At 45.2% G+C, this 72,089-nt stretch overlaps 1 protein-coding gene across 1 annotated transcript; it reads left to right on the top strand.

Annotated features, from left to right (window-relative positions):
• The first annotated feature begins 39,803 nt into the window (after nt 1–39,803).
• On the top strand, nt 39,804–59,247 carry LOC142565764 (uncharacterized). The gene is made up of 11 exons (XM_075676289.1): nt 39,804–40,232; nt 40,305–40,393; nt 44,755–44,980; nt 46,092–46,214; nt 47,384–47,461; nt 47,968–48,057; nt 49,772–49,840; nt 51,018–51,079; nt 53,931–54,153; nt 55,328–55,444; nt 56,227–59,247. The coding sequence occupies exons 1-10, from the start codon at nt 40,049–40,051 to the stop codon at nt 55,438–55,440; spliced, it is 1,257 nt and encodes a 418-aa protein (XP_075532404.1). The 5' UTR covers nt 39,804–40,048; the 3' UTR covers nt 55,441–55,444; nt 56,227–59,247.
• The last annotated feature ends 12,842 nt before the right edge of the window (nt 59,248–72,089 follow it).

Raw genomic sequence — 72,089 nt, 5'->3', positions numbered from 1 at the left:
CGTGCGCGTTCTGCCAAAAGCACCATTTGCATGCATATCGTGTGGTTTTGCAGAAAAGTGCGTCCGCGTCTACCAAAGGATGCATGTGCATGTTTAAACGCGTTTTAGCACAAATCCATGTGCCGGTGCTAAAAAGAGCAGCATCGGCAGGCATTTCACGTCGTTTGGTAGAAATCCACGTGCGCGTTCTGCCAAGAGCACCATTTGCATGCATATCATGTGGTTTTGCAGAAAACTGCGTCCGCGTCTACCAAAAGATGCATGTGCATGCTTAAAACGCGTTATGGCACAAATCCATGTGCGGGTGCTAAAAAGAGCAGCATCGGCATGCTTTTCACGTCGTTTGGTAGAAATCCACATGCGCGTTCTGCCAAAAGCGCCATTTGCATGCATATCGTGTGGTTTTGCAGAAAACTGCGTCCGCGTCTACCAAAAGTTGCATGTGCATGCTTAAAACGCGTTTTGGCAAAAATCCATGTGCGGGTGCTAAAAAGAGCAGCATCGGCATGCTTTTCACGTCGTTTGGTAGAAATCCACGTGCGCGTTCTGCCAAAAGCACCATTTGCATGCATATCGTGCGGTTTTGCAGAAAACAGCGTCCGCGTCTACCAAAAGATACATGTGCATGCTTAAAACGCGTTTTGGCACAAATCCATGTGAGGCTGCTAAAAAGAGCAGCATCGGCATGCTTTTCACGTCGTTTGGTAGAAATGCACGTGCGCGTTCTGCCAAAAGCACCATTTGCATGCATATCGTGTGGTTATGCAGAAAAGTGCGTCCGCGTCTACCAAAAGATGCATGTGCATGCTTAAAACGCGTTTTGGCACAAATCCATGTGCCGTTGCTAAAAAGAGCAGCATCGGCACGCTTTTCACGTCGTTTGGTAGAAATCCACGTGCGCGTTCTGCCAAAAGCACCATTTGCATGCATATCGTGTGGTTTTGCAGAAAACTGCGTCCGCGTCTACCAAAAGATGCATGTGCATACTTAACACGCGTTTTGGCACAAATCCATGTGCGGGTGCTAAAAATAGCAGCATCGGCATGCTTTTCACGTCGTTTGGTAGAAATCCACGCGCGCGTTCTGCCAAAAGCACCCTTTGCATGCATATCGTGTGGTTTTGCCGAAAACTGCGTCCGCGTCTACCAAAAGATGCATGTGCATGCTTAAAACGCGTTTTGGCACAAATCCATGTGCGGGTGCTAAAAAGAGCAGCATCGGCATGCTTTTCACGTCGTTTGGTAGAAATCCACGTGCGCGTTCTGCCAAAAGCACCATTTGCATGCATATCGTGCGGTTTTGCAGAAAACTGCGTCCGCGTCTACCAAAAGATGCATGTGCATGCTTAAAACGCGTTTTGGCACAAATCCATGTGCGGGTGCTAAAAAGAGCAGCATCGGCATGCTTTTCACGTCGTTTGGTAGAAATCCACGTGCGCGTTCTGCCAAAAGCACCATTTGCATGCATATCGTGTGGTTTTGCAGAAAACTGCGTCCGCGTCTACCAAAAGATGCATGTGCATGCTTAAAACGCGTTTTGGCACAAAGCCATGTGCGGGTGCTAAAAAGAGCAGCATCGGCATGCTTTTCACGTCGTTTGGTAGAAATCCACGTGCGCGTTCTGCCAAAAGCACCATTTGCATGTATATCGTGTGGTTTTGCAGAAAACTGCGTCCGTGTCTACCAAAAGATGCATGTGCATGCTTAAAACGCGTTTTGGCACAAATCCATGTGCGGGTGCTAAAAAGAGCAGCATCGGCATGCTTTTCACGTCGTTTGGTAGAAATCCACGTGCGCGTTCTGCCAAAAGCGCCATTTGCATGCATATCGTGTGGTTTTGCAGAAAACTGCGTCCGCGTCTACCAAAAGATGCATGTGCATGCTTAAAACGCGTTTTGGCACAAATCCATGTGCGGGTGCTAAAAAGAGCAGCATCGGCATGCTTTTCACGTCGTTTGGTAGAAATCCACGTGCGCGTTCTGCCAAAAGCACCATTTGCATGCATATCGTGCGGTTTTGCAGAAAACTGCGTCCGCGTCTACCAAAAGATACATGTGCATGCTTAAAACGCGTTTTGGCACAAATCCATGTGCGGGTGCTAAAAAGAGCAGCATCTGCATGCTTTTCACGTCGTTTGGTAGAAATCCACGTGCGCGTTCTGCCAAAAGCACCATTTGCATGCATATCGTGTGGTTTTGCAGAAAACTGCGTCCGCGTCTACCAAAAGATGCATGTGCATGCTTAAAACGCGTTTTGGCACAAATCCATGTGCGGGTGCTAAAAAGAGCAGCATCGGCATGCTTTTCACGTCGTTTGGTAGAAATGCACGTGCGCGTTCTGCCAAAAGCACCATTTGCATGTATATCGTGTGGTTTTGCAGAAAACTGCGTCCGCGTCTACCAAAAGATGCATGTGCATGCTTAAAACGCGTTTTGGCACAAATCCATGTGCGGGTGCTAAAAAGAGCAGCATCGGCATGCTTTTCACGTCGTTTGGTAGAAATCCACGTGCGCGTTCTGCCAAAGGCGCCATTTGCATGCATATCGTGTGGTTTTGCAGAAAACTGCGTCCGCGTCTACCAAAGGATGCATGTGCATGCTTAAAACGCGTTTTGGCACAAATCCATGTGCGGGTGCTAAAAAGAGCAGCATCGGCATGCTTTTCACGTCGTTTGGTAGAAATGCACGTGCGCGTTCTGCCAAAAGCACCATTTGCATGCATATCGTGTGGTTATGCAGAAAAGTGCGTCCGCGTCTACCAAAAGATGCATGTGCATGCTTAAAACGCGTTTTGGCACAAATCCATGTGCCGTTGCTAAAAAGAGCAGCATCGGCACGCTTTTCACGTCGTTTGGTAGAAATCCACGTGCGCGTTCTGCCAAAAGCACCATTTGCATGCATATCGTGTGGTTTTGCAGAAAACTGCGTCCGCGTCTACCAAAAGATGCATGTGCATACTTAACACGCGTTTTGGCACAAATCCATGTGCGGGTGCTAAAAATAGCAGCATCGGCATGCTTTTCACGTCGTTTGGTAGAAATCCACGCGCGCGTTCTGCCAAAAGCACCCTTTGCATGCATATCGTGTGGTTTTGCCGAAAACTGCGTCCGCGTCTACCAAAAGATGCATGTGCATGCTTAAAACGCGTTTTGGCACAAATCCATGTGCGGGTGCTAAAAAGAGCAGCATCGGCATGCTTTTCACGTCGTTTGGTAGAAATCCACGTGCGCGTTCTGCCAAAAGCACCATTTGCATGCATATCGTGCGGTTTTGCAGAAAACTGCGTCCGCGTCTACCAAAAGATGCATGTGCATGCTTAAAACGCGTTTTGGCACAAATCCATGTGCGGGTGCTAAAAAGAGCAGCATCGGCATGCTTTTCACGTCGTTTGGTAGAAATCCACGTGCGCGTTCTGCCAAAAGCACCATTTGCATGCATATCGTGTGGTTTTGCAGAAAACTGCGTCCGCGTCTACCAAAAGATGCATGTGCATGCTTAAAACGCGTTTTGGCACAAAGCCATGTGCGGGTGCTAAAAAGAGCAGCATCGGCATGCTTTTCACGTCGTTTGGTAGAAATCCACGTGCGCGTTCTGCCAAAAGCACCATTTGCATGTATATCGTGTGGTTTTGCAGAAAACTGCGTCCGTGTCTACCAAAAGATGCATGTGCATGCTTAAAACGCGTTTTGGCACAAATCCATGTGCGGGTGCTAAAAAGAGCAGCATCGGCATGCTTTTCACGTCGTTTGGTAGAAATCCACGTGCGCGTTCTGCCAAAAGCGCCATTTGCATGCATATCGTGTGGTTTTGCAGAAAACTGCGTCCGCGTCTACCAAAAGATGCATGTGCATGCTTAAAACGCGTTTTGGCACAAATCCATGTGCGGGTGCTAAAAAGAGCAGCATCGGCATGCTTTTCACGTCGTTTGGTAGAAATCCACGTGCGCGTTCTGCCAAAAGCACCATTTGCATGCATATCGTGCGGTTTTGCAGAAAACTGCGTCCGCGTCTACCAAAAGATACATGTGCATGCTTAAAACGCGTTTTGGCACAAATCCATGTGCGGGTGCTAAAAAGAGCAGCATCTGCATGCTTTTCACGTCGTTTGGTAGAAATCCACGTGCGCGTTCTGCCAAAAGCACCATTTGCATGTATATCGTGTGGTTTTGCAGAAAACTGCGTCCGCGTCTACCAAAAGGTGCATGTGCATGCTTGAAACGCGTTTTGGCACAAATCCATGTGCGGGTGCTAAAAAGAGCAGCATCGGCATGCTTTTCACGTCGTTTGGTAGAAATCCACGTGCGCGTTCTGCCAAAAGCGCCATTTGCATGCATATCGTGTGGTTTTGCAGAAAACTGCGTCCGCGTCTACCAAAAGATGCATGTGCATGCTTAAAACGCGTTTTGGCACAAATCCATGTGCGGGTGCTAAAAAGAGCAGCATCGGCATGCTTTTCACGTCGTTTGGTAGAAATCCACGTGCGCGTTCTGCCAAAGGCGCCATTTGCATGCATATCGTGTGGTTTTGCAGAAAACTGCGTCCGCGTCTACCAAAGGATGCATGTGCATGCTTAAAACGCGTTTTGGCACAAATCCATGTGCGGGTGCTAAAAAGAGCAGCATCGGCATGCTTTTCACGTCGTTTGGTAGAAATCCACGTGCGCGTTCTGCCAAAAGCACCATTTGCATGCATATCGTGCGGTTTTGCAGAAAACTGCGTCCGCGTCTACCAAAAGATACATGTGCATGCTTAAAACGCGTTTTGGCACAAATCCATGTGAGGGTGCTAAAAAGAGCAGCATCGGCATGCTTTTCACGTCGTTTGGTAGAAATCCACGTGCGCGTTCTGCCAAAAGCACCATTTGCATGCATATCGTGTGGTTTTGCAGAAAAGTGCGTCCGCGTCTACCAAAAGATGCATGTGCATGCTTAAAACGCGTTTTGGCACAAATCCATGTGCCGGTGCTAAAAAGAGCAGCAAAGGCACGCTTTTCACGTCGTTTGGTAGAAATCCACGTGCGCGGTCTGCCAAAAGCACCATTTGCATGCATATCGTGTGGTTTTGCAGAAAATTGCGTCCGCGTCTACCAAAAGATGCAAGTGCATGCTTAAAACGCGTTTTGGCATAAATCCATGTGCGGGTGCTAAAAAGAGCAGCATCGGCATGCTTTTCACGTCGTTTGGTAGAAATCCACGTGCGCGTTCTGCCAAAAGCACCATTTGCATGCATATCGTGTGGTTTTGCAGAAAACTGCGTCCGCGTCTACCAAAAGATGCATGTGCATGCTTAAAACGCGTTTTGGCACAAATTCATGTGCGGGTGCTAAAAAGAGCAGCATCGGCATGCTTTTCACGTCGTTTGGTAGAAATCCACGTGCGCGTTCTGCCAAAAGCACCATTTGTATGCATATCGTGTGGTTTTGCAGAAAACTGCGTCCGCGTCTACGAAAAGATGCATGTGCTGCTTAAAACGCGTTTTGGCACAACTCCATGTGCGGGTGCTAAAAAGAGCAGCATCGGCATGCTTTTCACGTCGTTTGGTGGAAATCCACGTGCGCGTTCTGCCAAAAGCACCATTTGCATGTATATCCTGTGGTTTTGCAGAAAACAGCGTCTGCGTCTACCAAAAGATGCATGTGCATGCTTAAAACGCGTTTTGGCACAAATCCATGTGCGGGTGCTAAAAAGAGCAGCATCGGCATGCTTTTCACGTCGTTTGGTAGAAATCCACGTGCGCGTTCTGCCAAAATCGCCATTTGAATGCATATCGTGTGGTTTTGCAGAAAACGGCGCCCGCGTCTACCAAAAGATGCATGTGCATGATTAAAACGCGTTTTGGCACAAATCCATGTGCGGGTGCTAAAAAGAGCAGCATCGGCATGCTTTTCACGTCGTTTGGTGGAAATCCACGTGCGCGTTCTGCCAAAAGCACCATTTGCATGTATATCCTGTGGTTTTGCAGAAAACAGCGTCTGCGTCTACCAAAAGATGCATGTGCATGCTTAAAACGCGTTTTGGCACAAATCCATGTGCGGGTGCTAAAAAGAGCAGCATCGGCATGCTTTTCACGTCGTTTGGTAGAAATCCACGTGCGCGTTCTGCCAAAATCGCCATTTGAATGCATATCGTGTGGTTTTGCAGAAAACGGCGCCCGCGTCTACCAAAAGATGCATGTGCATGATTAAAACGCGTTTTGGCACAAATCCATGTGCGGGTTCTAAAAAGAGCAGCATCGGCATGCTTTTCACGTCGTTTGGTGGAAATCCACGTGCGCGTTCTGCCAAAAGCGCCATTTGCATGCATATCGTGCGGTTTTGCAGAAAACTGCGTCCGCGTCTACCAAAAGATGCATGTCCGTGCTTCAAACGCGTTTTGGCACAAATCCATGTGCGGGTGCTAAAAAGAGCAGCATCGGCATGCTTTTCACGTCGTTTGGTAGAAATGCACGTGCGCGTTCTGCCAAAAGCACCATTTGCATGTATATCGTGTGGTTTTGCAGAAAACTGCGTCCGCGTCTACCAAAAGATGCATGTGCATGCTTAAAACGCGTTTTGGCACAAATCCATGTGCGGGTGCTAAAAAGAGCAGCATCGGCATGCTTTTCACGTCGTTTGGTAGAAATCCACGTGCGCGTTCTGCCAAAAGCGCCATTTGCATGCATATCGTGTGGTTTTGCAGAAAACTGCGTCCGCGTCTACCAAAAGATGCATGTGCATGCTTAAAACGCGTTTTGGCACAAATCCATGTGCGGGTGCTAAAAAGAGCAGCATCGGCATGCTTTTCACGTCGTTTGGTAGAAATCCACGTGCGCGTTCTGCCAAAAGCACCATTTGCATGCATATCGTGCGGTTTTGCAGAAAACTGCGTCCGCGTCTACCAAAAGATACATGTGCATGCTTAAAACGCGTTTTGGCACAAATCCATGTGAGGGTGCTAAAAAGAGCAGCATCGGCATGCTTTTCACGTCGTTTGGTAGAAATCCACGTGCGCGTTCTGCCAAAAGCACCATTTGCATGCATATCGTGTGGTTTTTCTGAAAAGAGCGTCCGCGTCTACCAAAAGATGCATGTGCATGCTTAAAACGCGTTTTGGCACAAATCCATGTGCCGGCGCTAAAAAGAGCAGCATAGGCACGCTTTTCACGTCGTTTGGTAGAAATCCACGTGCGCGGTCTGCCAAAAGCACCATTTGCATGCATATCGTGTGGTTTTGCAGAAAACTGCGTCCGCGTCTACCAAAAGATGCAAGTGCATGCTTAAAACGCGTTTTGGCATAAATCCATGTGCGGGTGCTAAAAAGAGCAGCATCGGCATGCTTTTCACGTCGTTTGGTAGAAATCCACGTGCGCGTTCTGCCAAAAGCACCATTTGCATGCATATCGTGTGGTTTTGCAGAAAACTGCGTCCGCGTCTACCAAAAGATGCATGTGCATGCTTAAAACGCGTTTTGGCACAAATCCATGTGCCGGTGCTAAAAAGAGCAGCAAAGGCACGCTTTTCACGTCGTTTGGTAGAAATCCACGTGCGCGGTCTGCCAAAAGCACCATTTGCATGCATATCGTGTGGTTTTGCAGAAAACTGCGTCCGCGTCTACCAAAAGATGCAAGTGCATGCTTAAAACGCGTTTTGGCATAAATCCATGTGCGGGTGCTAAAAAGAGCAGCATCGGCATGCTTTTCACGTCGTTTGGTAGAAATCCACGTGCGCGTTCTGCCAAAAGCACCATTTGCATGCATATCGTGTGGTTTTGCAGAAAACTGCGTCCGCGTCTACCAAAAGATGCATGTGCATGCTTAAAACGCGTTTTGGCACAAATTCATGTGCGGGTGCTAAAAAGAGCAGCATCGGCATGCTTTTCACGTCGTTTGGTAGAAATCCACGTGCGCGTTCTGCCAAAAGCACCATTTGTATGCATATCGTGTGGTTTTGCAGAAAACTGCGTCCGCATCTACGAAAAGATGCATGTGCTGCTTAAAACGCGTTTTGGCACAACTCCATGTGCGGGTGCTAAAAAGAGCAGCATCGGCATGCTTTTCACGTCGTTTGGTGGAAATCCACGTGCGCGTTCTGCCAAAAGCACCATTTGCATGTATATCGTGTGGTTTTGCAGAAAACAGCGTCCGCGTCTACCAAAAGATGCATGTGCATGCTTAAAACGCGTTTTGGCACAAATCCATGTGCGGGTGCTAAAACGAGCTGCATCGGCATGCTTTTCACGTCGTTTGGTAGAAATCCACGTGCGCGTTCTGCCAAAAGCGCCATTTGCATGCATATCGTGTGGTTTTGCAGAAAACTGCGTCCGCGTCTACCAAAAGATGCATGTGCATGCTTAAAACGCGTTTTGGCACAAATCCATGTGCGGGTGCTAAAAAGAGCAGCATCGGCATGCTTTTCACGTCGTTTGGTAGAAATCCACGTGCGCGTTCTGCCAAAAGCACCATTTGCATGCATATCGTGCGGTTTTGCAGAAAACTGCGTCCGCGTCTACCAAAAGATACATGTGCATGCTTAAAACGCGTTTTGGCACAAATCCATGTGAGGGTGCTAAAAAGAGCAGCATCGGCATGCTTTTCACGTCGTTTGGTAGAAATCCACGTGCGCGTTCTGCCAAAAGCACCATTTGCATGCATATCGTGTGGTTTTGCAGAAAAGAGCGTCCGCGTCTACCAAAAGATGCATGTGCATGCTTAAAACGCGTTTTGGCACAAATCCATGTGCCGGTGCTAAAAAGAGCAGCATAGGCACGCTTTTCACGTCGTTTGGTAGAAATCCACGTGCGCGGTCTGCCAAAAGCACCATTTGCATGCATATCGTGTGGTTTTGCAGAAAACTGCGTCCGCGTCTACCAAAAGATGCAAGTGCATGCTTAGAACGCGTTTTGGCGCAAATCCATGTGCGGGTGCTAAAAAGAGCAGCATCGGCATGCTTTTCACGTCGTTTGGTAGAAATCCACGTGCGCGTTCTGCCAAAAGCACCATTTGCATGCATATCGTGTGGTTTTGCAGAAAACTGCGTCCGCGTCTACCAAAAGATGCATGTGCATGCTTAACACGCGTTCTGGCACAAATCTATGTGCGGGTGCTAAAAAGAGCAGCATCGGCATGCTTTTCCCGTGGTTTGGTAGAAATCCACGTGCGCGTTCTGCCAAAAGCACCATTTGCATGCATATCGTGTGGTTTTGCAGAAAACTGCGTCCGCGTCTACCAAAAGATGCATGTGCATGCTTAAAACGCGTTTTGGCACAAATCCATGTGCGGGTGCTAAAAAGAGCAGCATCGGCATGCTTTTCACGTCGTTTGGTAGAAATCCACGTGCGCGTTCTGCCAAAAGCACCATTTGCATGCATATCGTGTGGTTTTGCAGAAAACTGCGTCCGCGTCTACGAAAAGATGCATGTGCTGCTTAAAACGCGTTTTGGCACAAATCCATGTGCGGGTGCTAAAAAGAGCAGCATCGGCATGCTTTTCACGTCGTTTGGTGGAAATCCACGTGCGCGTTCTGCCAAAAGCACCATTTGCATGTATATCGTGTGGTTTTGCAGAAAACTGCGTCCGCGTCTACCAAAAGATGCATGTGCATGCTTAAAACGCGTTTTGGCACAAATCCATGTGCGGGTGCTAAAAAGAGCAGCATCGGCATGCTTTTCACGTCGTTTGGTAGAAATCCACGTGCGCGTTCTGCCAAAAGCGCCATTTGCATGCATATCGTGTGGTTTTGCAGAAAACTGCGCCCGCGTCTACCAAAAGATGCATGTGCATGATTAAAACGCGTTTTGGCACAAATCCATGTGCGGGTGCTAAAAAGAGCAGCATCGGCATGGTTTTCACGTCGTTTGGTGGAAATCCACGTGCGCGTTCTGCCAAAAGCACCATTTGCATGCATATCGTGCGGTTTTGCAGAAAACTGCGTCCGCGTCTACCAAAAGATGGATGTGCATGCTTAAAACGCGTTTTGGCACAAATCCATGTGCGGGTGCTAAAAAGAGCAGCATCGGCATGCTTTTCACGTCGTTTGGTAGAAATCCACGTGCGCGTTCTGCCAAAAGCACCATTTGCATGCATATCGTGCGGTTTTGCAGAAAACTGCGTCCGCGTCTACCAAAAGATACATGTGCATGCTTAAAACGCGTTTTGGCACAAATCCATGTGAGGGTGCTAAAAAGAGCAGCATCGGCATGCTTTTCACGTCGTTTGGTAGAAATCCACGTGCGCGTTCTGCCAAAAGCACCATTTGCATGCATATCGTGTGGTTTTGCAGAAAAGTGCGTCCGCGTCTACCAAATGATGCATGTGCATGCTTAAAACGCGTTTTGGCACAAATCCATGTGCCGGTGCTAAAAAGAGCAGCATAGGCACGCTTTTCACGTCGTTTGGTAGAAATCCACGTGCGCGGTCTGCCAAAAGCACCATTTGCATGCATATCGTGCGGTTGTGCAGAAAACTGCGTCCGCGTCTACCAAAAGATGGATGTGCATGCTTAAAACGCGTTTTGGCACAAATCCTTGTGCCGGTGCTAAAAAGAGCAGCATCGGCATGCTTTTCACGTCGTTTGGTAGAAATCCACGTGCGCGTTCTGCCAAAAGCACCATTTGCATGCATATCGTGTGGTTTTGCAGAAAAGTGCGTCCGCGTCTACCAAAAGATGCATGTGCATGTTTAAACGTGTTTTAGCACAAATCCATGTGCCGGTGCTAAAAAGAGCAGCATCGGCAGGCTTTTCACGTCGTTTGGTAGAAATCCACGTGCGCGTTCTGCCAAAAGCACCATTTGCATGCATATCGTGTGGTTTTGCAGAAAACTGCGTCCGCGTCTACCAAAAGATGCATGTGCATACTTAAAACGCGTTTTGGCACAAATCCATGTGCGGGTGCTAAAAAGAGCAGCATCGGCACGCTTTTCACGTCGTTTGGTAGAAATCCACGTGCGCGTTCTGCCAAAAGCACCATTTGCATGCATATCGTGTGGTTTTGAAGAAAAGTGCGTCCGCGTCTACCAAAAGATGCATGTGCATGCTTAAAACGCGTTTTGGCACAAATCCATGTGCCGGTGCTAAAAAGAGCAGCATAGGCACGCTTTTCACGTCGTTTGGTAGAAATCCACGTGCGCGGTCTGCCAAAAGCACCATTTGCATGCATATCGTGTGGTTTTGCAGAAAACTGCGTCCGTGTCTACCAAAAGATGCAAGTGCATGCTTAAAACGCGTTTTGGCATCAATCCATGTGCGGGTGCTAAAAAGAGCAGCATCGGCATGCTTTTCACGTCGTTTGGTAGAAATCCACGTGCGCGTTCTGCCAAAAGCACCATTTGCATGCATATCGTGTGGTTTTGCAGAAAACTGCGTCCGCGTCTACCAAAAGATGCATGTGCATGCTTAACACGCGTGTTGGCACAAATCCATGTGCGGGTGCTAAAAAGAGCAGCATCGGCATGCTTTTCCCGTGGTTTGGTAGAAATCCACGTGCGCGTTCTGCCAAAAGCACCATTTGCATGCATATCGTGTGGTTTTGCAGAAAACTGCGTCCGCGTCTACCAAAAGATGCATGTGCATGCTTAAAACGCGTTTTGGCACAAATCCATGTGCGGGTGCTAAAAAGAACAGCATCGGCATGCTTTTCACGTCGTTTGGTAGAAATCCACGTGCGCGTTCTGCCAAAAGCACCATTTGCATGCATATCGTGTGGTTTTGCAGAAAACTGCGTCCGCGTCTACGAAAAGATGCATGTGCTGCTTAAAACGCGTTTTGGCACAAATCCATGTGCGGGTGCTAAAAAGAGCAGCATCGGCATGCTTTTCACGTCGTTTGGTGGAAATCCACGTGCGCGTTCTGCCAAAAGCACCATTTGCATGTATATCGTGTGGTTTTGCAGAAAACTGCGTCCGCGTCTACCAAAAGATGCATGTGCATGCTTAAAACGCGTTTTGGCACAAATCCATGTGCGGGTGCTAAAAAGAGCAGCATCGGCATGCTTTTCACGTCGTTTGGTAGAAATCCACGTGCGCGTTCTGCCAAAAGCGCCATTTGCATGCATATCGTGTGGTTTTGCAGAAAACTGCGCCCGCGTCTACCAAAAGATGCATGTGCATGATTAAAACGCGTTTTGGCACAAATCCATGTGCGGGTGCTAAAAAGAGCAGCATCGGCATGCTTTTCACGTCGTTTGGTGGAAATCCACGTGCGCGTTCTGCCAAAAGCACCATTTGCATGCATATCGTGCGGTTTTGCAGAAAACTGCGTCCGCGTCTACCAAAAGATGGATGTGCATGCTTAAAACGCGTTTTGGCACAAATCCTTGTGCCGGTGCTAAAAAGAGCAGCATCGGCATGCTTTTCACGTCGTTTGGTAGAAATCCACGTGCGCGTTCTGCCAAAAGCACCATTTGCATGCATATCGTGTGGTTTTGCAGAAAAGTGCGTCCGCGTCTACCAAAAGATGCATGTGCATGTTTAAACGTGTTTTAGCACAAATCCATGTGCCGGTGCTAAAAAGAGCAGCATCGGCAGGCTTTTCACGTCGTTTGGTAGAAATCCACGTGCGCGTTCTGCCAAAAGCACCATTTGCATGCATATCGTGTGGTTTTGCAGAAAACTGCGTCCGCGTCTACCAAAAGATGCATGTGCATACTTAAAACGCGTTTTGGCACAAATCCATGTGCGGGTGCTAAAAATAGCAGCATCGGCATGCTTTTCACGTCGTTTGGTAGAAATCCACGCGCGCGTTCTACCAAAAGCACCATTTGCAGGCATATCGTGTGGTTTTGCCGAAAACTGCGTCCGCGTCTACCAAAAGATGCATGTGCATGCTTAAAACGCGTTTTGGCACAAATCCATGTGCGGGTGCTAAAAAGAGCAGCATCGGCATGCTTTTCACGTCGTTTGGTAGAAATCCACGTGCGCGTTCTGCCAAAAGCACCATTTGCATGCATATCGTGCGGTTTTGCAGAAAACTGCGTCCGCGTCTACCAAAAGATGCATGTCCATGCTTCAAACGCGTTTTGGCACAAATCCATGTGCGGGTGCTAAAAAGAGCAGCATCGGCATGCTTTTCACGTCGTTTGGTAGAAATCCACGTGCGCGTTCTGCCAAAAGCACCATTTGCATGCATGTCGTGTGGTTTTGCAGAAAACTGCGTCCGCGTCTACCAAAAGATGCATGTTCATGCTTAAAACGCGTTTTGGCACAAATCCATGTGCGGGTGCTAAAAAGAGCAGCATCGGCATGCTTTTCACGTCGTTTGGTAGAAATCCACGTGCGCGTTCTGCCAAAAGCGGCATTTGCATGCATATCGTGTGGTTTTGCAGAAAACTGCGTCCGCGTCTACCAAAAGATGCATGTGCATGCTTAAAACGCGTTTTGGCACAAATCCATGTGCGGGTGCTAAAAAGAGCAGCATCGGCATGCTTTTCACGTCGTTTGGTAGAAATCCACGTGCGCGTTCTGCCAAAAGCACCATTTGCATGCATATCGTGTGGTTTTGAAGAAAAGTGGGTCCGCGTCTACCAAAAGATGCATGTGCATGCTTAAAACGCGTTTTGGCACAAATCCATGTGCCGGTGCTAAAAAGAGCAGCATCGGCACGCTTTTCACGTCGTTTGGTAGAAATCCACGTGCGCGTTCTGCCAAAAGCACCATTTGCATGCATATCGTGCGGTTTTGCAGAAAACTGCGTCCGCGTCTACCAAAAGATGCATGTCCATGCTTCAAACGCGTTTTGGCACAAATCCATGTGCGGGTGCTAAAAAGAGCAGCATCGGCATGCTTTTCACGTCGTTTGGTAGAAATCCACGTGCGCGTTCTGCCAAAAGCACCATTTGCATGCATGTCGTGTGGTTTTGCAGAAAACTGCGTCCGCGTCTACCAAAAGATGCATGTTCATGCTTAAAACGCGTTTTGGCACAAATCCATGTGCGGGTGCTAAAAAGAGCAGCATCGGCATGCTTTTCACGTCGTTTGGTAGAAATCCACGTGCGCGTTCTGCCAAAAGCGGCATTTGCATGCATATCGTGTGGTTTTGCAGAAAACTGCGTCCGCGTCTACCAAAAGATGCATGTGCATGCTTAAAACGCGTTTTGGCACAAATCCATGTGCGGGTGCTAAAAAGAGCAGCATCGGCATGCTTTTCACGTCGTTTGGTAGAAATCCACGTGCGCGTTCTGCCAAAAGCACCATTTGCATGCATATCGTGCGGTTTTGAAGAAAAGTGGGTCCGCGTCTACCAAAAGATGCATGTGCATGCTTAAAACGCGTTTTGGCACAAATCCATGTGCCGGTGCTAAAAAGAGCAGCATCGGCACGCTTTTCACGTCGTTTGGTAGAAATCCACGTGCGCGTTCTGCCAAAAGCACCATTTGCATGCATATCGTGTGGTTTTGCAGAAAACTGCGTCCGCGTCTACCAAAAGATGCAAGTGCATGCTTAAAACGCGTTTTGGCATAAATCCATGTGCGGGTGCTAAAAAGAGCAGCATCGGCATGCTTTTCACGTCGTTTGGTAGAAATCCACGTGCGCGTTCTGCCAAAAGCACCATTTGCATGCATATCGTGTGGTTTTGCAGAAAACTGCGTCCGCGTCTACCAAAAGATGCATGTGCATGCTTAAAACGCGTTTTGGCACAAAGCCATGTGCGGGTGCTAAAAAGAGCAGCATCGGCATGCTTTTCACGTCGTTTGGTAGAAATCCACGTGCGCGTTCTGCCAAAAGCACCATTTGCATGTATATCGTGTGGTTTTGCAGAAAACTGCGTCCGTGTCTACCAAAAGATGCATGTGCATGCTGAAAACGCGTTTTGGCACAAATCCATGTGCGGGTGCTAAAAAGAGCAGCATCGGCATGCTTTTCACGTCGTTTGGTAGAAATCCACGTGCGCGTTCTGCCAAAAGCGCCATTTGCATGCATATCGTGTGGTTTTGCAGAAAACTGCGTCCGCGTCTACCAAAAGATGCATGTGCATGCTTAAAACGCGTTTTGGCACAAATCCATGGGCGGGTGCTAAAAAGAGCAGCATCGACATGCTTTTCACGTCGTTTGGTAGAAATCCACGTGCGCGTTCTGCCAAAAGCACCATTTGCATGCATATCGTGCGGTTTTGCAGAAAACTGCGTCCGCGTCTACCAAAAGATACATGTGCATGCTTAAAACGCGTTTTGGCACAAATCCATGTGCGGGTGCTAAAAAGAGCAGCATCTGCATGCTTTTCACGTCGTTTGGTAGAAATCCACGTGCGCGTTCTGCCAAAAGCACCATTTGCATGCATATCGTGTGGTTTTGCAGAAAACTGCGTCCGCGTCTACCAAAAGATGCATGTGCATGCTTAAAACGCGTTTTGGCACAAATCCATGTGCGGGTGCTAAAAAGAGCAGCATCGGCATGCTTTTCACGTCGTTTGGTAGAAATGCACGTGCGCGTTCTGCCAAAAGCACCATTTGAATGTATATCGTGTGGTTTTGCAGAAAACTGCGTCCGCGTCTACCAAAAGATGCAAGTGCATGCTTAAAACGCGTTTTGGCACAAATTCATGTGCGGGTGCTAAAAAGAGCAGCATCGGCATGCTTTTCACGTCGTTTGGTAGAAATCCACGTGCGCGTTCTGCCAAAAGCACCATTTGCATGTATATCGTGTGGTTTTGCAGAAAACTGCGTCCGCGTCTACCAAAAGATGCATGTGCATGCTTAAAACGCGTTTTGGCACAAATCCATGTGCGGGTGCTAAAAAGAGCAGCATCGGCATGCTTTTCACGTCGTTTGGTAGAAATCCACGTGCGCGTTCTGCCAAAAGCGCCATTTGCATGCATATCGTGTGGTTTTGCAGAAAACTGCGTCCGCGTCTACCAAAAGATGCATGTGCATGCTTAAAACGCGTTTTGGCACAAATCCATGTGCGGGTGCTAAAAAGAGCAGCATCGGCATGCTTTTAACGTCGTTTGGTAGAAATCCACGTGCGCGTTCTGCCAAAAGCACCATTTGCATGCATATCGTGCGGTTTTGCAGAAAACTGCGTCCGCGTCTACCAAAAGATACATGTGCATGCTTAAAACGCGTTTTGGCACAAATCCATGTGAGGGTGCTAAAAAGAGCAGCATCGGCATGCTTTTCACGTCGTTTGGTAGAAATCCACGTGCGCGTTCTGCCAAAAGCACCATTTGCATGCATATCGTGTGGTTTTGCAGAAAAGTGCGTCCGCGTCTACGAAAAGTTGCATGTGCATGCTTAAAACGCGTTTTGGCACAAATCCATGTGCCGTTGCTAAAAAGAGCAGCATCGGCACGCTTTTCACGTCGTTTGGTAGAAATCCACGTGCGCGTTCTGCCAAAAGCACCATTTGCATGCATATCGTGTGGTTTTGCAGAAAACTGCGTCCGCGTCTACCAAAAGATGCATGTGCATACTTAACACGCGTTTTGGCACAAATCCACGTGCGGGTGCTAAAAATAGCAGCATCGGCATGCTTTTCACGTCGTTTGGTAGAAATCCATGCGCGCGTTCTGCCAAAAGCACCATTTGCATGCATATCGTGTGGTTTTGCCGAAAACTGCGTCCGCGTCTACCAAAAGATGCATGTGCTGCTTAAAACGCGTTTTGGCACAAATCCATGTGCGGGTGCTAAAAAGAGCAGCATCGGCATGCTTTTCACGTTGTTTGGTAGAAATCCACGTGCGCGTTCTGCCAAAAGCACCATTTGCATGCATATCGTGCGGTTTTGCAGAAAACTGCGTCCGCGTCTACCAAAAGATGCATGTTCATGCTTTAAACGCGTTTTGGCACAAATCCACGTGCGGGTGCTAAAAATAGCAGCATCGGCATGCTTTTCACGTCGTTTGGTAGAAATCCACGCGCGCGTTCTGCCAAAAGCACCATTTGCATGCATATCGTGTGGTTTTGCAGAAAACTGCGTCCGCGTCTACCAAAAGATGCATGTGCATGCTTAAAACGCGTTTTGGCACAAAGCCATGTGCGGGTGCTAAAAAGAGCAGCATCGGCATGCTTTTCACGTCGTTTGGTAGAAATCCACGTGCGCGTTCTGCCAAAAGCACCATTTGCATGTATATCGTGTGGTTTTGCAGAAAACTGCGTCCGTGTCTACCAAAAGATGCATGTGCATGCTGAAAACGCGTTTTGGCACAAATCCATGTGCGGGTGCTAAAAAGAGCAGCATCGGCATGCTTTTCACGTCGTTTGGTAGAAATCCACGTGCGCGTTCTGCCAAAAGCGCCATTTGCATGCATATCGTGTGGTTTTGCAGAAAACTGCGTCCGCGTCTACCAAAAGATGCATGTGCATGCTTAAAACGCGTTTTGGCACAAATCCATGGGCGGGTGCTAAAAAGAGCAGCATCGGCATGCTCTTCACGTCGTTTGGTAGAAATCCACGTGCGCGTTCTGCCAAAAGCACCATTTGCATGCATATCGTGCGGTTTTGCAGAAAACTGCGTCCGCGTCTACCAAAAGATACATGTGCATGCTTAAAACGCGTTTTGGCACAAATCTATGTGCGGGTGCTAAAAAGAGCAGCATCTGCATGCTTTTCACGTCGTTTGGTAGAAATCCACGTGCGCGTTCTGCCAAAAGCACCATTTGCATGCATATCGTGTGGTTTTGCAGAAAACTGCGTCCGCGTCTACCAAAAGATGCATGTGCATGCTTAAAACGCGTTTTGGCACAAATCCATGTGCGGGTGCTAAAAAGAGCAGCATCGGCATGCTTTTCACGTCGTTTGGTAGAAATGCACGTGCGCGTTCTGCCAAAAGCACCATTTGCATGTATATCGTGTGGTTTTGCAGAAAACTGCGTCCGCGTCTACCAAAAGATGCAAGTGCATGCTTAAAACGCGTTTTGGCACAAATCCATGTGCGGGTGCTAAAAAGAGCAGCATCGGCATGCTTTTCACGTCGTTTGGTAGAAATCCACGTGCGCGTTCTGCCAAAAGCACCATTTGCATGTATATCGTGTGGTTTTGCAGAAAACTGCGTCCGCGTCTACCAAAAGATGCATGTGCATGCTTAAAACGCGTTTTGGCACAAATCCATGTGCGGGTGCTAAAAAGAGCAGCATCGGCATGCTTTTCACGTCGTTTGGTAGAAATCCACGTGCGCGTTCTGCCAAAAGCGCCATTTGCATGCATATCGTGTGGTTTTGCAGAAAACTGCGTCCGCGTCTACCAAAAGATGCATGTGCATGCTTAAAACGCGTTTTGGCACAAATCCATGTGCGGGTGCTAAAAAGAGCAGCATCGGCATGCTTTTAACGTCGTTTGGTAGAAATCCACGTGCGCGTTCTGCCAAAAGCACCATTTGCATGCATATCGTGCGGTTTTGCAGAAAACTGCGTCCGCGTCTACCAAAAGATACATGTGCATGCTTAAAACGCGTTTTGGCACAAATCCATGTGAGGGTGCTAAAAAGAGCAGCATCGGCATGCTTTTCACGTCGTTTGGTAGAAATCCACGTGCGCGTTCTGCCAAAAGCACCATTTGCATGCATATCGTGTGGTTTTGCAGAAAAGTGCGTCCGCGTCTACCAAAAGTTGCATGTGCATGCTTAAAACGCGTTTTGGCACAAATCCATGTGCCGTTGCTAAAAAGAGCAGCATCGGCACGCTTTTCACGTCGTTTGGTAGAAATCCACGTGCGCGTTCTGCCAAAAGCACCATTTGCATGCATATCGTGTGGTTTTGCAGAAAACTGCGTCCGCGTCTACCAAAAGATGCATGTGCATACTTAACACGCGTTTTGGCACAAATCCACGTGCGGGTGCTAAAAATAGCAGCATCGGCATGCTTTTCACGTCGTTTGGTAGAAATCCACGCGCGCGTTCTGCCAAAAGCACCATTTGCATGCATATCGTGTGGTTTTGCCGAAAACTGCGTCCGCGTCTACCAAAAGATGCATGTGCATGCTTAAAACGCATTTTGGCACAAATCCATGTGCGGGTGCTAAAAAGAGCAGCATCGGCATGCTTTTCACGTCGTTTGGTAGAAATCCACGTGCGCGTTCTGCCAAAAGCACCATTTGCATGCATATCGTGCGGTTTTGCAGAAAACTGCGTCCGCGTCTACCAAAAGATGCATGTTCATGCTTGAAACGCGTTTTGGCACAAATCCACGTGCGGGTGCTAAAAATAGCAGCATCGGCATGCTTTTCACGTCGTTTGGTAGAAATCCACGCGCGCGTTCTGCCAAAAGCACCATTTGCATGCATATCGTGTGGTTTTGCAGAAAACTGCGTCCGCGTCTACCAAAAGATGCATGTGCATGCTTAAAACGCGTTTTGGCACAAATCCATGTGCGGGTGCTAAAAAGAGCAGCATCGGCATGCTTTTCACGTCGTTTGGTAGAAATCCACGTGCGCGTTCTGCCAAAAGCGCCATTTGCATGCATATCGTGAGGTTTTGCAGAAAACTGCGTCCGCGTCTACCAAAAGATGCATGTGCATGCTTAAAACGCGTTTTGGCACAAATCCATGTGCGGGTGCTAAAAAGAGCAGCATCGGCATGCTTTTCACGTCGTTTGGTAGAAATCCACGTGCGCGTTCTGCCAAAAGCACCATTTGCATGCATATCGTGCGGTTTTGCAGAAAACTGCGTCCGCGTCTACCAAAAGATACATGTGCATGCTTAAAACGCGTTTTGGCACAAATCCATGTGAGGGTGCTAAAAAGAGCAGCATCGGCATGCTTTTCACGTCGTTTGGTAGAAATCCACGTGCGCGTTCTGCCAAAAGCACCATTTGCATGCATATCGTGTGGTTTTGCAGAAAAGTGCGTCCGCGTCTACCAAAAGATGCATCCCAGTTGAAAAAGACAACAGGAATTCCTGTCGCAACTACAGAAATTTCTGTTGTACAACAGGATTTTTCTGTAGTAACTACAGATTCCTGACGGAGCGACAGACTTTTCTGATGTACAACAGACATTTCTTGTTGTGACTACAGAAGTACATTCTGTCGTATGTCTGTTGTTACAACAGAAAGCTGAAGCTCTACAACAGATTTTTGTAGTACTACAGAAAAATTTGTCATCACAACAGGCACCCTGTTGTCTCAACAGAAATGTTCCTGAAGTAACTCAACAAAATTCTGTAGTGCTACAGAGAGCTGTTGAAATACTACAGAAACCTATCGTGGCAACAGCCCCCCAATTGTCACAACAGAAGTGTTCCTGAAGTAACATGACAAACTTCTGTTGTACTACAGAGAACTGTTGGTGTACGACAGAAACCTATTGTTGCAACAGGCCCCCAATTGTCATAACAGAAGTGTTCCTGAAGTAATGCGACAAACTTCTGTTGTACTACAGAGAACTGTTGGTGTACGACAGAAACATATCGTTGCAACAGGCCCCCAATTGTCATAACAGAAGTGTTCCTGAAGTATGCGACAAACTTCTGTTGTACTACAGAGAACTGTTGTTGTACGACAGAAACCTATCGCCGCAACATGTACCCAATGATGACAACAGAAGTGCACTGAAATTATGCGACAAGCTTCTGTAGTGTGTACTACATATATGTAGCACGGAATTTCGTTTTGACACATAACCTACTGTGAAGACATAACTCAGTTTAAAAAATGTCGCTATATACTAGGATTTTCTATATAAAGCAGAGTAAGTTTAGTGGTCATTATATGCACACGCATTCACAGCAAACTGCTTGTGCTAAACCATAGAAAGAGCACAAAAGTGTAATTAAAGTGCACATTGTTGGGACAAAGCAATGCCCAAGTAGACAGAACTCTGATCAAACTATAATGTGGAAGAGCATATTACATTTCACTCATGTATGTTGCCAAGGCACATTGATATCACACCAATTCCTTTCTCCACTGACAGGAGTTCCAACCAGTCTGATTCCTGACAAAAATGGCAATGTGGAAGTTCCTTACTGTGGCATTGTCAGAAGTAAAGTGCACACATACTTTCTGCAACAGATGTGAAGGATTGAATGAAATTTTTATATTTAGGTGTCTTCTTTTTCCAGACTGTTTTTTGTGTTCAGCACAGACTAACACCCGTGAATCCACATGCATGTTGACAAACAAAAATTGATAGGGAGAACTAATTCATCAGCAGTTTTATGCATATGCATTTAATATATCCAGAATATATATTCATTCAAACAATACAATCTTTAATCTGTACATAAAACCAAAATATATTTCTTTCCGTGCTCATTCAAATCAAAATTCAAGCTCATTTGCATGCAAGGAAAGATAATCTCAATTTTCTGTGTACCAGAAGGACAAAGAACTAAATGTGATAAGGTACATTATTATGTCACAGTTGCATCCACAATGAAAAGCATTTTAAATATAGCCTAAGGTACTTAAAAAGCATGTGTTTTCTGGCTGCTTTATCTACCTCCGACCATATATTTGCACTAAAGAAATAAGGGTAGCTTAATGCTGGCATTAGCAGCATTAGATGTCCGTCAGACGTGTTCACGAGCATGGGCATACTTCCACCATACCGTCACAGGCCTTGAGGCCATAGCGTTAATCAAGACGTTTTTAGTACTATGTACACTTTTTTTAAAACCGTTTAGCAGTGTCTGTAACACAAGGAAATGCAAAATACGAAAGTAATAAAAACACAGAGGCATATGATTGTACAAATATGGCAGGTGACACAACATCATGCATGATATTTATCTTGGTACACATGGCATTCTGTTCCATCAGTGCTTAGAGCTCACAAGACAATTACAACAATAATGTTCGTCCAATGACAGCTAGTAAAACTTTTTTTTACTGCGCTGCATAGTAAGAGCACAGTACAAAAGAATAAACAGGGTGACTTAGTATGAGGAAATATAAATAAAAAGCGCTGCACACTTATGTTTGGAAGCCTTTATGTAGTGAAGAAAACTTTTTGTGACGAAACAATGCTTTTGAACTGGACAAGCGGTGACAATCGACACGGGCTGACTGGCAACCATTATTGCATTGGTTCTTTGCCAAAATATATGTCAACATGAAAGTCTGGGAAGCCTGAAGTCGCAGAGGGGTAACTCAGCTTCGTAGAGCACTCTTTTTGATGCCAGCTCAGGGACTCCCAAGCACAGTCAAAGACCTTTTCTGTGTATGGCTTCTAAGCGCTCATATTGACTATGTGAGGGTGACGTCAGACAGTGACGCGGTGACCCAGCTACTACATTTCAATGAGTCTTCACCCAGCAAAGCCCTCTTAAGACATGTAGGTAACAGGCCATGCTCGCATTCTTATGCAGCATTGAAGACGCTTCGAGTCTTAGGATTGCACTGCTCGAGACAGAGGGTAAAGGTAACCCCACCCTGGACATTCGAGCATATCACATGCTACTTAGGTGTGTCACAACTGCAGTCAAAGAGCTGCATTCTATCTGCTGAAGCCAAGTCACTAGTTCTGGAACATTGTACACGACTTACCCGAATCACCTTGCAAGTAAGCACAGATGGCTCTGTCAAAGTAGATGAAGACCACTGCGCTGCTGCATTCTATATTCCTGCTCAGATATGCGTAGCCTGGCTGTCTGGACTGTACAGCTTAGTCGACAGTTGTGAAAGGCGCGGCAATAGCTGCTGCTCTGCGCAAACTAAACACACTGTCTCAACAGAATGTGGTCCTCCTTACGGACTCAAAGGGCACGTTGCAACAATTCTACTGCGGTCTACTGTCCATCGAGTTTCCTTGCAAATAGCTAGCCTTTGTGAAAGAACTCGGCAACAAAGGCTCCACAGTGAAATTTCAGTGGATGGCCTCCCACGTTGGCACTGCTGGCATCGAAAAAGCTGATGCTCTTGCATATGCAGCGCTCTATCATCCTCTCAAATTCAAGATCCAAAATAGTAATTAAGTTTAAAAATCTGACATTTGAAATCACTTTGGGTCACTTTGGATTCCAACGAATGTGTCATGCGTAACCAAGAGATTTCGTCGACAGGAAACCTCACTTCTATATATCGAATAAGGACAATATCTGCTATTACACCAGCATGGTTATTTAAGACGGGGCGTATCAGTTCTCCGAACTACAGTCGCCGACCGTTAATCGGACCTCACAGGGACTGCGGAAATGTCCGAATAAACAGGTGTCCGGAAAAGCAGACTAAGAAAAAAAAAAGAAATGCTTTATTTCCACGTACGTATTCGCGCTCGGCAGTAGGCTTGAAGAAATAGTGAATGCGCCGTTGCATGCTGTTCGGTTTACGAGCAGTAAGATAAGCCTGAATCTCGGAGAGGGTCGTAAGGTCAGTGAAAGCAGTCACTGCTTGTACATACGTACACGCTCCGCATGCGATAGCAGCGTATCACATGATGCGTCATCTTCCGACTCAGAGTTATCGTACGGCGGTGCAGCAGAATACATCTCGCCGTCGTCGAGTTCTGCGCGCGTCAGTACAGCAGCGTCAGCACCTGTGAAACTGTCAAACGAGACGGTGTCCGGAATCGCAATGCAACCACTGCGCGGCACAACATTTTCGGCGTCAGTAGGAAGCACATCGGACGGCGACAAATCCTAGGCCTCCTGGCACCCGCTTGCTGACATTCCCCAGCGCAGTCTGCGCCAACTTGACCCAATGTTTCCGTATGCCACGTTGGATCACCGCAACCTCGACACAGCACACAAAGCAAACATCACCACGCCGTCACGCCGACACCAGTCGCACAGAAGGTCCCTGTATATAGCGACATCTGCCGCGCGCCCAACCTAGGAAGTTCCTGTAGCAGACGGCGCCCAAGCTAAACCGTGGCATTCGTGAGGTGAAAAAATATATGCACACGCGCGGAAAGAAAACGCTGCTGGTACCTGACTGTGGTGATAAACGAAAGAGGGGCCCAAACTGCTAAATCTAGTTCTTTAATTTCAAATGAGTGCTGAAAGAAAAACGTTCAAGAGAGCAGAATGGGGGCTTGATCGCCTCGATTCCGGATGTTTACCTTTCGTTCGTTTGCGCTCAATCACCGCGCACGCGAGCCTTGGTGATTTCTTGCGCTTAATCCAATTTGCTCTGTGGATTCCTTTGCTTGTAAGTGTGCTGCGTACACATAGCGGTTACTTTGAAGGAATAATTCGTGTAAAAAAGAAGGCTCACAGGTGCTTGGACCGAAAAACTTTCGACATAACGTCGCTGAAACGTGCGACCCTCACGGCAACTAAACAACATCCTGTGTGTGTGTGGAAACGAGTGCGCCAACAGTCTTCTTGCCGCGGAGTGTGTCTGTCGTGTAGCGATTACACGACAACTGTGATGTTTTGTGGTTCAGTGCTACGAGCCAGTGCATGCAATGTTATACTGTCGTGACATTCTGAAGCGGCGGTATGGATCGTGTCAGCGAGTCTCCTCGATCGTGTTCGGGCTGCCAGCGGGATCTAATCTCGCGGCACACCAACATCGAGCGTAGTGTGTGTTCGTGTGTGAATGTGGTTGACTGTTCTCGTGAACCGTGCCACGTACGTCGCCACGTAAACTTGAATCATGACGCGCATTGTTGTGTTTATGCCTTTTCGCCTCCGTGCACCGCTAAAGCCCCGTAAGAATTAGAGGGCCCTTATACGAAACGCACGCGAATTGGCCTAGCTATTACTGCACTGTGTTTTACTGGCGATACGTGTATCGCTTCTGGCGTTTTTCTTATGTTAATTTGCAGTTGTGTGTTTTTCATCAGTAAAATGGCATCGCCGATTACTGAAACATCTTCGAGTGTAAGGGAAACTTGGAAGGAACTAGCTCGCAGGTGTATGTAATGTACTTTGATATATTGTATTATACTTTGTTATTTGATGGCCAAGCAGTGGCTATGCAGTATTTGTTTTTAAAAGCAGAGTAATGCAGGTACTTAGGAATATATTTATTCACATACGCTATGAACAAAATACAATTAGGATATGCAGAGTTGGAAATGACTTTTCGGACATCTTGTAAAGCGCAGCTAACAACGCACGCACAAACACAGGAAAGTGTAAAAGTAGAATTTGCTGTTGAAATTTGTGATTTTTTATTGCACATAACACAATGCGAATATATGTCAGCAAGTTAATGTGCTTCTGCCCCACTATTTACTTGCCTGCTAGGTCATTGCACTTGCTAAGTCACCGGGCTTATAATGCACTAAAATCAATAATCTCCACAAATTTCGGCCGTCAACATTTGTGCGCGCGAATGAAATACTATCGCAGCTCTGCACACACACGTGTATACTTTCTCTCCCACCTTCGTATCGCACTGTGTTACTTTCCTCGCATAGTCATGCAGTTGCCGACAGTTCAGTCTTTCCGTCCAATTCTGTGCAAGCATACTTTTCTTCTGGTTAGGTTCTGGTTGCCACGCGAGATGCAAAATAACTTCTTGCCATCCTTCGTCTGGTTTCGGCACACAACCGCACTGCAACAAGGAATTTCAGCCCTCCTGGGACAAAATTATCACAGCAATGTGCATAGCACAACAGGCGAAACGCGCACACTTTGCCCGATATGCAGGAACTTTCATGGCGGCAAGGGGGCGGAGCAAGGTCACATGTCACTGATCAGCCTATCGCTGGCCTTGTCAGCTGGATCAAAGCCTTTCCCTACTGTACTGGTACTAGGATGCACCGTGCAGTTCCCGAGCTCGAGCCTCTGCTGCGTGCTTGATGCTGCTGATGCTGCTGACTCTGTGCACACGTTCGTTATCTTCCTTACAATGGACTTTAGTCGCACAAATGAAAAACGTGACCTACTAACAGCGTCATGCACGAAGAAACAAATCAGCTGCTGGATTATCTTGACATGACTTACTAAGCTCAGACCGCAACTGCTGTAGCCACGAACCAGGCAGAAACGATGATGATGAGCAGGGATTTGCAGTAGCGCCACTTCGTAGGGCAGCAAGGAGTAAAACACGTTGTGAGGCTAGTTGGTGCATAGCTTTCAATAGAATAAGCGCCAAAAAGTGACAGCACACAAGAAGAAAAACAGACAGGACAAGGCGCTACTTGCAACTGTTTATTGAAATGACAAGTGGCTGATTATATAGCCATGAGGAGAGGAGAATGAAAAAAGAGGGACACTAAATATGTGAATGCGCACGTGCGAGAACACTGAAGATATAGGGAATCACGCTTAATCTAAATATAAAACTTATCTAAAAACATGCTTTCATTCGTGTATATATTCAAAGATGGGGTACTGACACAGTTGTCCGCTCTTTTCTTAATCTCGTTGGCCTCCAACAATTCATGCGCAACAGAATCTTTACCTTTATAGATGATTGTCATATCATGAAGCCTCGCTTCACATACCCATTCATCCTCATTTCTGCAGGCCTTGCAATGAAGCGGCAAGTTAGAACCACATCCATTTTTCAATGAAAAGTTATGCTCGCGCAGGCGTTCATGAATACATCGGCCAGTTTGGCCGATACTCTTTTCCACACTTCAGTGGAATGTGGTATACTACCCCTTCTTCACACTTAACAAAAGAGTTCATATGTTTAATAGAACACCCTACTTTTTTAGAGTCATCCGGACCAATCAGGCGGCACAATGTAGCAAGCTTTCGCGGCGCGGAAAAAACCACAGGAATTTTGTATTTCACGGCGACGTGTTTCAGATTATGCACCACTTTATGAGAATATGGAATCACCACTGCTTTATCTTTCTTTTCAACTGATTGACCTTCTTCACTTCTTTTTCTTTCTTTTTTCAGTTTCTTCAATAACGCCTCCGAAACTGCGCTTAAAACCAAGCAAGGAAAGCCAGCCTTCCTCAACTTCAAAATTTGGTCGTCAAAGCTTGCTTGTGCCTTATGACAGCACGATTTTTTCAGCGCGGATTCGAGGCACATAGTAGCAATTGCTCGTTTAACAGTCTTGGAGTGTGTAGACTCATACGGCAACACCTCCTTGCGGGCACGGGGTCTGTACATCCAGCAGGAGCCTTCGTCAGTAAGGGTTATGTCAAGATCTAAAAACTGCAAGCTGTTATCCTTGGCTAGTTTAAAGTAAAATCTAAGCCTGTTCCTTGCTGTTTAAAATCAGTTAAAATGTCCTGCACAGTATGCGAGTAAGTCATGGAAGATCGTTCCGTCAGTAAAATTTAAAAATCGTCAACATACCTAAAAACCTTGAGCACTTTGCCTGCGTCAAACACCTTCGATAGCGCTCTGTCGATGCCCGCAAGGAAGAAGTTGCAAAGTACGGGAGCCACACATGAGCCAATACAAATTCCTTTCCTTTGCACATAAAAGTGGCCTTGAAAACACACAGCTGTTGAGCACAAACAAAACTCCAAGAGTGCCATGAAGTTATCCACGGAAATTCCTGCAGTATTCTGAAAGGATACCTGCCCGTTCATCTCAATGCAGCTCAGGACGGCAGCTAACAATTCTTTTTGCGGAATAGAATAAAAAAGGTCAACAACATCTATTGAAAACAAGCATCCTATCGAATGGGACTCACGTAAAAAGGCTATGACGTCAAAACTAGTCTTTACCATGAATGGGTCATCTATAACCAACGTGTTAAGCTACTTTAGAAGGTAGCGGCTATTGTTGTTTTGCCAGGAGGCCTTTCACTCACAATACATCTGAACGGTATATCATATCTGTGCATTTTTGCAGTAAAGAATACATTTAAACAGTTTTTCCTACATTTGTGGACGCTATTAGCGAGCTTCTGTAGTCCAAGGTCTTCACACAAAGATATGGCACGGCTCTTTTCCTTACTCGGCTTGAGTTTCGGTACCTTGAAATTCTTCTGGATGGCTTGTAGAGCCTTTTGACTCTAAAAAAGTAGGGTGTTCTATTAAACATACGAACCCTTTTGTTAAGTGTGAAGAAGGGGTAGTATACCACATTCCACTGAAGTGTGGAAAAGAGTGTATCGGCCAAACTGGCCGATGTATTAATGAACGCCTGCGCGAGCATAAGTTTTCATTGAAAAATGGATGTGGTTCTAACTTGCCGCTTCATTGCAAGGCCTGTGGAAATGAGGATGAATGGGTATGTGAAGCGAGGCTTCATGATACGACAATCATCTATAAAAATAAAGATTCTGTTGCGCGTGAATTGTTGGAGGCCAATGAGATTAAGAAAAGAGGGGACAACTGTGTCAGTACCCCGCCTTTGAATATATACACAAATGAAAGCATGTTTTTAGATAAGTTTTATATTTAGATTAAGCGTGATTCCCTATATCTTCAGTGTTCTCGCACGTGCGCATTCACATATTCAGTGTCCCTCTTTTTTCATTCTCCTCTCCTCATGGCTCTATAACCAGCCACTTGTCATTTCAATAAACAGTTGCAAGTAGCGCCTTGTCCTGTCTGTTTTTCTTCTTGTGTGCTGTCACTTTTTGGCGCTTATTCTATTGAAAGCAGCAAGGAGGCTCCGTTCAAAACAAAAATGGCATTCAGCAAGTCGAACCATGCATCGGTCAGAGTCGGTGCATGGTGCTCTCGAACGAGTTGGCCCAAGGAGTGTCCGAAAAATCAGACGAGAGGTTGCAAGGTGTCCGAACTTTCGGCAGTTGTTGTACATTATGGTTCATGGGGTGAATGACGGTGCCGCAAAGCAGACCGAATAATCCAGCATGTCCGAATTTTTGGCGTAAAAAATTCAGTCAGCGACTGTATACGACATGCAATGAGACAGGAGGCACTGAACACTTTCTGTGGTTGTGCCCGAAATTCCAAGAAGAAAGGGATGCTCTTCTAGAAAATCTGCAACCAAAGGACCTTCTGCATGCGTGCCTGCAACACCTTGTGTTCCCCAAAAGATCAGTTATAGCACGCAAAGAAACTTCATGCCTCATTGTCACATTCTTTAGAAAGACTGGTCTGATGCACATGTGGTGAAACACCACAGTGATACTATAAGAGACACTCAGGTGGAGCAATTGCCAGCCTTGACACCTACTTGTTGCTGCAACTCACCGCCACCACCACCATTATATATGTATGAATGGGCCCAAGCTAGCACACAAGTGAAAAAAAAGATCAAAACAAAAAAAGGAACATGTGAAGCGTCAACTTCAGAAACCAAAAATCTTTAAACTACCAAAGCATAGAGTATAAAAACATTGAGCAAACATATAAAAGCATAGAGTATAAAATGTACAGCCTGCTCCATCCAACAATAAACGGCTGTAGTGTACTACATGAGGGATTAACTGCAAGCTTCTCGGCCTATCAATGAAAGGTGGTAAGGAGCTCAATCATTCGTGGCTATATTTCAACATATTCCCCTCTCAGCACTACGCACTTTCTACCAATGCTGCAGTCCCATTATCCCTTTCTTGTAGAAGGTTTCATCCTGCACATCAAGAAAGTCCTCCACCGAAGCCATGACATCACTATCTGATAGAAAGTGGGTTCCAGCTAAGTGTTACTTGGGCCTAGAATAAAGATGAAAATCTGGGGGAGCTAAATCTGGCGAGTAAAGCTTCAATTTTCCATCTTTTAACTATTTTGAAATTCGATATTTGACAAGAACCCATCATACAAAGGCCACCTGCAATGAAATTTCACTTTGGCAATATTTGTTAGAAATAGGTAGTATATACTGCTGAAGCAATATTGTTGCGTGTGGAAAGGCACAGACGAAAGAGGCTACTGACAGGCTGTTTACAGCGGAGCCAGAGAGCCAGGCCCACGCTCGCGCCAAGGGCACAGACCCACTTTGTCGTTCTCGCGGCGGCTCGCCTCTTGAGCATCTCGTAGATAATATCGTAATAACATTTACAAAGCCGCAGAGTGTCAGAGATTTCTCAGTTTACCACCGGCAGCCGTGGGCACCATGCGCTCCGGCTGGCTCGTGTAGCCATGCCTTGAGAACCACAGAGACCAACCAGAGCATGCGGTAGTCTGAGCGCCTCTAACAAGGAGAGGGCTCGTCCCGGCACCATGTGGTGGCCACAGTATCTACGCTATGCAGCAGCACGGCCTCTGAGATTGCAGAGGTAATGTGTCACTTCCAGTGAGTGGTAATGGTGGTGTTGTTTCGAGTTTCAATATCAAAAAGGGCTATTTTTGCTAGCTTTGCATAATATCCCGCTTGTTTTTCAAACATCAAATTTTGCACAGAGACTCTTTAATGTCTACATTATGTTACACTAGGCTCTTTAGCGCTCCAAAATTTCATTGCATTTGGCCTTTAAGCTCCTCACCATAACAACAAAATCGATCATGACGCTCAAATGTGAATCAACTGGGCTTATAGAAAAAAATGCTTCAAGCCATTTAGTCGATTTTGTAATGATTTGGAAATTCAGAAACATAAAGCATATTTCCTTGCTCGACTAACACACACAGTGCACGCACATCCTCAGGAGCGTAAAGAGTAAAGTTTCTATTGGTAGGTGGACGCCTGCAGGAATGCATATAACTGACATTTCTAAAATCAGGCTCCACGGCTACTAACTCTTGGCACACGAGAACAATTTTCCGCTCTGTTAAAAAAAAAGAACAGATGTCAGTGACCAAACAAAAAATGCCGTCACTCATTTTCGTGCAGCTGGAGCATGTTTTCAAGGCATGACTGTAGCGGGTACTGTGAACCTGCATTGAGTGAATCTGAAGCCTGGCATAATGCATCAAGGGTGGAACTGTCCCGTACTTTTGAACAAACAGTTCTGCCACACCTGTCTCCAGTTGCACCAATTTTAATGGCGCCCCAAGTACGTTGATACCTTTCACTTCAGCAGCAGCTGTCTGAGTTATCTTTCTTTTTCTCTCTGCAAGAGATGCTGACAAACTCACAAACCTACCTGCTATGCTTAGCCATAGCTTCATAATACAGCGCTCTGCAATCTGCAGTGGAACCCCCTTTGAGGCCGTAACTAGCTTTACAAGCAGCCCATTACTGTTTTCAAATGGGAACGTGGATGTTCCCCATAGCGGTCCAAGCATTTCAACACTTTTGCTCAAGTGCAGCAGCTGATGAACGTTATAAGTGGCGCTGCTTTCCCCATACAGCACGCATACTCTGTTCACAAAAGAAGAAAGAAGGTGGTCAGCCCTCTGAAGGTCTGATGCACTCACAGACGTCTGCAAAAGAAGAAAAATTGCCTCACAGAGTAAAGAAAAATGTGTAAGGTACCTTTCTTGAAGTACACCCTTCAGACATGGCAAAGCATAAAACAAAAGCCAATACAACCATTCAGTCGCCTTCCAGTACTTCCGTTCACCAATAGGACGGGGGAGGCGGCAGAATGACGCTGGAGGCTTCAGGTCCCGGATGCGGTTTTCTACTTCTTGTATGTGCCGCCCAATATAGAAGGGTGTTCCAGCTCCTGTCAGCCACAGTTCGGTTATTTGCTGTGTAACACCTTCCAGCACACAGTGCATGTAATCTGGGGGCAGGCACCACACAAGGTTAAAGCCTTTCAGTTGCAATAGGGGTGAGGGGCCCTTGATTCCATGAACAGGCCGGCCTTGCTCGTAGGCATCCTGCATGTCTTGCACCATGCCTCTGTGCGTGCGCAGTGCAGCAGCACTTTCCCCAGGAATGTATCGCAAAGTCCCTGTATAAAAGCATTTTGATATATCGTAGCTTAATCAAATTTCAATGTCGTTGAAGTCTGTCTAAAGAAAATGCAGGATTATAACCCATAGCACAGAAGCATGCTGCAAATGGAAGTATACTAAAGGCTGAGTTTTATAAAAAGAGAACACAAAATGCTACTTTTATGCTTCATATATATTCTAATGTGAATTAGTAACTTCCACAGCCAACCACAATTACAAATATCCAAATATCCATATCCAAGAAGCAGTAAAAACTTAAGTTACAACATTGGAACATCATAATCCCATTTACAATAGCCAAGGCTGTTGGTAGCTTTCACAGTGCAGAAGGAACTACTGATGTCTATAGGCAAGATTTTGTTTCCACAGGGAATTTTGATGCGCAACCATGTAAAATGCAATAATTTTCAATGCTGATAAACCCCGAAGGAAAATGGGAAGGGTTTCCAGCTATATGGTTGTGAGCATTATTGAGGCAGGGTTTGTCATATGCTGTGCAAGTTTTATGCAGTAAAGATCAGCAAAACTCCTCAGAAAACTGAACAAGAAAAGCTGCCAGGAACAGTGCAATAATTCATATTGTTATGTGTGGAAAGACACCTCGACCAGAATGTTGTGTGGAAAGACACAGATGAAAGGGGCTATTTACAGGCTATTTACACTGGAGCCAGAGAGCCAGGCCGACACTGGCACACACCAAGGGCACAGACCAACTTCGTCGTTCTCGCGGCAGCTCATCTCTTGACCGCCTTTCGATAATATCGTAATAATATTTAGCACTTTCTGTAGCAACTTCAATATGTCTAATGGATAATCTGTGCATTGTGGCATGTCTATCACAATCTACAGATTGATTTGCCAGAGCTCTATTATGTTTTTATCCTCAGCAACATGTGTCGAACAATGCGTCATCTACATCACAATTTCCCAATTGCTTGATTCTTTTCTCGACCATGGTGACTTGTCAATGTTTCTTCGAGTGATTTAGACAATTTTTTCCTTTCTTTCTCTTTCTTTCTGAATGCTCGAAATATGTTATCGTACTGAATGCTGTGCCTGACAAGTCAATCGCATTTCTTGGTTTGTACTGTCCAGATATGTCTTTGTAAGTGAATTCTTTTGTTATTCAAATGTACCGAGTCAGATTCTGTAAAACCCACTCCTGCTTAAGGCCTGGAATGCAGGCTAGCAGCACTCAATAAATAAATAAATAACTAAATAAATAAATAAATAACATCAACCACTCTGCACCTTTTCGAAGCATGCACACTTATTGAAGGTAAGACTTGATCCCTGTATATATTGACAGCAAGAGGACAATGCTATCGCCACACATAATACACTGAACTTGAGCTGTTCAAGGTGAAAGTGGAAAAATTTGGGGGTTTTACATGTTGAAACAATGATTTGATATGAGGCACGGCATAGTGGAAGACTCTGGATTAATCTCGACCACCTGGAATTATTTGTCCCCCAAAACATGAGCGTTTTTGCATTTTCCCTCAGCGAAATTGTGGCCGCTGCTGTTGTAATTTAACTTGCGACCTTGAGCTCAGCAAGAGAATGACATTGCCACTGCTCTACCACGGCAGGTCTGGGCAAGGCATAGAGTTTCCTACAGAAATTAATAGAGGAAGCTCTGGCACTAATGTCTATGGTCACAGCAAGCACGGCGCTTCATCCAACATGGGAATGATGGTTTGTACATGGATTGGTCTAAGCTTTGTTTTCCTGGCTTCATATGAATTTGTGACTTAACAAGTTGATCGCCACTTACAACAAAATATTGTGTTGTACTTATGCATCAAGTCGCAATAATTCCGCATGCATGCACCGAGTCATATTGCATTCTGCATTTAGAAAGGTAGTATTGCTTCGAAATTTAGGTCGCTAAAGGCAGATAAAGTGCAGTAAATAAAGCCATAAGAATGTTTGAATCTGCAAGCCTGAAAATCAGACAAATTCATGTATTAACCATGATATTCATGCCAGCTGAACGGTCGCAGCACCAGAGTTCCCTCAGTAACAATAGTAAGAAACTCTATAGGGCAAAGTGTGCATAGGCATCTAATACCATGCTGTAGCCAAGGTGTACCACTGAATAGTGAAACAGACTCATTTTCTTATTACCGTTACATGCATTAAACACATCAGGTTCGCACTGTGATTGTAACACAAGCGAATGAGCTTGTGCATGACGTGATGAAGTGGAAAAGGTTGCTGCTCAAGCAGTTTCAACAACTTATAGTAAGCCTTTTATAGTCTGTGTGGAAGAAAGAAAGAATTAAATAAATATAAACATCTGCATTATGAACCCCAGCTTCCAATTCCTGCATTGTCATTATGACTTAGGGTACATTATTCACTTTTGGATGCCAAATGTACCAATGTTTCATATTAGTTTGCAAACAGATGTGTATATCTTTTCTGACGAGATCACTGCAAAGCTAACTTTTGAAGTACTGCAGCCTGCTAAGCACAACAACATCCCAGCAACACATGAGACTGATAGTGCAATTAAATGGCGACCATGATCTATGGAGCTTATGTGACACCTATTGGACTTATGTACCTTACATCAGTAACAATGTGTACCTGAGCACACGGTCTATATCATAATTATGTGACTTATCACGTCTGTTTAAATGAATGCGAGCAAACTCATTCATTTGAACAGAGCTAGAGGTTAACACTTAGCCTGTAATGGTCCTTTCTCGTTTCTATATAGTGTTCGCATGAAATACAGACAGAACGAAGCATGTAAAAGCTAGTTATGGTACATAATAGATGTACTTTGGGCAATGAAACATACATTACGCACTAATTCTTCCCTCTATCAAATCTGGACTGTTCATTTTAACTATTATTTGCAGCACTGAAGGACACTGTGCAGAGTTGTGAGGCTTTGTAAATAAACTATAACAGTAGCAAAACATTGTTCAGGGACACAACTGCAACGTCTGAGTACTGGTATCACAAGACAAACATTCAACTTACGTTCCACAGCAGTTCCTTTTTCCAAGCACCATGAGCAGCCATAAAAGCCGTTGAACTGCTTCATATTTAACAGTGAAGCTCTTGCTGGTGAGTCAACGCAGCAGCATGTCACAAAGACTTTTGAATTAATTCTTTCTCCAGCATGTTGCCAAGAAATCGTGTTCATGTTGTTGAACACTTTCACAAAAGTCAGCATGAACAGGTGCGCTGGAGGGTGGCACTTCGCAAACCACAGTGCTCCAACAACAATGTTGCAGAAGCGAATGTTAAATGGCAGTTCGTTGACCAAAATTTGAATGGGCCACACACTGTACTTGCTGGACTTAAACACTGGTGATCCGTCAGTGTTGATAGTCACGGTGATGTCACACCACTCTGCATTCACTCGTTCCCTGATGCTGCGGTACAGGCGCCCATCAGTAATATCAGAATACATCCCATATACTGTAGATGCTCCTGATTTTAATCGTTGAAACAGTTCTGTTGAGGCTTGCGAGAGCACACTGAGCAGTTGTTTCTTCAAGTCAAAGACCAAAAAAAAGCTGCCTTTCAAGAGCAGCCAGCTTACAGTTCGCGTCACTCTACACTGGCTACAAGTGAAATTGCTTGATCTGTCCTTGAGATTTTGGGATCCAAGGTAGCCATAACAACGCTGGCAGAAGAAGTGCACACCAAGCGACTTCATTCTGTTTTGCCACATTTTCCTAAAGAGGTACTTTGTTTCAGGCACCACTTCGGTCCCACAGAGGGTATTAACAAGCTTCAGCAGTCCATCCACTTGTGACCATGTCAGTCCAGCGTATAAAACATAGGCCATAATAAGCAACATTGCCTGGGCTTTGTTAATGGCCTGATTAGGCAAGGTTTCTTTCTCACACTTCTCGAAGAACTGCCTCACGTCATCGTCGTCTACGTCATCGGTTGTCGAGTCGTCGCTTTCATCGGGAAAGTCACCACTAAATTCGCAATCATCTTCCTCTTCGTCGCAGTCATCAGCTTGTTCTTCGAGAAAGTCGCCACTAAAATCGCAGTCGTCACCTTCCTCTTCGTCGCGGTCATCAGCTTGTTCGTCGAGAACGTCGTCACTAAACTCGCAGTTATCTTCCTCTACGTCGCGGTCATCAGCTTCGAGAAAGTCGCCACTAAATTCCCAGTCATCATCTTCCTCTCCGTCGCGGTCATTAGCTTGTTCCTCGAGAAAGTCGCCACTAAATTCACAGTCGTCACCTTCCTCTCCGTCGCGGTCATTAGCTTGTTCTTCGGGGCCCTCAGTTTCTCCATCGCCGCTGTTGTCAGCTCGTTGATCCTCGAAATCGTCAGCCTGTTCTTCGTCGCGGTTGCCGCATTCCACATATTCACCCTCATTTCCAGCCTCTCCTTCGCAAGCAGCAGCTTCTGCTCGTAAGTCAACGCGTTCTTGCGGGATGTCGTCAGCTTCTTCGCAATCTGAAAAATCTTCGCCCAGTTGATCGACATCAGCCACCGTAGATTGATCCGAGCAGGTTGGCGAGTCCGGCCGGCGTTCGTCGCTGGCCGACGAGCTTTCGCTGACGCCGTCAGCGTGCGCCGCATCGCCCTGCCTCACGCGTTGATTGTGACGTGTTTGTCGAGGAACATAGCGCGATCGCTCAGGCTCTAGGTAGCGTCTGTACCGCTTCGCTCGCGGAGAACTCATCTTAATTGCGTGGAAGTTGCTCACAAACAATCCTCAATAGCACTTACACCGCTGACAGATCGAAGAGAGCCGAGTGGGCTTTTTAACACAACAAAATATATTATAAATCGCTAGGAACGAGAGATAAACGAGAAAAAGCAGAGTAAGACCATACGCACACCTCGATCGTTGACGGGGATTCAAGTGACCTTTATTTCAGCGGTCTTTTACTTTTAAGGTGGAAGAGCGCGCACGAAAGGATGAGGAGGAACCCCCGGAACCTGGACCACCAAAGGAGGCGTCGACAACTTTTACCTAGCGCGCATCTGCTCACCATATGTGATATAAACCACGGGAACTATCGCGGCGTCCCTTATCTCGATTTTTCCCGAAGGCTACCCTGCAAGCGCCCGACGTGCAATGCTTTAGTTGCCCAGTTGAACCTAAAACGAAGTTCTCCATATGGACGCATCGAGTGGCTGCATGTGCGGCCCCGTCGTGTTCTGCGCATTCCTTTATTTCAAAATTCCCGCGCCTTCAAATGTCACGTGCGCGCGCGTAAAGCAAGCGCCGGTCTACAAGAGGACGGGGGGAAGTGTCGGCACCGGCTGGGCTGTGCCGCGCAGGCCGCGTAGGATAATAGCGCGCGCGTCGCCTCGAGCTGAGCCACCTGCTCATCTGTCTCCATGCGAGCTCGCGCCGAGTGCACGCGCATGGCTGCACGCAGTCGATCCGTACCAATGTGCACAACCTGGCATCGCCTGCCTGGGGTGTGTTGTTCTGCGTGCTGGGTGGGCTCTGGAGGTTCGTCTGGGGACACCATTATCCTGCATGCTGTTCGAGTGTACGTTTCTGCGTGTCGGCTAGCTAGCTCACGTCGTTGCAGCTGGTCTGTACCGTTGTCAACGACATGCGCTTCGCCTGCATCGCTTTTGCTTCTGCGCGACAGATCCCGAGGGCTCGCCCACGAACGGTTATCCGCGAGTCTCGGCGCTCGAGTAGGAATCTCGGAGAGAAAATAGAAAAACATTAAGCGCCTCAAGTTGATCAGGGGCACAACTGTTATGAGGGTGGCCAATATGAAGCGTTTTTCTTGATTTTATGTTTAGATAGGAACCATTGACATCACATTATAGGTGCATGCAGCGCGTGGTTAACGGCACTGTAAATAGAAGAAGTATTTTAATGACTGGAAAATGTGGAGACGTCGGCCGGATAATGGAGCATCTGGCCTGCTACTCTACGTAAGGGAAGGGGAAGAGGGGAAGAAAAAGTGTCACAATGGGGGATGATAATGGGAGGAACGAGGTGAAGGACGCATTACACAACTGGTATCACAAGCGTGAGTCCAGGCCCGTGTCACCTAGGAAACGTGAAAGAGCACGCGCATTGTCTCTGTCGTCTGCCAACTCTGTGGCCATGCGCCCAGCAAGAGGTCCTCCGACAGTGGTCCAATGTGTAAATGTCTCAAGGTATCTGCCATTGTCAGTCTTTCGCGCGCATACTCAGGGCACACCACGAGCAAACGTTCTATAGTCTCTACAGCGCCACACACTGAACAGTCCGGGGAGTTAGTCCGTCCAATAATGTGCAAATATTTGCGCGTGAAGGCGACGCCTAATCGCAGTCTGTGTATCAGGCATGTATGAGGGCGAGGAAATAGTGTATCTACTTGACTACTACTCATTCGTATATGTTACCCGCCATGGTGGCTCAGTGGCTATGACGTTGCACTGCTAAGCGCAAGATCGCGGGGTATAATCCTAACCAGTGCAAGGCGCCGGCATTTCGATGACAGCGCGAAAAAAAAAGATTAAGAAAAAAACTAGTGCACTTGCTTAGGGTACGTGTTAAAGAACCCCAGGTGTTCCAAATTGATCCGGGATCCCTCACTTTAACGTGCCTCACAATCAGACCGTGCTTTTGCCTCGTAAAACTCCAGAATTAAATTAAATTAACATAACGTGTTACCGATTTCTGCATTGTTGTCTGCTTTCAAGTCTCGCACTCTCCATCTGTATATAACTTGCGGTTTCCATGTTTCATGCATTCTTGTCTCATTCCTTGAGTGTGTGTGTGTGCGCGCGCGCATGATTAATTAGATCTGCACATAATTTGCAGCAGTGCACAATTTGCAACAGAACTCCAGCCCCGCCTGACAAATGACTATAGCTACTTTGTTTGCGGTACGTGCACCTCTGCTTTTGATCACCGCTTCCCAGTTTATACCTGCATTATACGCTAACTAGCTGCACTGTCTTTTGTGCCGTATTGTTTGTTTGAGCGTTATTAATATTGTATATGCAGTTCTGTGAACAACCTTATTGAATTTTGTTTTCTTCAGACACATCTCATTTCTCTTCCAGAGCTTGTTTAACACTTCCGTTTCGAACTGCGCATGTAACACGACAGTCTTTTCACACGTGCAGATGCACCCTTCATTTTTTATACTGGTGTGGTATCTATGTTACTAAATTTCAAAACCAAAACATCGTGTAGTCCTGACAATACCCCTAACGTATCCCTACGACGCTATGCTTTACCTCTTGCTAAATTTTTTGTTATTATTTTTCGCACTTCTTTGCTGACTTCACAACTAGACAGTGATTGGAGACAGCTCGAACTGTACCCATCTTTAAGGGAGACCGCCTCTCACTAGAATATTACCGCAATTTCACTAACTTCGCAATGCTGTAATGTTATTTGTTTTTGACAACTTCTAATAAAAGTATCCTTTAGTGTGGAATATAACTCAAATAAATCATGACCGGAGGTAACTTCCAATTCGTCGCATATATTGCCGTTTATTTTTAACACGGCCGGGTGCGACAAACGGCTCTGTTTATGTATATATGTTACTGGCTAATAGAAATTAAGGGCTAGTTGTCCCCGGTGAAAGTATTTTCTTCGGCTGAGTATTGATGACGTGATCTCTGATGAACTTTGCCAAGACTTCATCAACCTAAAACCAGTAACACGTGATACACTTTAGCCATAACCGAAGCATTAGTTTGCGCCAAACTCCCATGCCGGCAATTCAAATACACGTAAAATGCAGAAATATGCTTTTATGAAATAATTCTTGCACTGATTTGAATGAAATGTGTTGCATTTGAGAGAGAAAGTTACTCTTGGAAGCCCCAGTTTTGATTTATAACCTGTAATTCTTAAAAGAATTTCGAAAAACTGCAGTGTTTCAAAGAAATAAAAACACGAAGTTTACGAAACCCGAACTCTGCACCAAAAGCAGATATCTAAGTTCTGTCAACTCCATCCGTTAGATCAACGTACAAATTTGATGTATCAAGTTACGGCTTACGTGAATTTCTTACAATGTTTGCGAGGGTTTTCGAAAATTCCTACTCACGAATTATGGCATTCTTCACAAGAAGTATAATAGGACACTTTTTGTCCGCTTTAGACGTAATACTAGACTAAGTTGGCAGAAATTTGATGTCTTTATTGCTGATCAGCAATAAAGACATTAGAGTCAACAATAGAGTCAACAACTCTAACTCGAGTTAGAGTTGTTGACTTGAGAGCACCGTTTTCTGAAATTTTCTCCCTTTCAGCGATCTTTGTAAAAAAATTGACAGCCTAAATAAAAGTATCGCTTCCTGAAATTACTAGATTTTGTCTTTTTTCTATAGGTGCAGCAAACCTCATCAAATTTGGTGGTGTGGTTGCCGAGAGAAACGATTTTTTTCTTCGTTCCCATGCATTTAGATAGGAGCGCCCGAAGGAAAGCTTCCTCTGTGGGGAAAGCGCTCCTCCCCTCGTAGAACCGGCTTCACTTCCGGCAAATTGTTCCCACTTGCTCGGTGGGCGGCGGCATCTTGGCCTCTGCGTCTTGGCGATTTAGCGGCAGCCATCTTGCTATTCGCGTGCTGTGTGTGTGCGGGTCGCTCCTTCATCAGTAGCAGTGTGAGGAAAGAACATGTACGTTCTTGTGCGGTACAATCAAGAGACAGGAAAGCACGTCGTTAAGGATACCGACATACGTCGTTTCCGTCCGATAGACATCGACGATTTTGATCGGAAAGCACTCTATGACGTCTGGTGGGCTGGAGACGAGAAGACTCGCGGTGGCTATTACCCGGCTCACATTCTGCACATGACCCGTGAGTATTTCTCTGGTAGCACTGTTGAACTCTGTACAAAGCTCCCGTGCTTACGCTGTTTGCTAATTGCAGAAACTGAAGCAGAGATGCAGGAGTGGAATAACAACAACCGTTGTTTGTCACGGAAACAGGATGACGGAGAACCGGGACCCCGGAAAAAGGTTGGTTTGAGTCATACACTTGACATCGCTACATGATAGCCTGTCTGGTTCGGATAAGTAATAATTTAGAGCGACTCTATCCGATAAGTGGGTTTAGTAAACACGACGTACCACGACTCACTATATATGCTCCTTTCACGGTTGTAACGACGGGTGGTGGCGGGGTGCTTTTAGAAAGTAATTTCATAACAGAGGGAGGGAGGGAGGGGCCGTTCAAAGGGGAACTAAAGCCCCTCTATCCACGCGCCACCGCCGACCAGGGCGGTGGCGCGTGGATGGAGGGGGAACATCCCCACTTATGAATGGCCACTTATGAATGGCCTGCGGACCGCGACGAAGGGCAGAAGAGAAGGCGCCGTGGCACAACAATAGCCACCTGTCGAAAAAGTGCCGCCGCAACCTACTCCCCGCGCCACTCCTTGGCCCCCTTCACCTTTCCCCGTCGACGGGTTGCAGTCCCCCGTGAAATTTGTCCGCCCGCCCTACTCCATTATTCTTTCATACATCGCCTTCGTCAGGGTGACATACTGTGCATGCGCCAGATTTGCAGTTTGTATTTCGGCATAGTTTGGAACTTGGAAGGGATGTTGAACATAAAGAAAAATTGCGTGAAAATAAAGTTGTTAGCTTTGTGGTGGATAAGCAAAAACATTTAGTTAGATTATTAGATTATACTGGTATCACAGGGGCACTTTCGATCGCGATAAAACCCGATCGGGTTCAAATTTCCCGGTCGCAATTGGCTCTCCTGCGCAAGCTGTGGGCGGAAGCCAATCGCGGGTGGGAATTTCGATTCGGATCGGGCTCGATCGCGATCGAAAGTGGGCGTGTAAAATCGGCATTAAGCATGAAAATAAACAAAATTGCACAAATCGCCGTTAGTTGTGAAGCATTTAATTACCCCCCTTTCATCTAAGCTACGGCGCTTCAGACGGATTCCGATATGTGCCTTGAATCTGCATATTTTGCGCCAGTCGATCGTTAACCCGCAACGAAGAGGCCGAGATGGCGCGGAAACATAGGTTTTATAAATCGACTGTTTGGTTATAGGCCCGCTGAAATTCCTAAATTCTTAATTTCCGGGTCTCTAACCGTTTTCGCCGACAATAAAAGAAAAAAAAAAGTCTTGGAAAGACGGGATTCGAACTCGTGCTGCAGGGACTGGTGAAGCATAAGCGCCGCACGCCTTAGCTAGCTACGCCACGCAGCCTACAACTCCTGCTGAGGCCATTTTTACGTACTTGAACCATGAAATGAGTATTTCTAAGCGATAGCTGGCTCATTAAATGAACAGGCGCTCTGCAGATATCAATGACGACCGTCCTCACTGCACTGGTCCTTGCAAAGAAACCAATACATTTAGCAGCATGAAAACGTGTTGAACTACAAGACGTGACGTGATTGATTGATTGATTAGATGATTGATTGATGATTGAGACGCGCCACAGTTCGGTCAAGATCAGTGCAGCGAATTTCAGGGACGATCGCCTCGAGTAACTTTGCTTCCTACATCGTCAGCCAGAAGATGCGCGGGCTCAGTTTTTGAAAGTAAATTGCTGCCATGGGATGCGCCGGCTTTCTCTCTGAAAGCGCTGGCTTGCAGTAGAGATAGTTCACGATTCCGGGCATGCGTCCGTGCATTGTCTGAGGAGAGAGAGAGAAAAGGCGCTTTCGTGGTGTAATGCTTACAGCGTGTGGCTTCTGTGCAAGAGTACTCGGGTTCGAAACTGGTTATTGGACTGCCTATATATATATATATATATATATATATAGACGAGAAGAAAGGAAACTGAGGGGCCGATTTTATTAGTAATATCGTTGTCCTTGGTGTCGGCTTCTTATGCTATGACAAATAAATATTGAAATATATATATATATATATATATATATATATATATATATATATATATAATAGAAAGTACAAACTGCTACCTGACTACACAGCCATAAACACCAAAAGAGAGATTACAAAGAAAACTCTCAGCCAGCTTGTCATGTGCTCATGCCATAAAACTGAAAACAACACTTAATTTGTATTACCCATTTTGTTCCTACATAGCTTTGCAAACTTTTGTTGCTGTTTCACTTCTAATAATTTGTGGTACGTATACCCCTGTCACACTGGGCATTTTAATGTCATTCGAATCGAATGGCATTAGCATCGAATGACATTGTTCGGCTGCTACACAGCAATATTTAATGCCATTAGCACTGAATGATTTCCGCAATCTAATGAGTTCGAGAAACTCAATCGGCTGCGCACTCGGAGCGAATGTGTACTCTCAACCCCAGGAACAAAGCAAAACAGGACTGAGCGGTTGCAAATTTAAAGCCATAATCGTAAAGAAATAATAACTTTTGTTTGTTTTAATGAACTTGTTACTTTAAAGAGACAAAATCTGTACGGCAGGCTGTCGCAAAATGTTGGTGCCCTTCAGCTCAGCAGTGTCTGGCGGTCGCCCATGCCTCCGCCACTCTGCTCGTCGGCCATATTGTAAGCACTCAGGCGCCTGGTTGCACGTTTTAGTTAATCAGGCATCGGCAAACACTTTATAGTATGCACTTTTGCAGCACTTTATACCTACCTTGTTCTACTTTAGTAGCTACGTATTTCGGAATGGTTGCCATTCATATCGCCACCAAGTGACATTAATTTTTCGAGTGTAGCACCTACGCGAGTGAATGACATTCGTTGCACCAAATGCTATTCGATTCGAATGACACTAAAGCATCCAAAACGATATGAAAGGGGGTTAACCGAGGGGCCCGATTTTTATTAGTCATATCATAAGAAGCCGGCTGTCGGTGGCGGCAGCCACCGACAGCCGAACGTGCCGTCACTGTACTAAACCTTTAAAACTAACATGCCGAGGATGATAAGGCCGCCTTTGACTAAGATAGGTCCTCGTATCGAAATGTTGGCCAGCCTTTCCGAGGCGCTTTATCTCTGTTTTTAACTCACATACATATGTGCGTGCTATAAGTTAAGATACAATTAGGCAGTGTTTATTCTCATGGAAGCTATGACAATTTAACACCCAGATTTCTCACTTAGGTCAGCTCCCATTAACCGCCTAAGACTATACATATGACTCGAGTGGTAGCACAAGATTGTTTTCTTTTTTCATATTCTCACGACAGCTATAGACATTTTTCAAATTTCTTTAGCAGTTACTGACCACAACCTGCCTAAAGACAGGTATCAATCCTCCTTGTTGCCACATGGTTATTATTTTGATGATGATATGTAGTGTTTATTGGTGCAAGGGCCAAGTGTGGCCAAAGAGCGCCAAGGCAGTGGGGAACATTATTTTCTTGTATTGCTCTTTAGCCACTGCTTTAATACTTTTCATGTAACCTGCCCCGTGGAAGACATGAGATTACTATCCTAGGGTATGTGCATGTTCACAACTGACATGAAAAGTTTGGACAGGACCAATCCCACACACTGCATGTAGCACCAGGGTGCTCCCATGGTTGCCTTTCACACTAACCTCTGACGGGCGATCTTTTCCTATGAAAATTCTCTGGCAAGGCTGGCCTGACTGGGAAGCTCTGAATTTCAACTCTTACAAAGTTCCATATACGCTATAGGGCCACAGAGGTCTTAAAAATCAGGACTTTCAAATATCAATAATTTTTTAACCATTTCTCAGCTAGCTATACCTGCCACTGCTAGGGAAATGCAGAGGAAAGCTATGGTTAATGCACATGTTATTTTGTTCCGCCAGCCGTTAAATAACAGCTTTACTGAATTTAGTATGACCGTCAGCTATCAGTGCGTTCCTATCAAAGCCACTCTGATGAATGAAAGTGACAGCTTTGCTTTTTTCTTTTACTTGTCCTTTTGGTGTCTTCGTATGCCTCAGGAGTGTGCAGTTACTTCCTTAAGCATCTAAACAATAAAGCCAAACTGAAATAACATTCTCTTGCGGACTTTTATCCCTGCTTGTTTCTTACAGCAGAGTGGTGCAACAAGCTAGATCTGGCATCATGTTGTTGGAGCAGTTTAGTAAAACAACCGTCAGCATCCAGCCCATTCAAAATCATTCAACACTAACTTTATAAGAGATTGTAGTGTCTTGATCACCACATACACTGCAGGTAAAAGCAGCGGGAAAAAGAGTTCTACCTGCAGTTCATCACTTGGTTTTAGGTAGTCAATGGGACTGAGATAAGAAATGCTGGACAAATTCCTACAACTATTTTCACATAGCTGCTGCCATTATATTAGATTTTTGTAGAAGTATTCATGCATCACTTGTAATAATAGTTCTAAGGGTTTTTTATGGGGATTATACTAGCTTCCATTTAGCGATATGAGGTACTGCTGTATGATTATTGATATTGTACCAACACAGGCAAAGCTTGACAAGCAGGCAAAGACTGCAGCCAAAAAGGCTGCTGAGCAGGAGCTGCTGCGGCCTGAGGAGGAAGAAACAAACAATGAGGCCAATGTTTTGAGCCTCAAAAAAAAGGTGACTCAGCTGGAAGGTCTTGTAAAAAGGCTGAAAATTGAAAATGTGGACCTAAAAAAACTTAACAAAGAACTTCAAAGAGCTCTATGCGCAAAGATCTTTGAAACTGGTATGTATGTTTCATTATAGTGCATCTTCGAATTTAGTGTCAAGTGCAGGTATCTGTGCCTCAAAAAAAAAAAGAAGGGCGGTTTAGACATCTTGCAAATAAAAGCATTGATTTTGTCATTCATAAAAATGGGTGCCTTTTTTTAAAGGGACACAAAGAGAGACACAATTCGATATCAATTTGGACTCACAAGGTATTAGTTAAAAATACACATAAACTATTTGTCAATGTAACAACAGTAGTTTGATTGTTAAAATACAAAATAAAAGCAATAGGTCAATCTTTTGAACTTGGTGCCATAGTCCCAGTACCAGCCCATCAGTGTGACGTCACGAATTCCCAAGTATTTTTGACATAGCAGAGTGTGGGTGTAGGCCAGTGGGTGGTTCATGATTTTGGGAAGTTACTGCAAGCAAAACATGAGACTTGAAGAAAGGAACGACACAAACCGCTTCGTGTCATCCCTTTCTTCAAGTCTCGCGTTTTGCTTGTGGTAACGTCCCCCCTAAATTATATTTTGACATTTGGGCCTAGTTGGCTCAATAAATGTTAGTGAAAGTTGCCAAGATCATTCTTTACCTCCTTTAGAATACACTTTAGTGCATTTTACCAATAAACAATTATCTAGGTGCTAGAAAACAGTCAAAATTTGTAGCATCAGGGTGAGCTTATACAAGAAGTTCAAGGCATTGTTGCCACCAGTCTTTAATTTTTGCAAAATCTGGCTTATCAAGCTTTTTCTTATGGTAAGGGTGACACTTCTTGCAGCATGGAAAGGTAATTTACTAATACAGAAAATAATTATTTTTCTCTTTAGTGTATCTCGAAGGAGTTGCCGCCATAAAGCTAAATTTAAAAAGACAGCAAGAAAATATAAACTTCACTGTGTAAGAAAACGTGTTCATTTTTCACAAAAGCTGCAGTGTAGGGATGCCAGAGAGTGCATGAGCTGAATTGCAATTGTAAACATGTAAGTTGCCCGAATGCTTGCTTTTTTTTTCATTGAGCTGTTTATATACTTGCTCTTTGTACAGTTTTTGTTTCTTCTATAAACCAGAAATCAGCAACGTTGAAAAGCCACAGCCTGAATGTTCTTTACTGCCTTCAACAGGGCAGCAGAACAGTGCGCAAGAACCAGTCGCAAGCGAGGCTTTCAGGATGGCTGGTGCTGGCCCTAGCCATATGGTTGCATCGACCTCCTTTTCAAGCCCTAGAGATGCTCTCTGCACAGCGTGTAAATATAACCTAATTTTTGCATTCAAAAGGTTCCTCACGAAGCTTCGGCATTGCAAACTATCAGGCCACAAGTGAAGACCTCAGTGATGATTGTCTGTAAAGTGTTAAACAGGCATGCACGAGTTGCACAAGAAAAGCACTTGCTTCATTGAATACCAGCAAAAGCTAGCAATGCAGTTGAGTGCTGAATACTTCCAAAAATATTAGAGTAGAATACTGATTACTCGAAAAACTTATTTCACACATGTGTGTGTTGCCTACTTGTCTCGTCCTCATCAGCTCGTGCTGTTATTTGCTCAGTATGATCCTTTCACTTAAAGGTTACTTGACATTTTATTTTTTCTTGCAACCTAATAAAAAGGTGTATCTTTCTCACAGCAAGTGGGTGGGTTGCGAAAGAATTGGAAGGAAGTGTGGCGATACAGTCCGATGTCGTTAAAACAATTGTATTTACTTCAAGTGCTTGCAAAATGAACGTGCTGTCAATCTCAACAATACCATATTGACAGTAGTCAATTACTCGGTGAAGCTGTGGGTATATAGTTAAAGATAGCTCATTTTTTAAAACTAGCCATCTCAGCATAGGCAGAGAAAAGCTTCATTTGTTTTAGCACCCTTATTTTGCCTTATTTGTGCTCTAAGAGATGCTAATATAGAACAGCAAGGCCTGTATAACGAAGGATATTTTGGGCACTTATTACTTCTTTTGGCTGCATGTCACTCCACTCGAATGTGTCAGGATACTGGTACACCTCGAGAAGGAGAGGGCAGGGGAAAGACATTGCTTGCTCAAACTGGTCGAGGCAATGTGAAAGAGCCTATGCTGTGGGGGGCAGGAAAGGGGGGCAGCTTGCATTTTGGTGTTGGCATTTCGCAACATCGAAGAATTTGTGTCTAAAATTTCACTACTACTAAACCCCATAAAAAATGTTTGCTTCAGTTTGCTCACTGAATGGCAGTATACAAAGCCACCAAGGCATAAATTTTTATTTCTGGCCCAGAAGGGCTCCAACAAGACTGTATTTTTCACTGTCTCTTGCATGAGCAAGGTGACCTCTTCGTTACTGATGTGGAAACACGACCTGATTTTTCTTGTGCTCTATGTTATCACTATTTCCCATCACACATTTGTCATTTTCATGCTCTTTTGTTATCTCTGCTTTGCAGCTCGCCAGCTACCCTCTGTAGCATCGCCAGTGGCAAGTGCTGAAGTGAGGCTAGCACACCAGGCAACCATGCCTCAGGGTATTTATCACTTGTCATACAACTGTATTGCAGATATTTGTTGGTTAAAAGTGGGAGCCTATGAATGCAGAGTTTTACATGAGAATAAGTATACAAATAATGTGAATTTCAGAAGGTCTTGCTCACCAGAGATATAATTGATAGGAAAGTGACCACTTTTTCATGCAAGTACTCTGTCTTCAGATGTCCAGACAAATTGTCAGTGCACTTTTCCTTTTCTGATTTGCAGTCGTAAGCAGCACCTTCTTCTTTGGTGTTAAGTGCATGCTCATTCACAAAGAGCGGCTTTCTTCTTTGCAGATCAAGCACTGAGCTGTCCAACGTAATTATTTTTTTATTGTGATAACAGCACTTAACTTGTTTATTAGGAAGCACACAATTAGGTTTTCATTTTACCATGAAATTGTGCTCCTCCTTTATTCTCCTCAATGCAGTAAATAGTTTTGTTATTTTGTTTTGTTTGTTATGGTCACTGCAATATATACCCTTGTATTTTTTTGCTGCAGTTGATGCAGCTGAAAAGAACACTGCAGCTGCCATTGCAGCTGCCCCTGCAGGTAGCCTGGGCACTTCAGGATTAGAGCACCCACCACAAGGTCTCTACCCACATCCTTGCTATTTCCCTTTCGTATGCGCATATCACATTGCCTGTAAGGCCTCATTCACATCCCTATTATTTGCTTCGTCACAGCATGATCAAAGGAAAATGACATGCCAGATATGCAACATAGTAGCATTTGAATAGGCAGGGGTGGCAATGGTGCCAGTACTGGCAATAATTTTCTACAGCTTTAGCCAGCTAATCTGACGCTTCATTAGAATTTGAATAGTGTGTTCTAGCATTTGTAAATATGACGCAAAGAGGCCTTTTTGTAAGTTTACATATACCTGCATTCGAGAATATTTCTTCATTGAGTTAAGCATAACATGCACAGTATCTTCATTGTGGCACATTGGAATTGAACTGGCAACTGGCATCACACTCTGCTTGTGGTTGTCAGTAGAATGGCAAGCCACAGTTTCATTCTCGATCTTACATATATAGGCAGTACATGACAAGCTTGGAGAGTAGGTACTTAGTTTCATAATCTGATTTAAGCTGCACCATGCCATGTGGCATGGTGTTCAAAATATTTTCAATTTGTGTTTAAGACAGTTGCAGGCGGAGCGAAAGGAGGCTGTCGAAGGGCAGAGAAACAAACAGTACAAGCACTGTGCTATCAGCTGACGTTTATTAAAGCATAATGTACCCAGAAACCTATTAGATTGTGAACTTTGCATGCATTAAGAAAGGGACTCTAGTTATGAAATTCCTTTTGCTCTGCCTTGCATGGCTTATGCTTTAGCACATTGGTAGTGTAGTGCAGGCTCAAAGGTACCTGCTTTGCTAAGTGAACGTCATACCTAATGATGAACTCTAGCTCTGTGTAGATGATGAACTGCTAGCTATATTGGAAAACATAAAGTGATGTATGCTTCACCCTATAAGGGCAAAGAGAACCTTGTCTTTGCTAGTTGCCAAAAATCTTAAATTTTATGACAGTAGTAACGTTACAACACTTCCCTGAAGTGGTGATGCCAACTCTTGCCTTCATTCTAGTCGAGTCACACACTCTTGTGATTGCTTTGGGTGGGCAAATACTTGGTGAAATATTTTTAATAGCAAGGAAAGTTCTTATTCACAATGTAGCCAAGTGCAGGAAGCCTTGCTGCACACTGTGCATTACTTGTGTAACTGCAAATTGCACAGATAGTATGAAACTATTATGTTATCAGAAGTGGACCTGGCTAGAATTACACTGGTTTAAGGCTCTGCTATTAAACCAATTCTGCCCAGTCCTCCAATTTTATAAGTAGATAAATTGTACCATATTAACGAAGTTTTTACTTTATCTTGTGTTGTTTCGGTCTTTGGAAAGCGGTGTTAACTCCTCCTGTCATATGTATATCAGTCCGTGCACCTACCATTCTTGTGGGTATTGAGATCTCTGATTCTATGCTGTATAATATGGTTATTAGTTTCATAGTGATGCAAGAAGTTCTCCTCGGCAACTTTTGCAATCTGCATTCATTTGAGTCGTCTCAAGCTTTAATGAGCTGCTCCAGAACCTGCAAGTCGTGCTTTAAAACCGCTCTAAAGAGGCAGCAGTGCTGCTCCAAGAGCTGATCTAAAGTAAATTAGGCTACTTCTCATCCTACAAGCTTGTTTATGCCTTTTAAAAAGTTGCATCGATATGCTTATATTAGTTTGGATGGTTTGTTGGTGCTTGGTGCATTTGAATAGGTAATGCAAAACATTCTTCTTGACAGCCCCTGTTGAGGATGGCCGGCTCCCTGTTATTGGCACTGACAACCGGTTCCTGGTACAGCCATCTAAAGGTGAACCGATAATTTTTTATGTCAATTAAGGTTGATTTAAGAGAGTGGTTCTCATCCCATGTAATTTGTAAAAATGAACAAAATTGATTGCAGTACTTAATCGTGTAAAGAACATGCTGTGTATATATGCGCCCCCCATAGGATGCTAACAAAGATCTTTTTTATTACTTTCAATTAACAATGCACTCTGCCTCCTTGCAGAGAGCTGTTGTTTGCTTTGTTCTACAAGAGCAATTTAACCAGTTTTAATGACTGTGATGAGATGCATCGTGAATGTAACATCTCTGAAAACTGTGAGACCTTCAGCGTGGTGCAGCATATACCAATGCTTGATTCAATACAGTGACAGAGGCACACATGCATTTGGCAGTCTGTGAGGTTGCAGCCTGTGATGCACCCATTGTCTCGAAGGTAATGAACCTATTCCTGTGTGACTGTTTATGATGAAGCTACTACGTAGCAGCTGCCACTACAGTCTCGTTTTTTTAGCTGACTACCACCACTCCATGGCTTTTGATCTGCTTTCACTGTGCCTCCATCTTTGTTGCAAACAGCATGACAGCAAAAGCACAATAGAAGCCTCTATGGCTGTCATCACATGGAGTGAGGGACATGCTCATTTGTTCCTTCTAGCTCTTCCACTCTATGCACTCCAGATTGCAGTTTGTATTGCCAATTGCTGTGAAAGAGGATGTTTGTAACATATTTGGCATGAATATTGCCAAATAATTTTTTTGCCTCGAACGAATTCACCCTCAAGTTCACAATGAATATTATTAAAAAATGTGCATTCACTGTGTTAGTAAGTACAGCATCCAGGGTTTTATCGGCTCCTGTGAGCTACTTATGAGCACCATACATCGTAGTTCTGTTAATTTGCTTTTAGGTTTGTTGGGGGAAGTTACAGTTACCATGTTTATTTTATGCTGTTTTCAGTCGAGTGGGATCATTTCAAATATGGTTTTAAATTCACTTTCGCACTCATTTATAACACATAACACTATTGCAAATTTTGTATGAAAAAATTTATGATTCAAAAAAAAGTAAAACACTAGAGTGCAAGTTCAAAGGAAGTGCATAATGTGTGCCCAGAGTGAGCTGTACTGCTTGATGTCCATATGTGTGCAATCTGTTTGCCACCCTGCAAGTATTATTCCAGTAATTTTTGTTTTTGCAGCTCTTGGGAAAGATGCCCAAAAAATTGACCCCACTGTTGGCACCATGAACGAGGCTGGAGAAGTAGGTGAACTTTTTGCACGAAAAAGTGTGGAAATTGAAAAATTAGTACACCACCTAAATAGAAATTACAGTGTGCTGCAGGCTGACATTCAGACACTCACACCACTGACTAGTAAGCAGCTTTCTTGCCTCTCCGCAGAAGGACAAGCAGTACTGTGACAGTAGCATTGCTTAGCATTTCACAATATCTTGTAATGGGCTTGATTGCTTGGTTTTCAAGTCGTTTGCTTTTCATTGCTAATTAACACTAGCAGGTTTAAACCTGCCAGCATTTCAGCGGAAGCAAAATAAAAAAATAGCTGTGTGTTTGCATTGTAGCTGTGTACGTCAAGAGCCCAAGGTGGTGACAATTAATCCAGAGCCCTCCACTATGGCCTCCCTGATATCCCATGTCCTCATCCCATAAACCTCCTCAATCAATCAAGTACATTGCAGTCATGACTTCATCATCCTCACGGCATTTAAATTTGTGCCCTATGTAACGACCATTTTGATTATGCAAAAAAGAGGTGAGGCGTGCAGACCGGACACAAGAGTAGAGAAGTGGACAACACGAATGCTGACTATCAACTGAAGGGAGCACTGAGGCAAAAAAAGAAAGAAGACACAAAATCATCTGTGCAAGCTCTGGAATGGTAGCACCATGTGTCAGTCAGGTACATGTGCCGGTCTACAGGAGAGGTAACTGTTAAGGTACTTAATCTCTTCCTTATGTAAGGTAATCAAAGGCTGACTCACGCACGCACTTCCACCATTATAGATATTCCACGCCGCAGCCATAAGTCATGTTTCTTCATTCTTGTGCATGTACAAAATTGCGCATTCATCTAACTGGCGTGCAGTTACAATCTTGGAAATGTAGGGAAAGATTAGAAGGCGATCCACCGGTTAACGACCTTTCATGTTCCATTAGCCTCTGATTGATACACCGGCCCATTTGTCCTACGTAGAACTGGCCACAGCTGAGGGGAATTTTCTAAACCACACCCATACAACAATCAGTAAAACTGTTGTTCTTATTGTGCTTGGTAAAAGGCAAAAAAAGGAACAGATATTTGTCCAGTGAAGCACAATAAGAACAAAAGTTTTACTGATTGTTGTATGGGTGTGGTTTATAAAATTCCCCTCAGCTGTGGCCAGTTCTGCGTACGACAAACGGGCCGGTGTATCAATTAAAGGCTAATGGAACATGAAAGGTCGTTAACCGGTGGATCGCCTTCTAATCTTTCCCTACATTGCCAAGATTGTAACTGCACGCCAGAGTTAGATGAATGCGCAATATTGTACATGCACATGAATGAAGAAACGCGACTTATGGCAGAGGCGTGGAATATCTATAATGGTGGAAGTGTGTGCGTGAGTCAGCCTTTGATTACCCTACATAAGGAATAGATTAAGTACCTGAACAGTTACCTCTCATGTAGACCGGCACATGTACCTGACTGACACGTGGTGTTACTATTCCAGAGCTTGCGCAGATGATTTTGTATCTTCTTTCTTTTTTCACCTCAGTGCTCCCTTCAGTTGATAGTCAGCATTCCTGTTGTCCACTCCTTTACTCTTGTGTCCTGTCTGCACGCCTCACCTCTCTCTTGCAAAATGAATCCTTACCAACTAGCTCAGCTTTCTGTCATTCTAAGACCATTTTGACCCCAGTAATTTACATTTTCAGCTAGACACCAGCCAAAGAATTTAATGGTGAAAATGCATTCACCTAGGCAAAAAGTTAATGATTTAAATCCCGAAATCGCTCCTTGTCAGACAAATGTAGGTTGAATGACTGGAAGTCAACTGAGATGTGGTCACTGAGGCGTCTTTGTTGCTGTACTTCCAACCAGACGGTTCTAAACCTGGTGATCTTATGCTTTCTGATTTGTATGAGAAGCCACTTGCCACCTACTGGGTGAGCAATCTATTTGAGGACACAACTTGGAATCTCCATAAGTATTAACAATTTCATTCTATCTGTCTAGGCACTTTTCTTCGTCCACGACAACCCCACTGTCATCTACCTAGCACATTTATTCCTAGGTATCAGCTTTCAGTCTAATGCTGGGGATGAAGCCGTACATTTCCGTAGCCTCGTTACATGCCGACCACAGTGACTTGGAGATCGTCACTTTCTTTAATGCCATGAAATTCTTTGTATATGGCATGAAACAAGCATTCTTGGTCAATATAATCTGCGAAAAAGACACATAGGTGCTGCCAATGGTCAGATGCCATTCAGGTGGTTGAGTTTCTCCAGCAGGTGGAGCTCATGATGAGTGAGAACCCTAAAAAATAGATTATCGGCATTGCAAAATGACTCCGCCAAGTCAATATTCAAACCTTCTGTGCACGCTTTCATTAAGTGCCACTCCTAAGTAACACGTTCGCTTGCTCCCAAAGTGCCTGTGCAACCACAAAATGTCTGGTTATGAACTTCTTTGGTCAAGCCACCCTCTTCTGAATATCTAAACCTGTACTCTGCTATGTATGTCAGGCATCACTGAGTGGGAGACTAAACTAGCAGTCACACAATGATAACAACTCAATAAATCTATTATTGTGGCAGCAGTACCCAACGTCAATGTGCATTATTGGATGTGGGCATGCAGCTAATATCGAAGCTGAATTCAGTCAATTATTAGGGCTGAAGGCAATATTACTTAACAGTCTTATAAGAAAGCAGCAAAAAAAAATACTAAGTTATTTACAAATATACCACAACTCGTCTGAATGTTGTTGCGATTTCTGAAACCATCATTGTGTCCCTCAAATACCTAGTGCACATGATATGTTCAAGGTCTTAATTTTAATATTGTATTCCTATGCTGTCACACTACAGCATAATGCATTATGCTTGCAGGTGCACCTTGGCCATGGAAATTACATGGACAGGGACACATGGCAGCGGCTACTAGCTCTCCCTACGGACTCTGCCTTCTGCAAACAGTTGGCAGTGCGCCTCTGGGGGAGTGAAATCCTCTGTCAGAGGAGTCTGACAGGCTCGCTGTCAAACCGGGCCATATCGAAAGGGGTGACAAGAGTATTTCCGGCCCTTTCTCCAGTCAAAGTGGCGTCAATGTCAGGTGAGTCCTAAGTCATCTACTTGTTAAGCTCGTGGTTTCACTGGTCTTTGAAGTCAAGATTGCTCTAAGAAAATTGAGCCTTTTTTACCTGCCCTGGTTATGAAGTCAATATTCTTCAATTAACTTTATTGAGTTTATGTATCATATTTCAGTTCTTGATGCTGATTTTAGATATCATATAATTTTGTTGTGTAGGGGCCATTATTCCAAAATGAAATAAGAATAACATACTAAGGTTACATGCCTCTATTTCAAAAAAGATGGCAAAATGAAATTTTGATAATAATTTAAAAGGAGCCTATAGAAGTACCAATATAGTATATTGAACTTCACTTTTTCAGTGTGGGAACACAGTTATAAGAAAGAAAGTAAAAATAAATGAATTTGGAGTCAGCATTCATTAAAAATTTGCTTGCAAAATATCGCACACAACCTAAATTTTCATTCTACCTGCTCCAAGGGCGGTGATATCAAGGCTGGCAGGTTGCAAAAAAGTAAAAAAAAAAAAAAAGAATTAATTGCATAAAGCAAAAAAAAAGCAAAAGAACACTCAAGATGGAGAGGCATATGGGTAGAAAGATAATATTATTTCTGAACCAAATTTGATGAAACTGCAGAGGCTTGTTCAGTTTCTTGTGCTGATTGTAAATATTTAATTACATTTAAATATGTCTAGTACCTCAGATAACTGCCATGTAACAACGCTGGACCTTATCATTCATCCATTGTGATTAGTGACAGGTCTTCACATATACCTGCTACAGTTGCATGTAAGGCTTTCATGCATAATGTTTGTCGTGGAGAACACATAATTTTGTACTGTTTATTGTTTTAATGCACAACACATTTACCTTAAACATGTTCATTTGACTTCCATGGATGCGTGGCGAACTCGTGTCGACATATCGCCAGAGTTTGCACACAGAAGTAGCAGCTTGATGACAAGGCTCTACTTCCACTCACCTTTGTGCATTTCCACTTCCCCATTACATAGTGAGTGGAAGCACAGCCTTGCCATCGAGCTTCTGCTTGTGTGCATGAACTGTGGTAATACTGCCAACCACTAGCGAGGCTTTTCCCGCCTTCAAGCTCACAATGGTGAATATTATTATGTCAAGTGGTAGGTCTATGCTGTCGGAACATTGTATTATGCTCACCTTTTATTTCTTTGCAGACTCCTTTTTTCACTTCCTTCAAGTGAAAAAGTGTCCACCAGAAGATATACAGAAAAGGCACAAATGCCTGCGGCAATACCTGGCGCAAAAGTGTGCTGACCTACGCCGCTGAGCTGGTTAGCTTGTTTTCATTATGTTTGCATCAGTGGCATGCCATCAAATAGTTGTGTGATCATTCTGAAATATAAAGTATTTGTCAACTAGTCATATTATTTCATAGAGACATGCTAGGATAAATGTGTGTTATAGATAGTGTGTTCTTAATGATAAAAGAAAGGCAGCTCTTTATGATGGAAACATGAACTTCCAGCTTTGTGTTTTGGACTTTCAAGCCTCTGCAATACCTCTTCTCAATGACTTTAATGCAGTGAACTCGGCTAAGGCGAATTTTCAAATATGATGAGTAAGTTGATTGTGTCTAGTTGGTTTCCCATGGGCCTAATGTAGAAAGAAGTGCATTTGGGACAAAGTGTAGCCAATGTGCCTTTCAGATCAGCTGAACCTTTGTAGTCTGAGTGTGCAAAAGCTTGGCTTTTACAAATTACGTCCACTTGGCGAAAGAAAGAGTACACTTGGCCAATGGTTTTTATCAATGAGGTCTGGTCTCGTATCGTTAAGACTGCATTCGTCTTGATGATATGCGAACGACTCTGCCAAAATCGGTTTCTATGCCCATGGCAACCACCTCGTAGCATGTTTCTTTTGGGATGAAATTTGGTGCAACTGACATGCCACTTTCATCACAGCAGGTGGTAAAATATCTGCATTGTCAACATGCTTAAATCACCACAGCGTGGGGCCTGCTAGTGACATACCTCTATTAATCGAACAGCTCACATTTTACCCCTATATTTAAAAAAATGCTTTCTAATGATGCGATATGCTTTTTTTTTTCTAGCTTTGGATGAACCACCAGAAGACATGGGGCAGCTGATGGCAGTGCGACCTGCTGCCAGCAGCGTGGCGAGATCATCATCACCATCATCATCATCATCAGCAACAGCAGCCAATTTTATGTCCACTGCAGGACGAACGCCTCTCCCTGCGATGTCCAATTACCTCTATCCTGCTCCAACCGATTCCAACTAGCACCTGCGACTTTCCTAATTTCATAGCTCCACCTAGTCTTCTGCCGTCCTCGACTGAATTTCCCTTCTCTTAGTACCCATTCTGTCACCCCAATGGTCCAATGGTTATATAACTGGCGCATTACATGACCTGCCCAGCTCCATTTTTTTCTCTTAATGTCAATTAGAATATCGTCTATACCTGTTTGCTCTCTAATCCAAACCGCTCTCTTTCTGTCTCTTAACGTTATGCCTAGCATTCTTCGTTCCATTGTTCTTTGCGCGGTCCTTAACTTGTACTCAAGCTTCTTTGTCAGTCTCCAAGTCTCTACCCCTTATGTCAGCATTGGTAAAATGCCCTGATTGTACACCTTCCTCTTCAATGATAGTGGTAAGCTTCCAATCAGGAGCTGACAATGTCTGCCGTATGGGATCCAAACCATTTTTATTCTTCTGTGAACTTCCTTCTCATGATCAGGGGTCCCTGTGATTAGTTGACCTAGGTAAACATACTCCTTCACAGACTCTAGAGGTCGACTGGCGATCTTGAACGCTTGTTGCTTTGCCTGGCTATTTATCATTATCTTTGTCTTCTGCACATTAATCTTGAACCCAACTCTTACACTCTCTTTGTTAAGGACCTCAATGATTTGTTGTAACTCATCTGCATTGTTGCTGAATAGAACAATGTCATCAGCAAACCGAAGGTTGCTGAGATATTCGCCGTCAATCTTTACTGCTAAGCCTTCCCAGTTTAATAGCTTGAATACTTCTTCTAAGCACACAGTATTGAATAGCATTGGAGAGATTGTGTCTCCCTGTCTGACCCCTTTCTTTATAGGTATCTTCCTATTTTTCTTTTGTAGAAATAAGGTAGCTGTAGAACCTCTGTAGATATTTTCCAAGGTATTTACGTAAGCGTTCTGCACTCCTTGATTATGTAATGCCTCTATGACTGCTGGTATCTCTACTGAATCAAGTGCCTTTTCGTAATGTATGAAAGCCATATAGAGAGGCTTATTGTACTCTGCGAATTTCTCGATAACCTGATTAATGACATGGATGTGATCAATTGTAGAGTATCCCTTCCTGAAGCCAGCCTATTGCCTTGGTTGACTAAAGTCCAGTGTTGTCCTTATTCTATTGGAGATTATTTTGGTGAATATTTTATATAATACTGGGAGTATGCTAATGGGCCTATAATTTTTCAATTATTTAACATCTCCCTTTTTTGTGGATTAGTATAATGTTTGCATTCTTCCAGTTTTCTGGTACCCTTGCAGTCGGTAAACACTTCGTATAAAGAGCAGCCACTTTTTCAAGCATTATGTCTCCTCCGTCTTTGCTTAAATCGACTATTATTCCATCTTAACCTGACGCTCTTGCTCATTTCATGTCTTGCAAGGCCCTTCTGACTTCATTGCTAGTTATAAGAAGAGGTCCTGTATCCTGTTCAATAGTGTTTCTATCTGAAGTATCCTCACTTCTCTGGGTGCTGTGCAGGACAGTATAGAATACTTCCGCTGCTTCTACTATATCTTCTCATTTATAGTGAGACTACTATATCTACTCATATCATGTCTTGCAAGGCCCTTCTGACTTCATCGCTAGTTATAGGAAGAGGTCCTGTATCCTGTTCAATACTGTTTCTATCTGAAGTATCCTCACTCCTCTGGGTACTGTGCAGGACAGTATAGAATACTTCCGCTGCTTCTACTATATCTTCGAGATTGCTGATGATATTACCCTGCTTATCTTTCAGTGGATACATCTTAGTTTGTCCTATGCCAAGTTTCTTTCTCACCGATTTCAGGCTGCGTCCATTTTTACGGCTTCTTCAGTCTTTCTCACGTTATAGTTTCAAATATCCCTTATTTCCGCCTGATTGTTCAATTTTGACAGTTTCGCAAATTCTATCCTATCTCTTGAGTTGGACACTTTCATGTTTTGTCGTTTCTTTATTAGGTCCTTTGTTACTTGGGAGAGCTTGCCTACTGGTTGCCTTGCTGCCTTGCCTCCCACTTCAATTGCTGCCTCTGAAGCCAACCTAGTCACGGTTTCATTCATTAGCTCCATGTCATCATCATCTCTCTGTTCTAAGGCAGCATATTTGTTTGCAAGTACCAGCCTCAATTTGTCTGCTTTTACCCTTACTGCCTCTAGGTTGACCTATTTCTTCTTTACCAACTTTACTCTTTCTCTCTTCAAATTGAGGTAAAACCTAGCCCTCACTAACCTATAATCACTGCACCTTTACCCTACCTATCACTTCTACATGCTGCACTATGCTGGGATCAGCAGAAAGTATGAAATCAATTTCATTTCTTGTTTCACCATTAGGGCTTTTCCAGGTACACTTTCTGTTACTACGCTTCCTGAAAAAGGTGTTCATTTTGCAGAGCTTATTCATTTCTGCGAATTCTACCAGCATCTCTCCTCTAGCATTCCTAGAATCGACGCTGCAGTTGCCAATTGCTTGTTGACCAGCCTGCTTTTTCCCCACTTTTGCATTGAAGCCACCCGTTACTACAGTATAATGAGTTTGCACTTTTTTCATCGGTAATTCAACATCTTCATAAAACTGATCTACTTCATCATCATCATGACTGGATGTTGGAGCGTAGGCTTGTACTACCTTTAATCTGTACCTCTTATGAAGTTTGATTACGACTACAGCTACCCTCTCATTAATGCTGTAGAATTTGTCAATGTTGCTCGCTATGTCCTTATGGATGAGGAATCCTACTCTGTATTGCTTCTTATCTGGGAGACCTCTATAGCAGAGGACATGGTCATTATTCAACAATGTATAAGCCTCACCAGTTCTATATTATGTTTATTAATAAATTACTTTTCACTGTACAGTTACAAGACTTTTTCTCAATCTTTCTGCACAATATATATTTCAAAATTCTTTTAACCAACCTCTGTGAGGTTGCACGATGCAATTTCAAATGCCCGTATGTGCCTCCTACCAAAATGGAATATAATTTTCCTTGCTAAACAAGCAACTATTATAGCAAGTGCGCAAAGCTGCTCCTTACACTGCTGAGTAAATGTGCAATTCAGCATAGCGATTCTGCTAGACTACACTTGCAAATTGTGTGGAGCTACAATATAGAACCACAATTAAGGCTGTAGAGCTGTGACAGGATTACAGTGCTGCGACAGGACTACAGTGCTGCGACAGGACTACAGAGCTACGACAGGACTACAGAGCTGCGACAGGACTACAGAGCTGCGACAGGACTACAGAGCTGCGACAGGACTACAGAGCTGCGACAGGACTACAGAGCTGCGACAGGACTACAGAGCTGCGACAGGACTACAGAGCTGCGACAGGACTACAGAGCTGCGACAGGACTACAGAGCTGCGACAGGACTACAGAGCTGCGACAGGACTACAGAGCTGCGACAGGACTACAGAGCTGCGACAGGACTACAGAGTTACGACAGCACTACAGAGCTGCGACAGGACTACAGACCTGCGACAAAACTACAGGACAGCGTCCCAAAATACGACAAGACTTCAGGATTTCTGTCGTCGTGTCCTGTTGTAATTTTCAACTGGGATGTGCATGCTTAAAACGCGTTTTGGCACAAATCCATGTGCCGGTGCTAAAAAGAGCAGCATAGGCACGCTTTTCACGTCGTTTGGTAGAAATCCACGTGCGCGGTCTGCCAAAAGCACCATTTGCATGCATATCGTGTGGTTTTGCAGAAAACTGCGTCCGCGTCTACCAAAAGATGCAAGTGCATGCTTAAAACGCGTTTTGGCACAAATCCATGTGCGGGTGCTAAAAAGAGCAGCATCGGCATGCTTTTCACGTCGTTTGGTGGAAATCCACGTGCGCGTTCTGCCAAAAGCACCATTTGCATGTATATCGTGTGGTTTTGCAGAAAACTGCGTCCGCGTCTACCAAAAGATGCATGTGCATGCTTAAAACGCGTTTTGGCACAAATCCATGTGCGGGTGCTAAAAATAGCAGCATCGGCATGCTTTTCACGTCGTTTGGTAGAAATCCACGCGCGCGTTCTGCCAAAAGCACCATTTGCAGGCATATCGTGTGGTTTTGCCGAAAACTGCGTCCGCGTCTACCAAAAGATGCATGTGCATGCTTAAAACGCGTTTTGGCACAAATCCATGTGCGGGTGCTAAAAAGAGCAGCATCGGCATGCTTTTCACGTCGTTTGGTAGAAATCCACGTGCGCGTTCTGCCAAAAGCACCATTTGCATGCATATCGTGCGGTTTTGCAGAAAACTGCGTCCGCGTCTACCAAAAGATGCATGTCCATGCTTCAAACGCGTTTTGGCACAAATCCATGTGCGGGTGCTAAAAAGAGCAGCATCGGCATGCTTTTCACGTCGTTTGGTAGAAATGCACGTGCGCGTTCTGCCAAAAGCACCATTTGCATGTATATCGTGTGGTTTTGCAGAAAACTGCGTCCGCGTCTACCAAAAGATGCATGTGCATGCTTAAAACGCGTTTTGGCACAAATCCATGTGCGGGTGCTAAAAAGAGCAGCATCGGCATGCTTTTCACGTCGTTTGGTAGAAATCCACGTGCGCGTTCTGCCAAAAGCGCCATTTGCATGCATATCGTGTGGTTTTGCAGAAAACTGCGTCCGCGTCTACCAAAAGATGCATGTGAATGCTTAAAACGCGTTTTGGCACAAATGCATGTGCGGGTGCTAAAAAGAGCAGCATCGGCATGCTTTTCACGTCGTTTGGTAGAAATCCACGTGCGCGTTCTGCAAAAAGCACCATTTGCATGCATATCGTGCGGTTTTGCAGAAAACTGCGTACGCGTCTACCAAAAGATACATGTGCATGCTTAAAACGCGTTTTGGCACAAATCCATGTGAGGGTGCTAAAAAGAGCAGCATCGGCATGCTTTTAACGTCGTTTGGTAGAAATCCACGAGCGCGTTCTGCCAAAAGCACCATTTGCATGCATATCGTGTGGTTTTGCAGAAAAGTGCGTCCGCGTCTACCAAAAGATGCATGTGCATGCTTAAAACGCGTTTTGGCACAAATCCATGTGCCGGTGCTAAAAAGAGCAGCATAGGCACGCTTTTCACGTCGTTTGGTAGAAATCCACGTGAGCGGTCTGCCAAAAGCACCATTTGCATGCATATCGTGTGGTTTTGCAGAAAACTGCGTCCGCGTCTACCAAAAGATGCAAGTGCATGCTTAAAACGCGTTTTGGCATAAATCCATGTGCGGGTGCTAAAAAGAGCAGCATCGGCATGCTTTTCACGTCGTTTGGTAGAAATCCACGTGCGCGTTCTGCCAAAAGCACCATTTGCATGCATATCGTGTGGTTTTGCAGAAAACTGCGTCCGCGTCTACCAAAAGATGCATGTGCATGCTTAACACGCGTTTTGGCACAAATCCATGTGCGGGTGCTAAAAAGAGCAGCATCGGCATGCTTTTCCCGTGGTTTGGTAGAAATCCACGTGCGCGTTCTGCCAAAAGCACCATTTGCATGCATATCGTGTGGTTTTGCAGAAAACTGCGTCCGCGTCTACCAAAAGATGCATGTGCATGCTTAAAACGCGTTTTGGCACAAATCCATGTGCGGGTGCTAAAAAGAGCAGCATCGGCATGCTTTTCACGTCGTTTGGTAGAAATCCACGTGCGCGTTCTGCCAAAAGCACCATTTGCATGCATATCGTGTGGTTTTGCAGAAAACTGCGTCCGCGTCTACGAAAAGATGCATGTGCTGCTTAAAACGCGTTTTGGCACAAATCCATGTGCGGGTGCTAAAAAGAGCAGCATCGGCATGCTTTTCACGTCGTTTGGTGGAAATCCACGTGCGCGTTCTGCCAAAAGCACCATTTGCATGTATATCGTGTGGTTTTGCAGAAAACTGCGTCCGCGTCTACCAAAAGATGCATGTGCATGCTTAACACGCGTTTTGGCACAAATCCATGTGCGGGTGCTAAAAAGAGCAGCATCGGCATGCTTTTCCCGTGGTTTGGTAGAAATCCACGTGCGCGTTCTGCCAAAAGCACCATTTGCATGCATATCGTGTGGTTTTGTAGAAAACTGCGTCCGCGTCTACCAAAAGATGCATGTGCATGCTTAAAACGCGTTTTGGCACAAATCCATGTGCGGGTGCTAAAAAGAGCAGCATCGGCATGCTTTTCACGTCGTTTGGTAGAAATCCACGTGCGCGTTCTGCCAAAAGCACCATTTGCATGCATATCGTGTGGTTTTGCAGAAAACTGCGTCCGCGTCTACCAAAAGATGCATGTGCATGCTTAACACGCGTTTTGGCTCAAATCCATGTGCGGGTGCTAAAAAGAGCAGCATCGGCATGCTTTTCCCGTGGTTTGGTAGAAATCCACGTGCGCGTTCTGCCAAAAGCACCATTTGCATGCATATCGTGCGGTTTTGCAGAAAACTGCGTCCGCGTCTACCAAAAGATGGATGTTCATGCTTAAAACGCGTTTTGGCACAAATCCTTGTGCCGGTGCTAAAAAGAGCAGCATCGGCATGGTTTTCACGTCGTTTGGTAGAAATCCACGTGCGCGTTCTGCCAAAAGCACCATTTGCATGCATATCGTGTGGTTTTGCAGAAAAGTGCGTCCGCGTCTACCAAAAGATGCATGTGCATGTTTAAACGCGTTTTAGCACAAATCCATGTGCCGGTGCTAAAAAGAGCAGCATCGGCAGGCTTTTCACGTCGTTTGGTAGAAATCCACGTGCGCGTTCTGCCAAAAGCACCATTTGCATGCATATCGTGTGGTTTTGCAGAAAACTGCGTCCGCGTCTACCAAAAGATGCATGTGCATTCTTAACACGCGTTTTGGCACAAATCCATGTGCGGGTGCTAAAAAGAGCAGCATCGGCATGCTTTTCACGTCGTTTGGTAGAAATCTACGTGCGCGTTCTGCCAAAAGCACCATTTGCATGTATATCGTGTGGTTTTGCAGAAAACTGCGTCCGCGTCTACCAAAAGATGCATGTTCATGCTTTAAACGCGTTTTGGCACAAATCCATGTGCGGGTGCTAAAAAGAGCAGCATCGGCATGCTTTTCACGTCGTTTGGTAGAAATCCACGTGCGCGTTCTGCCAAAAGCGGCATTTGGATGCATATCGTGTGGTTTTGCAGAAAACTGCGTCCGCGTCTACCAAAAGATGCATGTGCATGCTTAAAACGCGTTTTGGCACAAATACATGTGCGGGTGCTAAAAAGAGCAGCATCGGCATGCTTTTCACGTCGTTTGGTAGAAATCCACGTGCGCGTTCTGCCAAAAGCACCATTTGCATGCATATCGTGTGGTTTTGCAGAAAACTGCGTCCGCGTCTACCAAAAGATGCATGTGCATGCTTAACACGCGTTTTGGCACATATCCATGTGCGGGTGCTAAAAAGAGCAGCATCGGCATGCTTTTCACGTGGTTTGGTAGAAATCCACATGCGCGTTCTGCCAAAAGCACCATTTGCATGCATATCGTGTGGTTTTGCAGAAAACTGCGTCCGCGTCTACCAAAAGATGCATGTGCATGCTTAAAACGCGTTTTGGCACAAATCCATGTGCGGGTGCTAAAAAGAGCAGCATCGGCATGCTTTTCACGTCGTTTGGTAGAAATCCACGTGCGCGTTCTGCCAAAAGCACCATTTGCATGCATATCGTGTGGTTTTGCAGAAAACTGCGTCCGCGTCTACGAAAAGATGCATGTGCTGCTTAAAACGCGTTTTGGCACAAATCCATGTGCGGGTGCTAAAAAGAGCAGCATCGGCATGCTTTTCACGTCGTTTGGTAGAAGTCCACGTGCGCGTTCTGCCAAAAGCACCATTTGCATGTATATAGTGTGGTTTTGCAGAAAACTGCGTCCGCGTCTACCAAAAGATGCATGTGCATGCTTAAAACGCGTTTTGGCACAAATCCATGTGCGGGTGCTAAAAAGAGCAGCATCGGCATGCTTTTCACGTCGTTTGGTAGAAATCCACGTGCGCGTTCTGCCAAAAGCGCCATTTGCATGCATATCGTGTGGTTTTGCAGAAAAGTGCGTCCGCGTCTACCAAAAGATGCATGCGCATGTTTAAACGCGTTTTAGCACAAATCCATGTGCCGGTGCTAAAAGGAGCAGCATCGGCAGGCTTTTCACGTCGTTTGGTAGAAATCCACGTTCGCGTTCTGCCAAAAGCACCATTTGCATGCATATCGTGTGGTTTTGCAGAAAACTGCGTCCGCGTCTACCAAAAGATGCATGTGCATGATTAAAACGCGTTTTGGCACAAATCCATGTGCGGGTGCTAAAAAGAGCAGCATCGGCATGCTTTTCACGTCCTTTGGTGGAAATCCACGTGCGCGTTCTGCTAAAAGCACCATTTGCATGCATATCGTGCGGTTTTGCAGAAAACTGCGTCCGCGTCTACCAAAAGATGGATGTGCATGCTTAAAACGCGTTTTGGCACAAATCCATGTGCCGGTGCAAAAAAGAGCAGCATCGGCATGCTTTTCACGTCGTTTGGTAGAAATCCACGTGCGCGTTCTGCCAAAAGCACCATTTGCATGCATATCGTGTGGTTTTGCAGAAAAGTGCGTCCGCGTCTACCAAAAGATGCATGCGCATGTTTAAACGCGTTTTAGCACAAATCCATGTGCCGGTGCTAAAAGGAGCAGCATCGGCAGGCTTTTCACGTCGTTTGGTAGAAATCCACGTTCGCGTTCTGCCAAAAGCACCATTTGCATGCATATCGTGTGGTTTTGCAGAAAACTGCGTCCGCGTCTACCAAAAGATGCATGTGCATACTTAACACGCGTTTTGGCACAAATCCATGTGCGGGTGCTAAAAATAGCAGCATCGGCATGCTTTTCACGTCGTTTGGTAGAAATCCACGCGCGCGTTCTGCCAAAAGCACCATTTGCATGCATATCGTGTGGTTTTGCCGAAAACTGCGTCCGCGTCTACCAAAAGATGCATGTGCATGCTTAAAACGCGTTTTGGCACAAATCCATGTGCGGGTGCTAAAAAGAGCAGCATCGGCATGCTTTTCACGTCGTTTGGTAGACATCCACGTGCGCGTTCTGCCAAAAGCACCATTTGCATGCATATCGTGCGGTTTTGCAGAAAAGTGCGTCCGCGTCTACCAAAAGATGCATGTGCATGTTTAAACGCGTTTTAGCACAAATCCATGTGCCGGTGCTAAAAAGAGCAGCATCGGCAGGCTTTTCACGTCGTTTGGTAGAAATCCACGTGCGCGTTCTGCCAAAAGCACCATTTGCATGTATATCGTGTGGTTTTGCAGAAAACTGCGTCCGCGTCTACCAAAAGATGCATGTGCATGCTTAAAACGCGTTTTGGCACAAATCCATGTGCGGGTGCTAAAAAGAGCAGCATCGGCATGCTTTTCACGTCGTTTGGTAGAAATCCACGTGCGCGTTCTGCCAAAAGCGGCATTTGCATGCATATCGTGTGGTTTTGCAGAAAACTGCGTCCGCATCTACCAAAAGATGCATGTGCATGCTTAAAACGCGTTTTGGCACAAATCCATGTGCGGGTGATAAAAAGAGCAGCATCGGCATGCTTTTCACGTCGTTTGGTAGAAATCCACGTGCGCGTTCGGCCAAAAGCACCATTTGCATGCATATCGTGCGGTTTTGCAGAAAACTGCGTCCGCGTCTACCAAAAGATACATGTGCATGCTTAAATCGCGTTTTGGCACAAATCCATGTGCGGGTGCTAAAAAGAGCAGCATCGGCATGCTTTTCACGTCGTTTGGTAGAAATCCACGTGCGCGTTCTGCCAAAGCACCATTTGCATGCATATCGTGTGGTTTTGCAGAAAAGTGCGTCCGCGTCTACCAAAAGATGCATGTGCATGCTTAAAACGCGTTTTGGCACAAATCCATGTGCCGGTGCTAAAAAGAGCAGCATCGGCACGCTTTTCACGTCGTTTGGTAGAAATCCACGTGCGCGTTCTGCCAAAAGCACCATTTGCATGCATATCGTGTGGTTTTGCAGAAAACTGCGCCCGCGTCTACCAAAAGATGCATGTGCATGATTAAAACGCGTTTTGGCACAAATCCATGTGCGGGTGCTAAAAAGAGCAGCATCGGCATGCTTCTCACGTCGTTTGGTGGAAATCCACGTGCGCGTTCTGCCAAAAGCACCATGTGCATGCATATCGTGCGGTTTTGCCGAAAACTGCGTCAGCGTCTACCAAAAGATGCATGTGCATGCTTAAAACGCGTTTTGGCACAAATCCATGTGCGGGTGCTAAAAAGAGCAGCATCGGCATGCTTTTCACGTCGTTTGGTAGAAATCCACATGCGCGTTCTGCCAAAAGCACCATTTGCATGCATATCGTGCGGTTTTGCAAAAAACTGCGTCCGCGTCTACCAAAAGATGCATGTGCATGCTTAAAACGCGTTTTGGCACAAATCCATGTGCGGGTGCTAAAAAGAGCAGCATCGGCATGCTTCTCACGTCGTTTGGTGGAAATCCACGTGCGCGTTCTGCCAAAAGCCCATTTGCATGCATATCGTGCGGTTTTGCCGAAAACTGCGTCCGCGTCTACCAAAAGATGCATGTGCATGCTTAAAACGCGTTTTGGCACAAATCCATGTGCGGGTGCTAAAAAGAGCAGCATCGGCATGCTTTTCACGTCGTTTGGTAGAAATCCACGTGCGCGTTCTGCCAAAAGCACCATTTGCATGCATATCGTGTGGTTTTGCAGAAAACTGCGTGCGCGTCTACCAAAAGATGCATGTGCATGCTTAAAACGCGTTTTCGCACAAATCCATGTGCGGGTGCTAAAAAGAGCAGCATCGGCATGCTTTTCACGTCGTTTGGTAGAAATCCACGTGCGCGTTCTGCCAAAAGCACCATTTGCATGCATATCGTGTGGTTTTGCAGAAAAGTGCCTCCGCGTCTACCAAAAGATGCATGTGCATGCTTAAAACGCGTTTTGGCACAAATCCATGTGCCGGTGCTAAAAAGAGCAGCATCGGCACGCTTTTCACGTCGTTTGGTAGAAATCCACGTGCGCGTTCTGCCAAAAGCACCATTTGCATGCATATCGTGTGGTTTTGCAGAAAACTGCGCCCGCGTCTACCAAAAGATGCATGTGCATGATTAAAACGCGTTTTGGCACAAATCCATGTGCGGGTGCTAAAAAGAGCAGCATCGGCATGCTTCTCACGTCGTTTGGTGGAAATCCACTGCGCGTTCTGCCAAAAGCACCATTTGCATGCATATCGTGCGGTTTTGCCGAAAACTGCGTCAGCGTCTACCAAAAGATACATGTGCATGCTTAAAACGCGTTTTGGCACAAATCCATGTGCGGGTGCTAAAAAGAGCAGCATCGGCATGCTTTTCACGTCGTTTGGTAGAAATCCACGTGCGCGTTCTGCCAAAAGCACCATTTGCATGCATATCGTGCGGTTTTGCAGAAAACTGCGTCCGCGTCTACCAAAAGATACATGAGCATGATTAAAACGCGTTTTGGCACAAATCCATGTGCGGGTGCTAAAAAGAGCAGCATCGGCATGCTTTTCACGTCGTTTGGTAGAAATCCACGTGCGCGTTCTGCCAAAAGCACCATTTGCATGCATATCGTGCGGTTTTGCAGAAAAGTGCGTCCGCGTCTACCAAAAGATGCATGTGCATGTTTAAACGCGTTTTAGCACAAATCCATGTGCCGGTGCTAAAAAGAGCAGCATCGGCAGGCTTTTCACGTCGTTTGGTAGAAATCCACGTGCGCGTTCTGCCAAAAGCACCATTTGCATGTATATCGTGTGGTTTTGCAGAAAACTGCGTCCGCGTCTACCAAAAGATGCATGTGCATGCTTAAAACGCGTTTTGGCACAAATCCATGTGCGGGTGCTAAAAAGAGCAGCATCGGCATGCTTTTCACGTCGTTTGGTAGAAATCCACGTGCGCGTTCTGCCAAAAGCGGCATTTGCATGCATATCGTGTGGTTTTGCAGAAAACTGCGTCCGCATCTACCAAAAGATGCATGTGCATGCTTAAAACGCGTTTTGGCACAAATCCATGTGCGGGTGCTAAAAAGAGCAGCATCGGCATGCTTTTCACGTCGTTTGGTAGAAATCCACGTGCGCGTTCGGCCAAAAGCACCATTTGCATGCATATCGTGCGGTTTTGCAGAAAACTGCGTCCGCGTCTACCAAAAGATACATGTGCATGCTTAAATCGCGTTTTGGCACAAATCCATGTGCGGGTGCTAAAAAGAGCAGCATCGGCATGCTTTTCACGTCGTTTGGTAGAAATCCACGTGCGCGTTCTGCCAAAAGCACCATTTGCATGCATATCGTGTGGTTTTGCAGAAAAGTGCGTCCGCGTCTACCAAAAGATGCATATGCATGCTTAAAACGCGTTTTGGCACAAATCCATGTGCCGGTGCTGAAAAGAGCAGCATCGGCACGCTTTTCACGTCGTTTGGTAGAAATCCACGTGCGCGTTCTGCCAAAAGCACCATTTGCATGCATATCGTGTGGTTTTGCAGAAAACTGCGCCCGCGTCTACCAAAAGATGCATGTGCATGATTAAAACGCGTTTTGGCACAAATCCATGTGCGGGTGCTAAAAAGAGCAGCATCGGCATGCTTCTCACGTCGTTTGGTGGAAATCCACGTGCGCGTTCTGCCAAAAGCACCATTTGCATGCATATCGTGCGGTTTTGCCGAAAACTGCGTCAGAGTCTACCAAAAGATGCATGTGCATGCTTAAAACGCGTTTTGGCACAAATCCATGTGCGGGTGCTAAAAAGAGCAGCATCGGCATGCTTTTCACGTCGTTTGGTAGAAATCCACGTGCGCGTTCTGCCAAAAGCACCATTTGCATGCATATCGTGCGGTTTTGCAAAAAACTGCGTCCGCGTCTACCAAAAGATGCATGTGCATGCTTAAAACGCGTTTTGGCACAAATCCATGTGCGGGTGCTAAAAAGAGCAGCATCGGCATGCTTCTCACGTCGTTTGGTGGAAATCCACGTGCGCGTTCTGCCAAAAGCACCATTTGCATGCATATCGTGCGGTTTTGCCGAAAACTGCGTCCGCGTCTACCAAAAGATGCATGTGCATGCTTAAAACGCGTTTTGGCACAAATCCATGTGCGGGTGCTAAAAAGAGCAGCATCGGCATGCTTTTCACGTCGTTTGGTAGAAATCCACGTGCGCGTTCTGCCAAAAGCACCATTTGCATGCATATCGTGTGGTTTTGCAGAAAACTGCGCCCGCGTCTACCAAAAGATGCATGTGCATGATTAAAACGCGTTTTGGCACAAATCCATGTGCGGGTGCTAAAAAGAGCAGCATCGGCATGCTTTTCACGTCGTTTGGTAGAAATGCACGTGCGCGTTCTGCCAAAAGCACCATTTGCATGTATATCGTGTGGTTTTGCAGAAAACTGCGTCCGCGTCTACCAAAAGATGCAAGTGCATGCTTAAAACGCGTTTTGGCACAAATCCATGTGCGGGTGCTAAAAAGAGCAGCATCGGCATGCTTTTCACGTCGTTTGGTAGAAATCCACGTGCGCGTTCTGCCAAAAGCACCATTTGCATGTATATCGTGTGGTTTTGCAGAAAACTGCGTCCGCGTCTACCAAAAGATGCATGTGCATGCTTAAAACGCGTTTTGGCACAAATCCATGTGCGGGTGCTAAAAAGAGCAGCATCGGCATGCTTTTCACGTCGTTTGGTAGAAATCCACGTGCGCGTTCTGCCAAAAGCGCCATTTGCATGCATATCGTGTGGTTTTGCAGAAAACTGCGTCCGCGTCTACCAAAAGATGCATGTGCATGCTTAAAACGCGTTTTGGCACAAATCCATGTGCGGGTGCTAAAAAGAGCAGCATCGGCATGCTTTTAACGTCGTTTGGTAGAAATCCACGTGCGCGTTCTGCCAAAAGCACCATTTGCATGCATATCGTGCGGTTTTGCAGAAAACTGCGTCCGCGTCTACCAAAAGATACATGTGCATGCTTAAAACGCGTTTTGGCACAAATCCATGTGAGGGTGCTAAAAAGAGCAGCATCGGCATGCTTTTCACGTCGCTTGGTAGAAATCCACGTGCGCGTTCTGCCAAAAGCACCATTTGCATGCATATCGTGTGGTTTTGCAGAAAAGTGCGTCCGCGTCTACCAAAAGTTGCATGTGCATGCTTAAAACGCGTTTTGGCACAAATCCATGTGCCGTTGCTAAAAAGAGCAGCATCGGCACGCTTTTCACGTCGTTTGGTAGAAATCCACGTGCGCGTTCTGCCAAAAGCACCATTTGCATGCATATCGTGTGGTTTTGCAGAAAACTGCGTCCGCGTCTACCAAAAGATGCATGTGCATACTTAACACGCGTTTTGGCACAAATCCACGTGCGGGTGCTAAAAATAGCAGCATCGGCATGCTTTTCACGTCGTTTGGTAGAAATCCACGCGCGCGTTCTGCCAAAAGCACCATTTGCATGCATATCGTGTGGTTTTGCCGAAAACTGCGTCCGCGTCTACCAAAAGATGCATGTGCATGCTTAAAACGCATTTTGGCACAAATCCATGTGCGGGTGCTAAAAAGAGCAGCATCGGCATGCTTTTCACGTCGTTTGGTAGAAATCCACGTGCGCGTTCTGCCAAAAGCACCATTTGCATGCATATCGTGCGGTTTTGCAGAAAACTGCGTCCGCGTCTACCAAAAGATGCATGTTCATGCTTGAAACGCGTTTTGGCACAAATCCACGTGCGGGTGCTAAAAATAGCAGCATCGGCATGCTTTTCACGTCGTTTGGTAGAAATCCACGCGCGCGTTCTGCCAAAAGCACCATTTGCATGCATATCGTGTGGTTTTGCAGAAAACTGCGTCCGCGTCTACCAAAAGATGCATGTGCATGCTTAAAACGCGTTTTGGCACAAATCCATGTGCGGGTGCTAAAAAGAGCAGCATCGGCATGCTTTTCACGTCGTTTGGTAGAAATCCACGTGCGCGTTCTGCCAAAAGCGCCATTTGCATGCATATCGTGAGGTTTTGCAGAAAACTGCGTCCGCGTCTACCAAAAGATGCATGTGCATGCTTAAAACGCGTTTTGGCACAAATCCATGTGCGGGTGCTAAAAAGAGCAGCATCGGCATGCTTTTCACGTCGTTTGGTAGAAATCCACGTGCGCGTTCTGCCAAAAGCACCATTTGCATGCATATCGTGCGGTTTTGCAGAAAACTGCGTCCGCGTCTACCAAAAGATACATGTGCATGCTTAAAACGCGTTTTGGCACAAATCCATGTGAGGGTGCTAAAAAGAGCAGCATCGGCATGCTTTTCACGTCGTTTGGTAGAAATCCACGTGCGCGTTCTGCCAAAAGCACCATTTGCATGCATATCGTGTGGTTTTGCAGAAAAGTGCGTCCCGCGTCTACCAAAAGATGCATGTGCATGCTTAAAACGCGTTTTGGCACAAATCCATGTGCCGGTGCTAAAAAGAGCAGCATAGGCACGCTTTTCACGTCGTTTGGTAGAAATCCACGTGCGCGGTCTGCCAAAAGCACCATTTGCATGCATATCGTGTGGTTTTGCAGAAAACTGCGTCCGCGTCTACCAAAAGATGCAAGTGCATGCTTAAAACGCGTTTTGGCACAAATCCATGTGCGGGTGCTAAAAAGAGCAGCATCGGCATGCTTTTCACGTCGTTTGGTGGAAATCCACGTGCGCGTTCTGCCAAAAGCACCATTTGCATGTATATCGTG

The sequence above is a fragment of the Dermacentor variabilis genome, unplaced genomic scaffold (assembly GCF_050947875.1).
Source record: "Dermacentor variabilis isolate Ectoservices unplaced genomic scaffold, ASM5094787v1 scaffold_107, whole genome shotgun sequence".
NCBI classification, from domain to species: Eukaryota; Metazoa; Arthropoda; class Arachnida; order Ixodida; family Ixodidae; genus Dermacentor; species Dermacentor variabilis.
This window is presented reverse-complemented; position numbering and strand designations above follow the sequence as displayed.

Coding starts and splice junctions, on each gene's coding strand:
- LOC142565764 (XM_075676289.1), top strand. CDS start 40,049: ATGTACGTTCTTGTGCGGTACAATCAAGAGACAGGAAAGCACGTCGTT. Junction 40,233..40,304: donor TCACATTCTGCACATGACCC/GTGAGTATTTCT, acceptor TGCTAATTGCAG/AAACTGAAGCAGAGATGCAG. Junction 51,080..53,930: donor CCATGAACGAGGCTGGAGAA/GTAGGTGAACTT, acceptor TTATGCTTGCAG/GTGCACCTTGGCCATGGAAA.